This window comes from Curcuma longa, chromosome 12, assembly GCF_044706935.1.
Source record: "Curcuma longa cultivar G26 ecotype Majalengka, Jawa Barat chromosome 12, ITB_CL_G26_1.1, whole genome shotgun sequence".
Taxonomy (NCBI): Eukaryota; Viridiplantae; Streptophyta; class Magnoliopsida; order Zingiberales; family Zingiberaceae; genus Curcuma; species Curcuma longa.
Window position 1 is genome coordinate 10080935 of NC_133872.1, and position 72089 is coordinate 10153023.

General features: G+C 35.5%; 1 protein-coding gene and 1 non-coding gene across 2 annotated transcripts; one reads left to right on the forward strand and one right to left on the reverse strand.

Moving 5' to 3' along the window:
* Positions 1-1592: 1592 nt before the first annotated feature.
* On the reverse strand, positions 1593-1864 carry LOC141843717 (18S ribosomal RNA). The gene has a single exon (XR_012603055.1). It is a non-coding gene; the product is annotated as an 18S ribosomal RNA (ribosomal RNA).
* A 16303-nt stretch (positions 1865-18167) lies between these two features.
* Positions 18168-57828, forward strand: LOC141843099 (ADP-ribosylation factor GTPase-activating protein AGD2-like). The gene is made up of 19 exons (XM_074731128.1): positions 18168-18352; positions 28308-28384; positions 28534-28634; positions 36595-36665; positions 37144-37206; positions 38004-38048; positions 38202-38267; positions 38352-38399; positions 38494-38589; positions 38708-38749; positions 38831-39046; positions 39244-39375; positions 52240-52365; positions 52500-52586; positions 52867-53121; positions 54526-54647; positions 54774-54864; positions 56535-56989; positions 57404-57828. The coding sequence occupies exons 1-19, from the start codon at positions 18305-18307 to the stop codon at positions 57513-57515; spliced, it is 2253 nt and encodes a 750-aa protein (XP_074587229.1). The 5' UTR covers positions 18168-18304; the 3' UTR covers positions 57516-57828.
* The last annotated feature ends 14261 nt before the right edge of the window (positions 57829-72089 follow it).

Here is a 72089-nt window from a genome sequence, read left to right on the forward strand (position 1 = left end):
TAGGAGAACATTCAAGATATTGTGTGATATGGTGCAAAACGTTGGAGGTTTAAAAGCCACAAAAAATGCCACAATTGAAGAAATTGTGGCCTTATTTGTCTATGTGTTGGCCCATCATAAAAAAAAATCGAACTATGAGTCTACTTTTTAATCGAAGTAGGGAGACAGTGAGTCGTCATTTCAATCTATGTCTTCGAGCAATTTTACAACTGCACAACATATTGCTCAAGAAACCTGAACCGGTACACGATGACTGTGAAGAAAATAGATGGAAATCATTTAAGGTAAGAATACTACAACAAATTTGACTTTCCACAGCGCGCAATTAAGCTATTCGCAGCGCACATTGCATGCTGCATAACTCCAATCTGTTGAAAGTTATAATTCATCCGCAGCGCGCGGGGCGCGCGCTGCGGAAAGTTGCATCCGCAGCACGGGGGCGCCCGCTGCGGAAAGTTGCATCCGCAGCAAAGTTACATCCGCAGCACGAGCGCGCGCTGCGGAAAGTTGCATCCGCAGCACGCAAGTCACGCGCTGCGGAAAGGTGCAATTTTTCGCAACACGCACCCCGCGCGCTCCGGATAATTATATTTTTAACAAATACACAAATATATACACAAATAGACCTATATACACAAATATATAATACAAATACAAATAATTATAACCTACTCAAAGCTCTAACATTTAAAATCCAACATACAAATATTAGATAACATCACATTCACAATTATAAAATCATAGTTCAAATATATCAAAGATAATCATCTACATCTAGTTAGACAAAACAATCCAAGTTCATGTTCATCTTTACTACAAACAGTATATCGATTCGTCCAAATCAGTCAAACAAAACTATAAACATCGATGCCCAAGCTACTGTGCTTCCTATTGCATCCTCAAAAAAAAGTATTTCTTCGTTTGGTCGAATTAGCTCCACCTTCTCCACAAGAACTCTATCAATCCAAACTTTCCAATAAGATCCACCAAGAGGAACATGATGTACTTTTGAATTTGGATCTGTGGATGCAATTCGACCTTCTGCAACAGCTCCATCAACAGACCAATGAAGCAGCTTACATTTAGCATTAACACTGATATCTCCAGCAGTCATCTTTTTCAGTTTTGACTATATCACAATAAACAATAATTAATGATTAAACAAATTTTATAATAGAGCATGCTATAAATAATAAACGAAAGTATAATTTACCTTAGAAGTGCTCAAGTAACAGTAGCCACTTTGATGGTGCTCTTCATACATCTCCCTGTCCAATGCATCGACGAACATTCTGAAAGAGACCAATCAATTTTCAGATATATTTGATTATAATAACTAGCAAACATAAATAACTGTTGCATGTAGAACATAGACAGTTCACAAAGTATGCTACTTCTACTGATGAGAGATAATTCACAAGTCATTGAAGAGGATTTCATTGGATTTCTAAAAAAGGCGATATTGTTTTTTGTCAAATGCAAGTATCAGTCTTGTTCCATGTGGGTGTTTCAGTACCTGGCTTGAATGAGAATTCTTGGTCATACTGACAGTGAACCAAAAATGGTGTCGGTAGGTGCCAATAAGGAAAAAACATAGGAGGAAAGAAGAATTTCATCGTCTACGGCTAGGACTACTGAGGGTATCTAATCCCATTTGCTCCCATAGCTTTCGTCTCTCAGTGTCAGTGTCGGCCCAACAGAGTCCTTTCGCCGTTAGTGTTCTTTTCGATCTCTATGCATTTTACCGCTCCACCGAAAATTCCCTCTACCCCTACCGTACTCCAATTTGATAGTTTCCACTGCCTGTCCAGGGTTGAGCCATGGGATTTGACCCGAGTAATCAATTTCACCCCCTTCTCTATGCGCCTATCCCTCCCTTCCTTTCCTTTTCCTCTTTCCTCCCCCTTCTCCACTGCTTTCTCCTTCCTATCTTTACACTTAGTAAACCCAGCCTTTATGTAAACAAGGATCTTTTGCCATTAAAATATTTCTGGGCACTAATCATTGTTGGCAGGCTTCATGAAATCATGATTATGCAATTTTGCTTCAAATTGTAAAAAAATGTTTAAAACTACCAATATCTAATTTTTTGTTACCTTGAGAACATGACAAACTCTAGGAAAGATGGTGTCGGTATCTCCTAAGCCCGGAAAGCCTCAATTATGCATTAGAGAAAATTGATTTCAATCTTCAACTGTCACTGAGAAGAAACAAAAACATATGATACCGAAGCTTTCTAAGGTTCAAAATCTAGTTTCCAAGAAGTTAAAACCTCAAGTCCACAGCCAGAAAATAGTCACAAGTCAACTTATTAGGAAGAAATTGCTACTGCAAAATAATTTCTTATTCCAAGTTTGAATTACAAAAAAAAAGGTATATTCATTGAGAGTTGAGAAGAATAGAAATGAGACAGTTGTCTCTAACTTGGCGTCTATGAAAAACTCCTAATCATTATGAGCACAGATGATGTTCCTTGCAGTTGCACAAACAAGATCCCTCTTTTGTTAGCATGAATAATAACCTTATTCATTGTAAAATTATCTTTGTGACACAAAACACAATCTTTGATGTTAGTAAAATAAGATTGGCCAGAAAAATAGACATGGAGTACTCTTCTGAAAAGGTACGAGGATAAATGTGGCATTCATTCATCAATTCTCCTTCCTGTATAGCCGGGCCAAAAGCTGATGCCGCACAGCTACGAGAAAATGAATTCTGAAGCATTACTTACTTTCTTCAATTAGTTACCAGCTGCATATATTTACTCGCGAAATTATCCTGAAGCATTATTTGAGCATTTTGCACTTGTTTATAACTCTCTTAACACATCTTTACGTTTCCACAAAAAGAAAATGAATTCTGAAAAAAAAAGGTATCTAACCTGCAATTTCCAGAAATTCTTGAGCATGTTTTTTACAAAATAAAAGAACTTGAAGTTGGTTACCTAAACTTAATACTACACAACAATTTTGCAATGGTTAAAAATTTTGAAACGGACAGTTACCTAAACTTAATACTACACAACAATTTTCCAGAATTCTGAAAAAACCCTACACTTAATACCTAAACTTAGAACGGACGATGCCCTATATACTACACAACAATTTTGCAGTGGTTAAAAATCATGCCTAAAATTAATACCCTAAACTTAGAAATACCTTTATCGCCGCTGCCCGGACTGAGGAAAACACGGACTGAGGAGCTGGAGGAGCACGGACTAAGGAGGAACGGAACCGGACTAAGAAGGAACGGCGATCACAGACTGAGGGAACGACGCGAGAACGGACGGAGGGAAGCCCGACGGTGGAGAGGAAGCCCGACGGTGGAGGGAACGTGCGAGCACGGACTGAGAAGGAACAGCGAGCACGGTGGAGGGAACGGCGGACTGAGAAGGAACGGCGGTGGAGGGAACGAACGATGGAGGGAACGGCGGTGGAAGGAACGACGAGCACGACCTGAGAAGGAACGGCGAGCATGATGGAGGGAACGATGGTGGAGAGGGAACGGCGGTGGGGAACGGTGGAAGGAACGGGAAGAAAGGACGGGGGTTGAAACCTAGCCGAGACAGAGAATCGCGACACGCCGCGGGGGTTGAAAGAGCACGATTTGAGATTTTGTCAAATAACCCTTTTTAAGATATATTTTTTTAATCCTTTTAACAGCATACATAGATGCGCGCTGTCAATACCTACAAATATTAGTTATTATCCGCAGCGTATAATTTTCGTGTTCCGCAAGTATACGGAATGTCGCCAAGTAATAAAAGATCGAATCCACAGGGACCGTGGAATTAATTACTAACCTAGCACAATAAGAGTGGAGAGTTCATAGGAAATGGTTTGGTGTGGGGGAGAAAGAGTGTCCTAGAGCTCCTAAACCTTAGTTCGAAGATATAATCCGACTGTGACAAAATGTGGAAGGCGATCCTAGGACTTCGGATTCCTCGAGATATTGATTGATTGACTTGGATCCTCTACCATTCCTCAATGATTACACAATTGTAGGGATTCTAACCAAATTATCCAATTAGACCTCGTCAGGTTTCCTCGGAATAAATCAATGGTGTTCTAATGTTACTTATGTTGGTTTGAGATGATTCTAGATAGCCTGGTTCAAGGCTTTCCTGTGTCACTCAGGCGCCCCAGAATACTACTAGAATCCTACCCTCTGTCACAGGGTATCCTTTTAAAGACCTCTCCCCAACAATGAGTAACCGTTAGTTATCCCTCATAAAGATTGTTCATAGCCTAAGCAATCCCTCGGAAGGTCCGGTTAAGACTCTCCTCCTGTCACGAGGCGTCCCGGGTATACGATCCTAAGAATTACTCAAACCCCAAATAATCTCTACCCTTGTAGATTCATACCATTCACAAGCATATCATCAAACAAGTATAAAGCACAAATCCACAAAGCAATTGCACAATCATATCATAGAACATGGTAGATTAACAAATCCAAAGTTACAATCATCCAATAACCCCGATTCTTCCTACATCCTAGAATCTGGAGGACTACTCCATATCGGGGAGGTTACAATACAGAGAAGAAAGTAAATAATACATCCTATTCCAAGAATCTATGAAGAAAATAAGAAATAGGACTTATCGATGAGCTTCTTCTTCTCCGGACTGCAATCTCTGCGAAGGTGAGGCGTGGATGTGATGGAGTGTCCGGACGGATGAACGGATCGTCGAATCTAGCTCCGGAATGAGGCGTCGGTGGCTCTAGCACGCTCCGGTGGCTCTCCAAAGTCTCCCCCCTTTTTAGGGCTCTTAAGGGGGTCTATTTATAGGCCCCCACGAAATACCCTGAAAATCAGCCAGGCACGCCCCCGTCACACGGCCGTGTCTGGGAGACACGGCCTAGTGTGGCCGCCCTGCTGCAGTGGAGGCACGGCCGTGCCTGTGAGGCACGGCCATGAAGAGTTGATGCTCTGTTGGGAGGCACGGCCGTGCCTGTGAGGCACGGCCAAAGGCAGTCTGCTCTCTGCTGGGAGACACGCCCGTGCCTGTGAGGCACGGCCAAGGACAGGTGCTCCTCTGGTGGGAGACACGGCCGTGTCTGAGGGACACGGCCATGTCTTGGCATGGCTCTGTTGAGGAGACACGGCCGTGTCTGGGAGACACGGCCATGTCTGGCTGATGCAGGAGGAAGGCACGGGCGTGCCTTTGGGGCACGGCCTAGGCTAGTTGGATCTCTGGTTGAAGGCACGCCCGTGTCATGGAAACACGGTCTCTGGAGGTGATAGACACGGCCGTGCCTATGAGGCACGGCCCTGTCTTGCCATGTCTTCAATAAGTGCTCCATTTCGCCTGTTTTGCTCCGTTTTCCATCCTGAAACACACAAATATACGAGCAGTCCTCCGAACTAGGAAATAAAGAATACAATGCCAAATGCACAGGTAAAGGGTGTAATATACGTAAGATACAGCATGAAAAGCAGAAAGATGTGCGAATAAAGTATAAGGAATAGTTATATATCCTACGCACATCAAACCGCTCTTTGACTGTTTAGGATCATATCAAGGTACTTTGACCCATTTGAAAATTTTTCTAAACAATTTCTTAATTCAACTACTTCATCCTTTAACTTAGCATTTTCTTCATTAATTTCACTAGAATAACTAGATTCACATGCATTGTTCCTAATTGTCCTTAGTTCCTTCTTTAATGCCTTAACCTTAGATTTTGACTTAACCAATACATTTTTAAGGAAAACAATAAAACGATAAAGAAAATTTTCTTTTACCTTATCCATTACCTCATCTTTGCTTGAGGAAGATTCGTCACAGCTTAATGCTTCCTCCTCACTTGATGAAGATTCATTACTAGTTGATGCTTCCTCCTCACTTGAAATCTCTTGGTCACTTTTACGTGCTATAAGTGTCATGTGTCTAGTGATGTGACATAGCTCATCATTATCAGATAAATCACTACTTTGTGCCACCATGCTCTTCTTCTTTTTCTTGTCCTTCTTCTTCTTCTTCTTTTCTGCAACCAAAGCTATACCTTTCTCTTTGAAAGATCCATTAGCTTGTTCATGTAACTCAAATTCACAAAATAGTTCATCTAATTTAACAACAGATAAGTCCCTTGACACGTTATAAGCATCGACCATCGATGCCCATAGAGTGGTTCGGGGAAATGCTTGAAGTACATACCTTACCAAGTCCCGGTTGTCAATTTTCTCACCTATTACATGAAGACCGTTCACGATCTCCTTAAATCGCCCATGCATTTGGCTTACCATTTCGTTGGGCTTCATAGTGAAGGTTTGGAGTTGTCCAACCAAGAGATCCCTCTTGGCTCGTCTCGATTCGCTTGAGCCTTCATTTAATTCGATGAGCTTCTCCCAAAGCTCTTTGGCCGAGTTGAATGGTCCGACCTTGCTCAGTTATTCTTTGGAAAGCCCGCATTGCAAAGTGGTTGTGGCTTTTGCATTTGCTTGAGCCTTCTTGCATATATCCTTCGACCATTCCTTGGTAGGTAGAGGTGTTCCAGATGCATCCTTGGGTTTTTCAAATCCATCTACAACACTAAACCAATTTTCAATGTTATTCATTAAATAATATTCCATTCTACCTTTCCAGTAGGCAAAATCGTTGCCGTCGAAGTAGGACGGTCGTGCGGTGTTGTATCCCTCTTGAAACGTCATAAATGATTTCGGTTGAGCGTTGGTTCTTCCGAAGGTAACCCGCTCTGATACCACTTGTTGGGATCGGTGCGTTCGCTAAAGGGGGTGAATAGCATTTTTTTATCTTGCCTGTGAAAATGTTAGCGGAAGCAAATAATAATAAGAAAGAAGAAGATCAAACGCTAACCTGTTCGATTTACTTGGTATCCACCTCAAAGAGGTGACTAGTCCAAGGATCCACACACACCGCCGACGATTCCACTATGAAAAATCTCCTTCTCAAAGAACTCTTTGAAGGCGGAGAAACCTTTACAAATCGATCTCTTCCTTGTACAAGATTGGTAGTGAAGTTTAGAGGAAGAGGAATAGAGTTTACAAAGATTGGAGTTCGTGCAAGAATGTAAGAGAATGAATCACTACTTCTCCAATCGTCAAACTGCGTTTTTATAGAATTCTGTACATCAGTCGACTGCTCCAAGGGCCAGTCGACTGATGGGCTTCAACGGCTCTTTAATTTGCATTTAATCCGTCAGTTGTCGCCCCAACGGTAGTCTGTCAGTCGACTGCTCCAGCGCCAGTCGACTGATGAGTCGACTGATCCACTCGACCAGACTTTCTGTTGGCCACCAGTCGACTGAAACTATAGTCCAGTCGACTGATACTTCTGAGTTCACCGTGTGTGTACTTCTGATCAACCATCAGTCGACTGGATCACAATGCCAGTCGACTGACCAAGCTGAAACTCCCCTTTCAGCTTCTTCTTCAACTCTTAGCCTTGACGCAAGCCTTCAAACGCCTTCCACAAGCCTCGTGCCCTTCCTTGCACTAGCTTGAGACGTTTCCCTCAGCTTCGTCGTGCTAAGTCTTCCTTTGCCAAGAGGTCACGCCTCCGGGACTTCACCTTTGCCAAGAGGCCGCGCCTCCGGGACTTCACCTTTGCCAAGAGGTCGCGCCTCCGGGACTTCATCATTTGCCAAGAGGCCGCGCCTCCGGCACTTCACCTTTGCCAAGAGGCTGCGCCTCCGGGACTTCACCATTTGCCAAGAGGTCGCGGGACTTCACCATTTGCCAAGTCTTCCAACCTGGACTTTCCTGTGAACTCAATTCACACACGTTAGATCACCAACATTGCCTAACTTAAACTCATTTTAGCCAAACATTAAAATTCAATTCACTTGGGGCAAGATTGCACCAACAGATATTTCTGGGGATTCAATTGTTTGACGTGCGATTTATCAGGTGGATAATCTCTGTATTTGGTCAATACAGATCTATTCTCTTTCTAGTGCATGATTTCCTTTTCAATTGCTATTGATTAGTCTCTTGATCACATACCTATACCTGTTGTGGGTAATTTACTGTATTTAGTCAATACAGTTCTTTCTATTTTCGGTGCATGATTCTTTGACAGTTCTTGTAGTTGATACATTGATTCTATTCCTGTCTGTTATGTGTATACTCCTGATGTTACTCATGTTCATATCATGCTTAACCTTATGTCTGTTGATCCTGGATTATTATTCCTGACTGTTGTTTCTATCCTTGATATGACATTTGTGATTATTATTGGTATGATTCTTTCTTATGATACCTGAGATCATGATGACTTATACCTACGCTTATTGATTAGTATGGTAGGTGCTGATTACTATGATTTGAACATCTCATAATGATGCATGATAATGATTATAAATCCCAATGTTGTGGGTCTATCGTAATGGTAGATAACTTTAGTTGTATATCTACATAGGTGGTTATCATACCCTATTTCCATCACGGTGATGGCGACTGTATGACAGTGTACACAGTCGACGGCTGTATGGCAGTGTACGCAGCCGAGTTGATGATTTGACCTCGACACCGGATAGGGGTGGTACTCAGAGAGTACATGGTTGGTACGTCGATGATGAGTATTAGAGGACAGATATCGGCCATAGGATTTGTAGCTTATCATAGCTACGGGATTACTGGACGCGGAGCACTGATCCCCGATTTGGATCACCGGACTACTTTGTTGTAGGGCGCGGAGTACTGATCCCCCGATGCCGGACATTCCCAAACTCAGATGCTTGCACGAGTTTTATAGTGAGTGTGGCAGTTGCATCATGCATATGCGCATCATGTGCATTATATATATGTATTGGACCGCACTAATACTGCATTTTGATTGTCTACTTGTTTGACTCTTGATTGTTGCACTATGTTTGACATGTCATTCATATGGTGCATTACATGAGATCCATGTTAGTTGTTTATTATCTGCAGAGACTTTATTGATACCTTGATTGACCTTTGGTATATATCTATCCTTTTGCTATTTCTTTTATTCATGCACTTTCTTTCTGTATTACCCACTGAGTATTTATACTCACATCTTTAGACCCTGGGATTTTTCTGTCTTCCCAGATATCAGGTAGGAGCTTATAAAGGATGCTAGGGATCTGCCAGCTATGCCATCTCACGACGAGGACTTTGTGTGTGTGTTGGATATGGTTGTAGTATGTTGTAGTATCATGTGTATGACTTGTTTACATTTCTGCACCATCAGACTTCTAATTTCGTTTCGGTGTTTTTGAAACTATAGCATATTTTCTATTCGTGATTTTGTACTTGTACTTGTTATGTTTCCGCTTACGAAACTTTGGATTTTTTGTTATTTTACGAGTTTATTCTTTAATCGTTGTGTAGAATTAGAATTTCATTCATATGCATTGTGTAGGATGTGTACGTAGCTGTATGGGTTACTTTTACTTTCATTACTTGTCTAAATCCATATTTTGTAGTGTGGATAGGCCGTGTGGGCCTTATTATATGTTTGTATTCAGGGAATTGTTAGTGATATTGGGGAGGTGTTGTCGAAATTTTTTGGACTGTTATCTCCCGGGTCGTGACAGCCGTCGTGCACCGGAACTGGAGAACCACTCACAGCTCCGTTCTGCGATGATGGGGACTGGGATCTCAACGCCTCCGAACCACGTCAGCAAAGGTCCTGCGAATGCATCAGCGAAGGTCAACCGGCGATGCTGTCACCGCTACTTTGTATCAATCGGAAGGAAGAAGATGGAGATGGGGTGATTGCGCGGAGCTCGGTGAAGAAGGGAAACTCGTGCAAGGGAGAAGCTACAGAAAACCTAGGACCAAGCTGCTTGCCATTGAACCGGTGTTACCCTTTTAACAATGTCCTTGAACCGGCTGAATCAAATGAGATTTGGGCTGAACCATTAATTAAAACTAGGCCAAATGAATAGAAATGGGCTGATCTGATCTTAACCTAATCAAATTGAACCTAAATAATCCCAATTTGAGCCCAACTTAAATCGATTTCTGATTTTAAACTTGATTGAATCAAATTGAATTCCAATTCGATCCCAACTCGAACCAGAATTTATTTTCTTCCTGCAAATGAGCGCTCCAAATATTATTATCTTCATTCTAATTTTCTATAAAATAAAATAAAATAAAATAATATCTATAAATACCTTAAATTAATAAAAAAAATAGAATGAAGATTAAAACCCCAATTTATGCCATGAAATATGATCAAGCCAGTCCAAAATAACCCTAATTTACCCGTTGAAAATGCTACTTATCAAATCCCCTACACTTATTCTTTCACGTCTCGTAAAAATAAATATACTCTACATTATTTTCCACCCTAACAATATCAATCAAATCAAGAAAGTTACAACAACAAATTAAATATGAATGTCAAATTCTAAAGACTCAAGCAATCCAAAACTCAATTCTCACATGAATCAACAAAATAACAATTTCAATCCATCCTGAATAAATCGAGAATGATGACAAAAAACTTCTCAAGATAAAGAGTATGGTCACTCATCCTCATAATCATGTAAATAGTGGATCCCTCTCAAGTTACTCATGGGTCATGCACTATCATATGTTTCTCTTCTTCTAATCTCCACCACTATCCTATGCACAAGGTTGCACAATTCATAAAGGTTTATATACAAAAGAATAATGAATAAAGGAAAGAAAATAATATGTGTAAGGGAAAAATGAAGATAATATATAAAAAATACAAGTGGGAGAAATGGAAAATATGATATACTTCATAGATGAGTTAATGAAATCATGTCCAATAGATATCAAACTCAAGCTAGTGTAGGGCGAGCTAATAGTAAGAAAACAACTCCTATTCCTCTTCTAGACTCTAAAATATCATCAATAAAGCTCCTAGTAGAAGAAGAAATAAAAGTTGCTAAAAATTCACTACCAACTATCCCAATGGATATCACCAATTTAAACTCTTATTTTATTTTTCTCAAAAAGAAACGAACTTTTTTTTCTTTTTTTTAATCTATTTCTTTTTCCCCCTTTTTTTTCTTTTTTTTTTTGCACGATTATTTTCCCCACTTTTTTCACTTTTTTTTTGATTTTTTTTGAATCTATCTACAAATGAATACAACAAAATAAAAAAAATAAAATACCATAGAACAAAAAATAAAAATCTATCTACAAATAAAACAATCGTTTGTCATTGGTGAACTGCCTAATCACACCCCCACACTTAAACCTTTGTCCGTCCTGGTAAAACTCTCATCTCAGCATTCAAGGTTCTCAAATCCAAGGAAAAGAGTAGAAAGAGATGGTAAGAGAAAAAATGGTACATGGTAAATGGATTATTCGATAACCTATGCTAATAGAAAAGAATAAATGAATAAAAAATAAAGAAATGACCTTCATGAAATTATGCAACCTCATGGTAATGTGGTCTCAACAGAATTAGAACAAGTTCTAGAGTAACATTTACCACAAGTGTCATACAACAAATAAATCAATAAGGCTCAGTTCTTATTAGGTATAAATAAGTCATCATCTCAACTATTCAAGATAGAATCCATCACTAAGTTGTATCCTCACGTAATCCAAGAACTCTTTCATGTCTATGAACCTCTAAAACTCGACAAACCTAGATAACTAAATTATCACAATTCCTAAGATGATATGAGTCATATAGGGGGAAAATTTATTAAGAAAGAATTGTAAATAAGTATATACATCCTAAGCTAAATTATGGAATATATACACATCCTAAGCTAAACTATTTATTAAGAAAAAATAGCAAATATTATATACATCCTAAACTAAGAAAGAGTGATAAACAAATGTACACATCCTAAACAAACCAAGCAATGTAATATATACAAACAGATAAAACAAACAATAATGAATAATTATACACATCCTACCAAACAAAAAATAAAATTATACACATCTTACTAAACAAAAAAAAATAAAACTATACACATCCTACTAAACAGAAAAAATAGAACAAAAAAATAAAGCAAGTATATACAAAAATAAAATGAGATAGATTACTCCCCTTTCATCGGGAAGATGGATTGTTGCAAACGGGAGACCCTTAATTCTTAATCGCCCTGGGTACTCCAACTCTGTAGACTGTGTCCAGTTCAATTGTTCAACACCGATGAAAGTGATCCTCGGGATGTTACTTTCAGTGCAAGTCCATATACTTTCGTATACCTCTCCAATATAGAAAAACTACAAATAAGTCATAGTGCCACTGAAATTAACAACATCCACCAAGTAGTTAGAATCAAAAGCATTAAATAATTAAAAATAAATAAATGAATAAATAACAACAACACCAATATACAATCTAAAATATACAAACATCATGTGAGTCTCATTCTACCAAACACATGCTACCAAACACATGCAAAAACATGGTAACCACTACAATCACATTTATATACAACGCTAACAAACCTAGTTCAACATACAACTTACAACATACAATATGAATCTCATTCTTATAACATGTACAAACATACAAGTTACATTATACTACACACAACAATATTGTACACCATACAAAATCAAATACTAAAATACAATTGCAATAACAAACAACATACAATTCTGCAACAACACAACATCACATTATACATCTTCACATCCATAATCAATTTTATTCCCAACCAATTATGCTAGCTGTTCAACCAATAATACAAACACTCCATTACTTCATACAGCTAACCAATATTCGAATCCAACTTCTTACAAGAACCAATCCATCAGTGTTCCATCCCAAACCAAATTTAGGGTTTCTGATTCCTAGTTCCACATGGCAAGAACAGCAGGAAGAAAAACAAACAAACAAACAAACAAGTAATGGGGGGGTTTTTTATTCGATTAACTAATAAACAGAAATGAAACAGAGAGTTCAGTTAGGGTAAAATGAAAATGATGATGGAACTTCTCCTTCCAGATCGGCACAGAACAAAAGATGGCCAGCACCATTTGGTCGACTAATACCACTGTGGATGTAGATCGCACTAGGGCAGAACACCCACGGCGGAGCACGATCAAAGAAGCACTGATCGGAGTTCATCCTCTGCCCAATGTCCAGCTGCAACCAACAAATCGAGCATCAGAAGAAAGGAATAAAAACCCCATACCTTGCATTCTTAGGTGACTGAAGACGATCGATGCCAAACAATAAAATCTCCCCCGCCTTCGAACCACATCGGCGAAGGTCAACTTTTGCTCGAAATCAGTGGATGCGAAGCGCCAGGAAGCACTCCGGAGAACCACTCACGGCTGCGTCTCTATGCTGAAGGCCGTCGTGCACCGGAACTGGAGAACCACTCACAGCTCCGTTCCACGACGACGGGGACTGGGATCTCAACGCCTCCGAACCACGTCAGCAAAGGTCCTGCGAATGCGTCGGCGAAGGTCAACCGGCGATGCTGCCACTGCTACTTTGTATCAATCGGAAGGAAGAAGATGGAGATGGGGTGATTGCGCCGAGCTCGATGAAGAAGGGAAAATCGCGCGAGGGAGAAGCTACAGAAAACCTGGGACCGAGCTGCTTGCCATTGAACCAGCATTACCCTTTTAACAGTGTCCTTGAACCGGCTGAATCAAATGAGATTTGGGTTGAACCATTAATTAAAATCAGGCCAAATGAATAGAAATGGTCTAATCAGATCTTAACCCAATCAAATTGAACCTAATTAATCCCAATTTGAGCCCAACTCAAATCGATTTCTAATATTAAACTTGATTGAGTCAAATTGAATTCCAATTCGATCCCGACTCGAACTAGGATTTATTTTCTTCCTGTAAATGAGCGCTCCAAATATTATTATCTTCAATCTAATTTTCTACAAAATAAAATAAAATAAATTAATATCTCTAAATACCTTAAATTAATAAAAGAATAGAATGAAGATTAAAAACTAATCTAAAATATAAAATAAGCTAAAAACCCAATTTATGACATGAAATATGATCAAGCCGGTCCAAAATAATCCTAATTTCCTCGCTGAAAATGCTAATTATCAGATGTCGTCGTAATGCCGAGAAGCTGCATTGACTTCTATACTAATCTTCTACTCTTTTAGTCAGTAATTTTATTTCTCTTTATTGTACTTAAATCTTTAGGACAGTAAAAGTTTATCATTCTTAACATCTTGTAAAAGCAAAAACTCTCTCCCGTAAAGGGGAGTTTCATAGTGAATTGTCCGTAAGAAACGGTTTAAGACCGTGGACCTTGGAGTAGCAGCCTGTAGCTATGAACCAAGTAAACAAAAGTGTTACATTTTTCTTTCCATTGCATTCCATACTTTGGTTTTACATGATTTTTATGAACAAGTGAAAAAGCGACAAAGGCGTTATTCACCTCCTCCCCCCTCTAGCGCTCACCTCGATCCTACAATTGGTATCAAAGCGAGGGGCGCTCGAAATTAATGCAACATTAATTGGGCAAATTTATTTTTCATCGCTCTATTTTTTGATATATTTTCTTCCACACTACTAATCTACTAATCCAAGATCGAGTCTTGGAACATCTTTTTTGTTTAATTTCTTTGTGTGCAAGTTAATGATCCATCAAGAAGGCTACAGTGCCGCCACCCCTCTCTTCTCCGATGAGAACTTTATCTACTAGAAGGAGAGGATAAAATACCACCTAAAGATGTAGGTGGAGATGTGGATAGTGATCTAGATCTGGTTCACGCTCCCAACCGACACAGACGACATCTTGCAGCCATGCGAGAAGGGACACTACCACAAAGTGCAAAATCGAGGATGATGCAAAGGCAACCCAGACGTTACAATGCGGTCTCATTAAAAAAGAGCTTAACCGAGTTGGTCCCTTCATAAGTGGCAAGGACTTATGAGACAAGATAATTGAGCTACATGAGGCAACATCAAACACAGAAGTAAGTAAGCACGACCTACTATTAAATATGTTATATAACATCAAAATGTAGGATGGTGAATCCGTGAGTGGACTGCATACACAAATTATGTTGGGATCATCCCGGTGCAATGCGCATGTTAACACGTTTCACAAACGTGCGCAACGGAAATAAAAAAATAATTAACTCTAATTATGATTACACACGCATGCATAAATAGGAAATAAACAACGTACAAGGCATGACAGGAAATTAAAATTTTCTGAATAATAAATTGTTCTATGTGTACAAATAAAATTTCAAGAATAAAAGATTATTCTACGCGTACCTCTTTGATGACGTTTGAATGGTGTTGGTATCAATCGAGCGATCCTCGTCGGAGTTCCGCCTCTACTGGTAATTCACATTAAGCTCCCGTCTGGACAGCTTCGAAAGCCACGAGTCACGTCGTCGTCTTCGGTACTAGCCGATGATCGATGACAATCGAATCGAGAGAAATCTTATTCCGGAAACCAAACAACAACATTTGTCGCGATCGTTACGAAGCTTTCTAACTATCACCGAGAATCGTATTCTTGATGTAGTTTCAGTGGTCAATCATTGACCGTCAATTTAGGACAAATAACCAGAAACTCTTTTCGATCACGATCGAAAACCATTTCTATAAACGATGGAATAATCTATGATAGCTTCGTAAGGTCTTAGAAATTTAAGAGACAGTCGTCAGATGATCGAGATTTATTGGCAGCGATCAGAAAACCTATCTGATAATTGGAAATAATTTCTGACAATGGAACGTCGTATTCCAATGGCAAAACCATAATACTATCCCTTCCTCCACACACAGCCGAAAACAAAGATTCTCCTTCTTTCTGACATAGCCGAAACAGAGCAAGAACAAGAGATGGCTGAAACAGGGCAGGAACAAGAAGACTAGGGTTTGCCGACTTCATCTCCTTCTCTTCCACAGGTTTCTCCTCCTTGTTCTCCGGTGAATTCATAGCAAGCCACAGAAAAACAGGGATCGGGTGAAGAAAACAGAGAAGCCAAATACTTCGGCTTCCACACCAAAACCCCGATTCTTGCAAGAGGAGGAGGACGGTGTCGTTCTCGGTTCTTCCTCCAATTCCACAGCCGGCGCTAGGGTTCCTGATTGCGGTCGATACCGTGAAGGAAGAGGCATTGCCGACGGTGCTCTTGCACGGGATGAAGAAGGAAGGCTTGGCTCCTCTATTCTTTGCGATCAGAGCAGTGGCGGCGTCGCGGCAACAGCAAGCAAAGACGCCGTTCGCGAGGAGGAAGAAAGGCAAGCTAGGGTTTACGCCTTCCCGTCCAATCTCTGGCGTCTTGGCGAGCCAAGAAAAGGATCGGGTCGCCGGTGTGCCTAGGGCTCGCGAAGGCGGGCGACATCGCGGGTGCACAGAGCTCGCGAAGTCGGCGGCCGGTGTCGCGGGCACACAAAGCTCGCGAAGAAGGAGAGAGTGCCACGCCTGCGCAAGGAGGAAGATCTCCTGCCGTCTGCCGCGGTTGGGAAGAAGCAGAGGAAGCACGGTGCACTCGGTAAACAGAACTCGTGATCCTCAAAATTAGGTTTAGGGTTTAACCGGTTTGGATTTAGGTTTGAGTGAACTGGATTAGAGAATTAAATCAAACCGGCTAACTGAGGAATAAACCAAACCAAAAATCCTAATTCAGATTGAACCGAATTGATACGGTAGCGAATCAGATCATTTTAATTCAAAACTAAATCGCTTGGTTCATTAATCAAACGAATTTCGATTTGACTCAAACTAATTTTGTTCGCTTCATCTTTATAAGACAAATCACTACCAAACTAGTTAACCTAGTTCAGAAAGAAGAAAGGGTTCAAAAAGTCAGGCATTAGAAAGGTGATCCAGAAAATTGGATAAAGCAAGACTCCAATTAAGAAGGCCGAAGTCATGTGCTACAGTTGCAACGAGAAAGGACACTTCAAGGCGGAGTGTCCTAAGCAAAAGAAGAAGAAAAGGAACAAGAAAAAGACACTGAAAGCTACGTGGAATGAGTCCTCCTCAGAAGACTTAGAGGAGGAGGAGAATACTAGCTTCCTAGCTCTATCAGCAAAAGAGAAGCTAGTCGAGGCTGAGTTTGAACCCGACACTAAATCAGAAGCCGAGTTTAAATCAAGCCATAGATCCATATTCGATTTAAAAGACCCGAACTCCACTGTAAGCAATAAATTAACTGAAAAATTATATTCCATTATTTATTGTTTATCTAAGAAATTGATAAAATCCACAGTTTAGGTTAAGTCTCTCCAAAAGGAGATAATACTTCTTAAGGAGAAAATTAACCTCGGCTCGTCAACTGAAAAAGTTCAGACTGAAATTTTAACAAAAGTCCAACTTAAGATAGAAATTTTCACTCTAAAAATTCAAGTTGAAGATCTGAAAAGATTGTTGAAAAATTTTACTTTAGACTTCAAGTATCTTGACATGATGCTTGAAACTTAAAGGGTTGTGTACAACCGATCGAGACTTGGACACAAAGTCAAATATAGATCGTATTTGTCATTAGTAAATCAAATCCAAAAATCTTGAGTTCAAGCATGGGTTCCTAAGTTTAGCTTGATTAATCAAGTGAAACGAAACCAATACTGGGTCCCCAAGGATCAGATTTACTATCTGACCAAACCCAACAGTGGTCATGATCTAGGAGATCCAAAACCATCTTAGTTAAATAAGAATTACTTGATTTTATTTTATTTTTATTATTTTATTTTAAACTTAGATTGAACCTAGGCTAGTTAAGGACACAAACCTGATTAATACTTATCCAATCTAATACTAAGGTAGAGTGAGATGATAGTACGTTAGAGAAATTCTGTTTAAGTAGTTAAGTGGGGTAAAGAATACCCTATTTGGTCTGTTTAGTTGAGTGAAACTAACCAAAACTATTTCACTAAATCTTAGACTAGTTATAACTAAAATTTTTTTCTTAGATAATTTCATAAATTAGTTTTTATCTTAAAAAATGATCATTACTTTGAAATCAAGAAGGCTCCTTGCGTCTTATCATTGTCTAAAAATTAAAATATGAAATGTATATTTAATTAATTGACCGCCAAACACCCAAGCCCGTAAAAAAAAATTTAACATAATACTTCATAAACATTTTAAAGGCTGGCGGAGAAAAATTCAACGGTATAATTTTAAAATGAATTATAAATGTTATGCTCTTGTAAAAAATGTGTTATCTTTATTACTGAATGATGGGTTTGGGACCATCAAGCTGCGGCCTCCGATAGGGTCCCCATCCGGCGTCCGTCTTTTAACAGCTCGGTCGTCACCGCGGCGCGGTATACCAACATTTCCGAAAAGAATCGAGTAATCCGGGTACTACGCGGAGGTCGGTGGATCCACCTGCCAATCTCTCCTGTTCAAATTTTCGGCGATCTCCTGATCTGAGACGAGAGGAAGCAACGCAGTCGGATCGGACGATGGCGGTCTTCATGACGTTGGAGGACTCCCCGCCCTTCAGAAAGCAGGTGACACGTCCTTGATTATTATCCTACCTTTCTGCGTTGGTCGCGGATTTCTTCTTCTTCTTTATTTAATCTCGTTTGTGGGGTTTGGATCTCTTCTAGTTTAATTGACTGTATATTGGTGACCCGGAGTGTTCAAGATCTGAGCTTGGGGATCGCCGTTGTGCTTCCATCGCCCTTCAGGAAATATTTTGGCAATTCTTTTTTTTTTCTTTTGTACGAAAACGCATAGGTTAATCATATGGGGGAAGTAAAGTCACAGGTTGAGTTTTGTAACCCCGAGTCCGTTTCAGTCACGGGAGAGAGACTCCTATTCCAATTGTTAATAGTCTCCATATTGCGTTCGAATGGTAGCTGGAGGGACTCTTTCATTAATCTGGATAAGAATCCTTGTTTTATGGAATAAAATATCCCTTCAAAATTATATTGCAAATGGTTCAATAATCATAATATTTTGCTTCTACTTTGCTTATACAAGGCTTGTTGAAAGGTTCGTAGATGCTTATAAAGGATGGTCTATGGGTAACAAAACAGGCTTTAGATAATGAGCCATAGCTCATTGCTAGCACATACACTCCTCTTGAGTGCTAACTAGTAAGCATTAGGCTGGAAAAAAGGGATGGATGCTGTAATTTCATCTTTCTATGTCTGTTTTGATTTAGAGTTAGGTTTACTTGAAAGCTAGCTTCTAACCTTCTATCTACTTAGTTTTTGTGTCATATCATCTTTCTTTCTTTTTGCCGCCTTCATTTTCTTTTCATCCTTGTTTTTTGAGGTCGTCATATATTCTTTCCTTCTTGATGCCCATTTCATCGTTACAATTGTTAGTACAAAATTAGCGTTTCATTAAATCAATCCAACTAGCAATTAAATTGTTTATGTTAGGACCGGTAGGATGATGGCCGGATTGGCTAGAGGGGGGAGGTGAATAGCTCTTGACCTACATTTTCGTTGACTAAGTGAATTATAGTCGATTGATTTCGCGATACCTATGTCTTCAATCTACCGATTGACTTTTCTGTCAACTCTACTTGACACCTATTGACTTATTATAGGTTTTTTGATTCTCATAACTCATTTAAAAAATTTACTTTTGCAATTTCACTTTGCCACTGAACTTAGCTTATAAGTCCTTTAGATGCACTAAGCCATTGACTCTATTGACTCTACTTGACACCTATTGGCTTATTATAGGTTTTTTGATTCTCATAACTCCACTTAAAAGTTTACTTTTGCAATTTCACTGTGCCACTGAACTTAGCTTATAAGTCCTTTGGATGCACCAAGCCATTGACTCTGTCGACTTTACTTGACACCTATTGACTTATTACAGGTTTTTTGATTCTCATAACTCACTTAAAAGTTTACTTTTGCAATTTCACTTTGCCACTGAACTTAGCTTATAAGTCCTTTGGACGCACGAAGCCATTGACTTATTTCACGTGCCATCCTTTACTCTTCACCTATGTAGTTTGCCTCCTTTTGATTTTTGTCAATGCTGTCACTTAGAGGTTTCTCATTCAATGGTCCCTCTACTGTCCCATAATATATTTCTCCGATCTCTAGTGGACCTTGTGCATTCAAGCTAATCACCAACTTAGCTGTGCCAAGTCAAGTTTTATGAGTTTCGTGTATTCTATTAAGTCCGTGCACGACTTCATACACACGTTAGAAATACATGTAAATTTAATTTAAACCCGTTGCTCAACACATCAAATTCCATGGTTGAACATGACCACTTATGGCATGATTGCACTAAAAGATTACATGTGTTCCTTAAATCTCTTCCCTTCCCAATTTTGTGTATCACTTGGTATTCATTGGTAGTCTCTTATCTCTTTGGCTTTGCTTCAAAAGAGTAAGGTCCTCCATTTGAAAATAGTTCATGATAAAAGTATATGTTCGACAAGGGAACATGTTGTCGTCTTTAAAAGGGGATAGTTGTAAGGATTTATGCACCATGAAAAGACTAAACTTATAGAAGAAAAATCTTCTCTAATGCCCTCCTCCACTTCTACAATATTTTTAGGTATAAATATTTTTGTTGCTTAAGATTGAAGAGTTGTTAATGCACCACATGTTGGTAGCTGAGGTAACATTAATTGTATTCTTGGGATGTAAAAGGATCAGATTCAACATGTGCGAGATCAAACCTTGCCTTAGGATAGTGAATTTTGACTTTTTAGATTTTATTTTTTTTACTATCCATGTTATTTATGTGCTTTGTTATAATTGTTTATTTATTATTTGGTATCTCTTGGTTTATAGTGCCCTAGCATAATTGTTTAAATAATTTATAATATCTATACTTTTTCATCCAATTCCAACAATATAAGTTAAGTGGGTTTGTTTCCACATTTGAGATATTAAACTATGGTTTATAAAGATTATCAATAAAGGTAATATTTTGCCTTGATATTCATCTAGTTTTTTTAATTATTTGCTTCTATTTGTTTACCGCGTAATTTCAAGAAAGATGCATCTATTTTGATGAGTAAAATCTATACAACAATGGAACAACGACATTTTACTAAGGGGTGCAACTAATATTTGGTATTTACCAAAGGTACATCACGGTTTCAAATTTACTAATGAGAACACTGTTTCAAAAATGCTCTTGCAATTGTATAAACACTTTTAAGACTTTGAAAAACATTTAATGGCCTTTTGATGGGAAAATCAACAAGTAAGGGCATGAATTGACTCTTGAGAACATGAATCCAATGGTGATCTTATTTTATCAATTTTGACTCAGCAAGGTGGTTTAGTCAAAATTTAATGGTTATTGATGAACTCCTAGAAGCACCTTGAATGAAATGGTGGTCACATACTACTATGTTGACCAATAGAAAAGTCATCAAGGTAAGATGACCAAAATACCTTGATGATGTTTTCTATTGTCAAAATTGGAAAGTAAAGGTATGAATGAACTTTTGGAAGCACCATGGACATAATGGTGGTCTTATTTTTTTATCATGAGAAAGATTATTAATGTGATTTCTTTCAATGAATAAAATAAAAAAGAGTAAGAATATAAATGGACTCTCGGGAGCATCATAAAGTTAATGGTTTGATCTTATATTTGGCCAAAACATTGAAAATGTTCTTAAGGTGATTTGGCCAAAACACCATTTTCCTAGACAAGATTGTTGGTGCAGGTAGATAATCAAACAAAGTATTTTAATGTATGGTAAAAGAGTTTAAAATTAGATATTGTGTGATTTAACAAGTATGTTAAGTGCACACGTAACTTGACAAAGGAAGTTCTAGGTCAAGGTTGACTAGATACCAAACAAAAGGTAAGTCTAGGAGAGGTCCTTCTAGTAAAAAAGACTGTGAGGGAGTGTTTTTATATCTGGGATGTGGGTAGCCCTTGTACACCTAGGAGATTGACTTGAATTAGAAACCAACAGGAGTTTCAAAGTTATAGTCAAATAGATAGTACATTTGATAGGAAGTACGCTTGTGGCTAGGCTGCTGTGAGAGGCCTCACAGCTAGGTGAGGCCGTTGCAACATCGTGGAGAGCTCGCAACTAGTGTCGTTGGTTGATCGTCGGGTTGTATGGGATTGTTAGAGTTTTGGTGAGAGAAAGGAAAATCTAGTTCTGCCTTATTTTTGGTGTACAAAAAATTAGGAAAAAATTAATCTACGAATGGATTTGGAATCCATCATGTCTTTAATTTTATGCATCTTTAAGAGTAACCAAGGCATAACCCTTTTGTGCAAAGATTTATATAAAAAAGAAGTAAATAACTTCTCTCTTTTTGGTACTATACAATACCTTCTTTCTTTCGTTTTTACAAATCTAATCCCCAATCACGAAGACAATGCTTAGAAAAGAGGTTTGATGTTAAATTTATGTTTTCTTGAGAAAATGTTAGATTTAAGGATTTATATCACTTTGGTGGTGATCTCTTACAAAGAAAGAAGATTGAAGACGACACACTCTTCTGTTGTAGTGTTGGAGGAAAGTAGAAATCAATAATTTGTCTTATCAACTCAAAAGGTTGCATAGGTCACTGATGCCTTTAGGTTATAAACAAAGATTTTGGGGCAAGGAGTGGTGTGGTAGATCATCATTGGTTTGCCTATTTGACAATTAGCTACTTTGGTATGGAAAATGTGAGATTCCACTGTGGTTGTTCTCATATTCATTAGGATGATCAATGTTGATAAAGCCATGTCTCTGTAATCCATGGCTCCAAGGCATTTGTTGTCAATTAGAGAAATATGGATCTTTAAGGTACATTGTCATTGTACATATGCTTAATAATCAGAATGTTTTACCGAATGGTGCACCCAATTTCATTCTCTGCCTTGAAGTCACAATACCTATTCTTCCACCATTGACAAACTTCATATTTGGATCTCCTCATCTCTTCCATGGTGAACAAGGGCTACATTGCTAGTTGGTTAGACCAGTGATGTATCTCAAGTAGCAAATGAAATGAAGATTTTTTTGATGGAAAAAGTAGCTCTGTAGCTCACCTAGGAGAAGGATCCCACTATTTGAAAAGCATTTGAATGATTGAGTCATTAAGATCCTACATCATGAGATTTCATAGATCCACCTCAACAATGTTAGAAATTTATTCTAATTTTTATATCCTATAATTGTTCTTTATTATAGAATTTCCACTTGCCTTGACTAATAAGACAATCCAAATAAACATGAGAGGCTAGGTTGGTTGCACGGAGCATTTAATTTTATTTGTAAAAATTATATGAATAGTGTTTATTTTATATATGGTTAAGCCTATTTGTAATTATATTAATTTAAAAGCATAAGGAAATTCAGAAGACATATACACTTCAGCAGAAGGTAGAATCCGCCACCCCAGCGGGCCCACATGGTCAGTCCCACGACCATCTGTGAAGAGGTAAATTGAGAAGCTGCAGTTGGCCACGACGGAGGAGGGCATTGCCTCGACTTCGTTGAGATTCGACCCTTACCTACTTCAACAACTCTGCTCCATCGTAACCAACTCAACTACGCCCCGGGGCTCAGAAGACATATACAACACCATATGCATAGAAGCCTTCCATTGAATCTAGATGCTTTAAGGAATTCAACCATGTGTTTAGATGTCAAATTTGGATATTTTATGATTATCCAGGTATTTTAGCCAAAATAGCTTAACAACTAACTGGGAAATGGTTTAGTGACAACTCAAGTGACGAGCCAATTTTCTATCCTGTTTAGGTGACGAATGGATTTGCGCGGAGGAGGGGAAGGGATAATTTTCTCATTTCACTTTGAGAAAGTTCGTTTTTTCATAAATTTAAAAGTGTGGTGGGCATTTTAAGTAATATCAAACTTTGGGTGCGCGAATTGCTAAAATGATGTATACTATATATTTTTGATGCATGATATGGGAGAGGCAAAAGTATTGTTCTCTCTTTTTGATCACTGAAGATTGAATGGGAAATTTTGTTGATTGGATAGGTTTCATTGGGAGGGACCAAATTCTATCTCTTTTTTGACATTGAATTAACATCCAAGAATGAAGGCTTGAGAGCCTTATGTGAAGCATCTTTACTCTGTAGCTATCCTTTTCTTTCCTCCATATCTCCATTTATACTTATGTATATTAGGAAACTCACTTATGTAATTCTTTATACAAATAACAAGAACTTTTTTTTTTAAAAAGAATATAATTTCTCTATGGATGGTTGATTTCATCTCTTAGGTGTAGGCTTAGTAAGGTCTTCTCCAAAAGGATATGATTAAGTCCTTTTTGGAATGTGTGATTGACATTAATTAAAAATTATATTAACTCAAAACTTATCCAATACATGAGACCTTTACCCCTTTTTATTGATTGATAATACGGCTTACCACTTTTCTAATAAAAATCATAATTATCTTAATAAAAATTCTAATAGAATAACCTTTTAATAAAACTAGTTACGCTATTATATCTCATAATTTATGAAATCATTATCCCATGATTTACAGAAATATTTTCAGTCTTAAGTTTTAGGGATATATAGGGTTACAAAATCATTTTTCCCATGCTCCCTCTTAAGTTGTTGAATAAATGTTTATCATTTTAGCTTGAATAGAATACCTTGAAATACTAAGCTACTTAACCCTTTAATAACTACATCTGCAAGTTGTTTGTATGTAGATACATAAGGGGTACAAATTAAACCATTCTTTAGTTTCTCCTTTATGAAATGTTTGTCAATTTCAATTTGCTTATCATGTTGTACCAGATTGTGAACTATGCTAATTATATATTTATTATTACAATAAAGTCAAATTGGGTCATTACACTTGATCTTCAAGTCTTCTAAGATGAGCTTTAACCAAAGTATTTCACACACACCTTGAGCCATTGCTTGGAATTACCTTTGCACTAGGCCATGCTACCACATCTGATTCTTGCTCCTCTATGTCATGAGGTTACCACCAAGAAGGGTGCAATATCCAATTTACATCCGTCAACTATTGACCCAACATCATTAACATCTATATATGCCTCTAGTAGCAAACATTTCTTTTAAACAAAATATCCTTTTCTTGTGTTGCTTGATACTATAATATTCGGTGAAAAGATTACAAATGAGGTTCTTTTGGGTTATGGATGAATCGGCTAATTACATTTACTAGGTAATGCTATGTCTGGTTGTTTATGATACATAAATAAGGTATCAGACGTTGATATGCTTCCTTATCTATTGCGACACCTTTCTCTAGTGTTCTAAGTTTAAAATTTAGTTTATCGGAATACTTAATTGGCTTGCATGTTTGCATGAGGAAATCTACAACACATTTCTGTTGTGAGAAAAGAATGTCTTGTTTAGAGTGGGCCACCTCAATCTTATCTCAACTTTCCTAATGTTTTAATTCCAAACTCCTTCACCAAAGAGAAGTTCTCTCCTTATCATTATTTCTTATAACCATTATATCATCAACATATACTAAAAGCATTTCCCCTTGAAAATGAGTGTTTAATAAAGAATGTATGATCCTCTTAGCTTTTTCTATACCTCATGATAATCATAACTCTTGCAAATCATGCTCGTGGTAATAATAAAAAAAATATATAAAATTTTCTTCAATTTACATATGGTATAAGCATCCAAATTATTTTCATATCCTAGAGGGACCTCCATATAAATTTATTCCTCTAGTTCTTCATGCAAACATAGATTCTTTTTATCAAACTCATTCTTAGGATCAATGTTGTGTTCTTGGACTTGCATTAATTTAGGAACAATCATCTTTTTCCTCAAGTACACTTTGATAAATCTCACATGCTCTTTTCATGCATAGGTTCAAATATAAGATTTGACACATAGATTCAAATATAGGATTTGACAAAATTTTAAATTTAGATAGTGACTTAAACATTGTAAGTAATGACAGGTTGAGTAAGAAATCTACGTCCTTGTTTTGCAGTATGGAATTCTCCCTTGAAGATAAGGTGTTGTAAAGTAAAATGCTTGTTCATTGAAAGTAACATCTGTCGATATATAAAAAATTTTCGATAGAGGATAATAACACTTGTACCCTTGCATAGTTGAGGGATAACCCAACGTTTCAAGATAGTAGAGTCCATCTTGTTCTTTCACGTGCCCAGTTATATTCACCAAATCTTTGTTCTGAGTACACCAATGAATAAATAATCGAAGGCTTGTCAAAGTTACCAATAAGAAATCTCAGCCTTTTGACCTCTTCTAACCGTGCTGAAGCTAAGCTGTTGTTTCTATAACTTCTAATATTTTTATAAGGTAAAACTTGCAAAAAATTGGTGATGAGAAAAATCCAAGTATGAAGGTGTAACAGGAATTTAGCTATCAAAGTTGGTAAAAGGAAACAAGCAAAAATTGACAATGAAGGCCGAACAAGATAAATTGTCAATGTTAAAGATTAGAGAAAGGAATACAATTATAAAAGCTAGTAAAAGGAACATGAGAAATAATCTTTTTTTTAGAAAAAAAGTTAAATAGACAACACAAAAAAGAGTAAAAGGTGGTACAAGTGAGACGCTAATTAGGATCCGAGAATGGATGAGAATTATTAATTAATAATGGTGGTGGAATAAGACAGACAAAGGTGGAGATAACAATAAATATACGGAGGGTGCAATAGAAGAAATGATCTGTGATGATGAGGAGAGAAGGAAATGCAAAGAGAGTGGTGACTAAAAATGATGTAAGGAACAAGACCATATTTTGGAGTGTGATTAAAGCTTAAGGATGATGGAAAATTAAAACAAGGGTAAGCATGAGGAGGAGATTGAAGGTGTAACAATTAATATATCTAAAGAACAAGTGGAAGTTGAGTTTTCTCATCCTAAGTCTAAAAACGATATCAAGGATGAATGGGTATTAGAAAAATTATCTATTTTATCAATGGAAGGAGAAGTAATAGAAATTGCAACTATGGAATTAAATCCTAATATGATATGGCAGAAATCAGAGCATTCACAACAAAAAATCTAAAAACAATTTTGATACTAAATAGGCTATCTTCTTAGGTGATGAAATAGATACATCAAATAGCTAACCTGCTAGAGGAGATTTACGTATTAGTACTACTAAATAATGCCATTTATGAGATGATCACAAACATAGAGGTAGGGTATAATGTGCTTAATCTGATAATATAATGAAAATTGAAAATTATATTAACTCAAAACTTATTTAATACACGAGATCCTTTCTCCTTTTTATAGATTGATAACATGTTTTATTCCTTAATAAAATAATAAACTTTTCTATAAAAATTCTTTTACAAAAACTAGTTATGCTATTATATCCCATAATTTACATAATGAGATCTAATGATTTATGGAATATTTTCAGCAAAATATTTTGGGATAAACATGGTTACAAAATATCTTTCACAACAACTTTGTTAATGTCTAACTTAATAAAAGACCTTAACACCAAAGATGTGCATGTTAGGACCACTTATGGGCCAATTTGCCCAATTTACATGTCAATCGAATCTCTAATAAATACTAAAATCAACTTTGAAAATGCTTGTAATAGTCATAATAGCCACACCGTTTGTATTCATGTTGTAAAGTAAACTAACAACATATGCTCCTCTACATTGTGTCTTACATTAACTTAATCTTCATTGTTTTTGTTACCCTTGCTTTTTCCACATAGCAGAGATCCAACCAGCTCTGCATCATCCTAATATCTTATTGGAGCTCTTGTGCCATCAAGTGATGTACTTACAATGTATCATATACTGAATGATTTTGACACTAATTGTAATGAAATATTGTCATATCATGCTTTGGTAGTATACTACTTCTAAAGGTTCAAAATCTTCAGTCGTGTCAATATTTTGATTTTTGAGTGGAACGATACTCTTTCAGTATCGCGTTGATGTTTCGATGTATGGTGCCAATAGTAAATTGGAGGTGGAAGGAGGAAAAAGATAAAGAAAAAAGATAAACAATTGCATAGTTAAGTTCAATGTTTTCTTTCCATCTGAAATCCTACAATATTATCTTGTATGGAGACAGACTATAAAATAAAAAAAAATAATATTATTATTTCAATTTTAGTATGCCAAAAGGTGTCGACTGTTGACATGAAATGATACTTGTCGACATGATTGACTCAACGATACAACACACATTGTCTTGGTGTCGAGTAGTATCAAGTATCGGTAATCTATTGAAACATTTCATTTCGATAGTTTTCCTCGTCATAGTACAAGACTTCAAACCATGCTACTTAACTATTCATCTTGTACAAATGAGTTAAGTATGCTAAAGTCCCCATTCTGATTAGATCTAATCATATAAAAATCATTAAAATGCTTGTCAGCATAGCATGCATGGCATCAACCTAGTGTTGATAAACTTTATGCCTCATTTGGGCTATCTTGCAGACAAGTGCATATCACACTAGCTTATTTTCGAAATATAATATTAGTAAATACTTTAAGTAAGCTGAAGTCTGTTTCTTATGGTTAATTTGCAGATATTTTCATTAGAGCAGACAGCTGAAGAGTTAAGAACCCGGTGTCAAAAGCTTCACAAGGGATGTAATAGATTCATGTGAGTTTGCTGTGTGCTTAGCGGATTCACCCTTCTTTTCTTATGGAACCCCATATTCTAGTGTTAAAATATTATATTTTGACACTTTATGTTTAAGTCATTATATTATCATCTTTATCTTTGCTGAGAAATTAGCTTTTACTTTACAGGTCATCACTTGAGGAATCCTATCATAATGACATTTACTTTGCAGATTCATTAGAAGCATTTGGAGTTGGACAAGATGACCCAGTTAGTGTAGCTATTGGAGGTTAGTCATAGTCATTTTGAATACTTCTATCTCAATGTTGACTTGTTATATCACAGTTTTCAATTAAGTAAAACCAGGTATAATTTAAATAATTGCGATTTTTGGTTTAATTTTACAATTTTAGTTTGTAAACAAGTTAATCTATGGGGAATTCTGTTCAGGTGCAATTTTGTATTGATTGGACTGCAAATTAAAGGTAAGCTGGGAAGGTTAAAGTGAATGAGTGGCTCTGATGAATCAGACTCGGAGATGGGGTTGGGGGGGGGGGGGGGGGTTTATAATGAAAAAAGGGAAACACTTTCTGAGGTCGACATGTCTACTATATGACATTGCTACCTCGCTCTCACCTATACCTTTCGCTATCTCTCATACGCATGCGATGTAAGGAAGAGCTGAAACAACATCAATCTTAGCTGAACATGTATTAAAGGATGAGCCATACATAGTAGAATCATCCATATATATCTCCATGAAATTTTCTAAAAGATGAGAAAAGATACTCACCATCCAGTGTTGGAAGATACTTGGAGATTCTGGACAAGTGAATGTGTCTATCTTTTATCAGATAGGAGATTCTGGCCTGTGATAATCGGCAACTGCTCATCCTCCTCTAGATGTGCATACTTCAAGTAGTCAGGAAAGAGTTGCAATTTCAATTTAGATGGTTGTACAACTGAAAAAAGTGATTCTTAGGGTATTGCCTTCGCTGTACAAGTCTCTACACTTCCATATTCATCATCATCCTCACACAGGATCAGTTAATAACATACTAACATCATCATCGATATTTGCAACCTCAATAATAATATCATCTAGATTTTTGCATGCCTCATCAACATAAACAAAATCTGCAACATCAACAATTCCATCCTTGTATGTTTCACAATCCATCTCCTCAAGCACTTAGATACTAATAGGAATGGTCTCTAAGGGAAATTGACTGGAGTCTTGTGCTTGTAGCTGATTGATAGATGATGCAAGTTGGTCTATCTGCACTTCCAAATTCTGTATTGATGCGCTTTGTTGGAATTGGAGGTTCTGGGTTGCCATTTGCTACACGAGATCTTCTAGTTTCTGCAATGAGGTTTCTGTTTGATTAGGAGCAGGAGTTTCTTCACTAAAGTCTTGGAATATCTCCTAGGGAATTGGATCGACTTGCTGGAGTGATTGTGGCCAGGTAGGCATCGAGTTATTCGAAAATTTAAATGACCTCTAATTTGCCGAGAAAGGTTGAACAATCTCTTGTTGTTCGCCCCCATAATCGAAATTTGGATGATCCAACCCATCAAGACTGTATGTATTGGCAAATGAATTGTACATATTGTGACATTGGTGTTGGTAATACTGAGGGGCTGCTGATAGCAACCGTCATCTTAATGCATCCAGGAATATAGGGTTGTTGAGGTTAGTAGTATTGCTCCGGTTGCATGGTCTGCTGTTGAGATTGATTTAAGGCCATCTATGTAACAAAAGAAGTTATCTCATCCAACTTGCTTCCCATCTGATATTGCTCAGGACTCAATACATGGGCCTTATTAACACCTCCAAACTACTAAAAATAAGCATCCGTGTTCACTCACGATAAAGTTTTTTTGGTCTTACACTGAAACACTAGTAACAATATCAAAGACATAGGAAACACACTAGACAAAACACATGGATATAAAAGAATTAAGACACCTAATAATTTTTAGAATTTTTGCGACCACTACAAAAGTAAAATTAAGTGAAAATAAAGCTTAAAAATGAAATAAATTTTTTTGAAAAATTGAAAAGGTGGTCTAAATGATAGAATTTGGCCAAAATAGACTTTAATTCACGACGAAGCTGTGAATATTGATCTCCACCCCTTAATTCTTCAGCCTGCAAAGTTTGAGTGCGAACGAAGATATACTAAAATAGCATAAAGAATGACTCGGATCATATAAGTAAAATTTTTTCACTGTATAGAAAAATAAAACAACAAAATAGAAAAACAAAGAATAATCCTAAGATTATCAAACATTGTAACACTCATCGACAATGGTGCCAAAATTTGATAACTCGTCTATCATACTATGGTTACAAATTCAAATCTGCTATACTAAAATAGCATAAAGAATGACTCGGATCGTCTCTCACAAGGAATGTAGCCGGCGAATGGTAATCCTAGGATTCAGTTTGCTATTGCTTTAGGTTTTTTTAATGTTGTAATTGGGAATTTTGGGTTTTGCATTGCGAAGACTACTGAATGAAAGACATTCTAATCTAACCTAACTACGATTGCAATTGAATTAACGAAAACATGATGTAAAGCATTCCTAACCTAATCTAATCTACTTGCATCCAATTAAATGCCAAGAACATAAAGCATTTAAACGAAACAAGACAAAGCGGAAATTAAATGAATTAAAATGCATTAATAGAAATTAAAGTAATGTAAGGGGCATAAAAATAAACACATAGCAAGCATGAAAACTAAGCTACACTAAGGTAAAGTGGAGATTTCTCCCTATGTGGTGGATGATGCGGAACGAGCACCGGAACCCTTAAAGCTTGGTGGAGTTGTATGCGGAACTTGGAACCTCAAAGTTTGTGGACAATCGATGGATGGATGTGGCTTGGAACTAGGAACCCATAAGCTTCAGTGGACAATGTTGGAGGAGAGGAAGACAAGAACCCCCTCTTCGACTTTTCTCCTTAGTGGATGGTGGCTCTCCGATGAGGAAGGAAACCCTCTTTCCTCCTCTTGAGGTGGATGAAGGCATGGTCGGCGGTGAGATGGAGTTGATGAAGGGAACCCCTCTTTGATCTCTTCTTCTCGATGGATGGAGGGAGATGGCCCTGTGAATGAAGATGGAGCCTCTCCCAACCGGGGGAGGGTGAGATGGACTCCTGATAAAGTGGAGATAGTGGAAATGGTGGAGGAAGAAGACTCCCAGAGCCCTAGATTTGAGTTTAACTTTTATAGGTGATGAAATGAGCTGCTGATTTCCCTCGTGCCACGATCGTGCTTTTTAGCACGACCAGACTATGTTGGCCCTTGGAGTGGAATTTGCAGCCTCTACTGTGGGATACAGTCGTGCTAAAAAGCACGACCAAGTCGTGTTAGCCTCTGGAGGACTTTTGGTCGCGCATTTTGTTGGGTTCCAGTAAGGGACACAGCCAGGCCATGTCAGGGGACACGACTGGGCCATGTTAGCTTTTGTTTCCTGCATTTGAGCCCTCCTTTGATGCCTACAAAATAAGGTACATTCACATTTCAATAAAAAGGCTATCAATTAGGATGAATTTGAAATAAAACTCAAAATAAACCCTTATTCGTTAAATACGATATAAACACGGAATTACACACATGAGAGAGTTCAAACATTAAGTATAAGAGCCAAAATAATATATTAAAATGGTTGTTAGCATTGTTCAATCCTTTAGGGCTTCACTCGCCTAGTGTTTAACCCTCTTGACTTACTAGAGCTTCTCTTGTATGTTGTTTGGTCCTCTTGATCCACCCAGGCTTCTGCTTATTATCTAATTCTCCTGACCCACCAAGACTTCTCCTGCTTGGTGTTCGATCCTCCTAGCCCAACAAGACTTCTCTTGTCAAGTTCCTTTTACCTGCACATTTGACATACCAGTTAGAATATATGATGCCTAACGTTAAATCCTTTGTCATGTATTAAAATATAGATTCGATCATCTAGTGTTGTTTGCACCAAAACGAAGATTTGGTTAACAACGATAAAATTGGATAAAATTCATTTTGTTGGAAAGTTGACAACTATTTTAGGATAGTTGATTATAGAAATCCCTTGATATGGAAAATCTCTTATCATGAATATCCCTTGATACAAGGATCAAATTTAGAAATAAAATATTTTAATTTATTATTTTCTATTTTTCTAGGTTTTATGCATAATTAATGTACAATGTGTGTATATATATATATATATATATATATATATATATATATATATTCATTATTGTGTATAATGAATGTGTGAGAGAGAATTTCATTCCACGTTTCTTAACATGGTATAAGAGCTTTAGGATTTTGTGCCTCTGAGACTTTCTTTGTTTTGATCTTCATTGCCAAGTTTTTATTTGCTCTTTCTTGGCTTTCATTCCTGATTTATTATTGGTCTTCATTGTCAATATATATTTTTCTTCTTCTTCCGATTGTGTCAGCCTTTATAGATGGTTTTTTTTTTCATATTTTGTGATGTCTAAGATTGTAGAAACAAACAACCTTCCTCAATCTGATGGAGCAATAAGAACCCTTTCTATTCAAAGTTTATTAGGGTCATTGGAGCAACCTAGTGGCCTCTTCTCAATGTTATTCTTTTCTATTTTTCTAGTTTGTATACCTTATCAATGTAAAAAGTATATATATACTCATTATTGTGCATAATGATAAGAGTAAGAGAGAATTTCATTCCACATTTCTTGACACATTTGAATATAGATAAGGATATAATAGGAGATCAAGCTTAATGGTGTAGAAGGATCCATATAACTAACCCCGTCTAGTGGGATAAAGACTTGGTTGTTGTTGTTGAGTCATTGCTCAAAATTCTGCCTCTATAATAGACCATGCTGCCACATCTGCTTTCTTGCTTCTCTGTCACGAGGTTACTACCAAGAAGAGTGCAATATTTAATGGTTAACTTCCTTAACTATTGATCCAACATCATTACCATCAAACATTTCTTCTAAACAAAATTTCATATGTTTTTCAGGTGTTCTTTGAGATACTGTACAGTGAGCTACTTGTAAATGAGTTTTTTTTTTTTTTTGTTATGTATGAATTGCCTAATCATATTTACTACATATGCTATGTCAGATTGTGTATAAGATAAATAAGTTTTCTTACCAGTCATTGGTACATTTTCTTATTGACCGTGACATCTTTTTTTTTGCGATTCCAAATTTAGATTTAGGGCTATTGAAGTACTTATTGGCTTGCATGTTGTCTAGCATATTTCTTCAAAAAGATCTATAACATATTTCTATAAGAAGATCTATAACGTATTTCTTAGAGTGAGCTACTTCAATCCCAAGAAAGAATTTTATACTCCTTTACCAAACACTGAATTAGAAGTTCTCTCTTTACTATTTGATCATCAACATACACTTAGATACACTTAAAATGTTATGACTCCCCGTGAAAAAGTGTGTTTAATAAATAATGTGTGATCCCTTTAGCTTTGTTGCATCTCATGGCAATTATAATTCTCACAAATTTGCCAAATTATTCCTATGGTGATTGCTTAAATTCATGAGGCTTTCTTCAATTTATATATAGTATGAGCATCCAAATTATTTCCATATCCTATTGTGGCCTCCATATAAAATTCTTTCTCTATTTTTTGCGCAAAAAATGCATTCTTGACATCAAACTCATTCTTAGGATCAGTTTTACATTCTGGAACTTACATTAGTTCAATAATAGTCATCTTCTCCCTCGAATAACCTTTGTCAATTCTCAATGACAGTTGAAATTTTTATGCACAAGTTTAGACAATATTTACCACAAATTTAGACATACATAGGATTTGACATATATTGAGATGTAGGATTTGGCATGAAGTCAGATACCTAATTAGACATTGGAAGTTACGACACATTGAAAATAAGGCGTGGTGAAGTAAGATGTTTATTCATCAAAAGTAATGTCTACCGACATATAGAACTTTGATGAAGGATGATAATACTTGTGCTCTTTTTGAGTTGAGGAATAACCCAACAGTTAAAGATAATAGAGCCCATTCCATTCTTTCGCATGCCCAATTATCTTCTTTGAATCCTTGTTCGAGTACACCAATAAATAAGTAGGCGAAGTTTTGTCAAGGTTACCAATAAGAGATCTGACCTCTCGACCTATTCTGATTGTGCTGTAGTTGATGTTTCTACACATTTTGACAATTTATAAGTCAAAAATTGTAGAAAAAAATTAATGAGAGATAAGAAAAATTGACAATGAAGGTCGAGCCATAAGGAAAAATTTAAGACTAGTAAGAGGAATCAAATTATGAAGGTTGGTAAAAGAAAATAGGAAGAATTGCCTATCTATGAAGGCAGGTAAAAAGAATCCAACTATATGAAGGCCAAACAATAGGAAAAAATCTAGCTATGAAGGCGGGTAAAAGGGTTCTAGTTGCAAAGACTAGTAAAAGAAACTATAGAAAAATTGTCCTGCATAAAGATTAGTAAAAGGAATTCAACAATAAAGGTTGGTAAAAGAAATAAAAAAATTATCCAGCTATAAAGGTCAATAAAAGGAATTCAGCTACAAAGGCTGATGTGGAAAAAATTGACATTGAAGGCCGAGAAACATGAAAAAATTTAAACAATAGTGAAAAATTCAGTTTGGTAAAAGGAATCTAATTATAAAGGTCAGGAAAGAAATCAAGCTATGAAAGCTAACAAAAGGAATACAACTATAAAAACTAGGAAAAGAAATAAGAAAATTGGACAATGAAGACTGAACAACTATGAAGGTTGGTAAAATTTAAGAAATATTTCGATTTGTCTTTAGAAAATCGAGTAGAATAGGAAAAAAAACAATGAAGCATGGATGAAGAAAATCCAAAACAGTGAGGGGTGGGGGTTAGGATCCAAGAATGAATAAAAATAAAGAAATTAATAATGGTGGCAGAACAAAACAGTAGAGATGAATGTAATTGTGGAGGCTGTGTTGGAGGAAACAATGTATGATGAGGAGTGAAAGAATATAAAAATAAATACCTAATAATAGCAAATTCAAAAAGAAAGAATGAGTTAAAAAATAATATGAAAAATATAAAAAAACTAATAAAGATCGAGATAAAGATTATAAAAAAGATAATAAAAAAATTAAAAGAAGTTAACTATAAATATGATAAAAAAAAGTACCTTAAAAAATGCAAAGGATGAAAATAAAAATAATAAGAGGACGAGGGACGTGAGACGAGGAGACAATTGAAATAAAAGATAAGATAAATGTTTAGAAGATATAGATAAAGATTTACAACAAGCAAAAAGATGTAGAACAAGGGGAGGAGGGGCAGGAAAGAGAAAAATGACAAATAAGACAAGGGAATGATAATAGAATGATATAAACAAAAATGGAGAAGTAAAAGCACTGGGATAAAGGGAAGTAAAATTAAGAGTACACGAAGAAAAAGAGATAAAGAGAAAATAAATTAAGAAAAAAATTATAGAACATGAAAGAAAAAAGGAAGGAACTAACTTCTTATTTGTAAGGAAAGAATAAGGAGAGTAGGAAGTTACAATAAAGAGTGTTGATCATAAAAGATGTAAGGAACCAACTACGTATCGAAGAACCAACGATTCATGGATAATGGCAGTGCTAAAGCTTTAGGATAATGCTAAATGAAATAATAACTAGTATCGAGATTGAATCACCATGTTTCCATGGTTGAGGGCGGTGTTGAAACTTGAGGATGATGGTGAACGAAAGATATCTAGTACCAAGGTCGAATCATTGTGTTTCGCCGCTGATAGCATGTTAGAGATTAAAAATTGTATTAACTTATCTAATATATGTTTTAGGATAATGCTAAATGAATTAATAGCTAGTATTGAGATTGAATCACCATGTTTCCATGGTTGAAGGTGGTGTTGAAACTTGAGGATGATGGTGAACGAAAGATATCTAGTACCAAGGCTGAATTATTGTGTTTCGCTGCTGATAGCATATTAGAGATTAAAAATTGTATTAACTTATCTAATATATGAGATTCTAACCCCGTTTTATAAAATGATAACACTACTTATTCTTTATAAAATAAAATAATGACGTTTTGAATAAAAAATCCTAAAAGTTTTAATAGATTTTGCTAAAAAAAAGTAAATAAACTTTTATGACACCTAGTTATGCTAAATTTAGGGATATACATGATTACAAAATTATGTTTTCCCTGGTATTCCTCCATGTTATTTCAATAATATGTCATTTTTCCTCAAAATGTGTTTCCACCAGGACCTGTGATGTCAAAGTTCACAACTGCATTTAAAGAACTTGCCAGTTTTAAAGAACTTCTACAATCTCAGGTAATATTCCTTGTATTTCTTTTTTTTCTCATTCTGCATAAATCCTCTGACATAATACATGGGATCTTCGGCTTTCAAATATAAGGCACCATTCAAGCAAGTTCAGGTAGTGGTCCAGGACAGTAAAATAATAACTTAAAAAATGTAAAATGGACAGTATCTGCTTGGTGAAACAGATACTGTCAAGCCAATCTAGAATTTAAAATATTTCTTGAAAGCATTTTCTTAAAATCTTTCTTGAAAGTATTCATTCTAAAACTTAGAATTTTGCTTTCAAGCATTTTACTTTATCAAGCCTTCATGTTCTACTTAAAATTCTGCAAAAAGAGAAGATATCAGAATGGAAAAGGATTGCATCCTGTCTTATTATGTATATGGTAGGGAATAAAATAATTTAATTTCCTAAATTGACTTTCCAATTGAATGGTTTGATTTTATATATGAATCCTTGGATGTTGTTGCCTCTCTTGTCAAGCAGGTAGAGCACATGCTGAGTAATAGGCTGAGTCATTTCATTGACATGGATCTGCAAAATGTTAAGGTAACTTTTCTTTGATCCAGTTGTAGTGGAATATGGTCAAATGGACTTAGGATTTTACATAATTTGGATAACATTTGGTTGCTGAAATTCATGGTATATTACAAGCTTAATAATCAATAGTTGATAATCACAAAAATTGGCTACCTAAACATTATTATAGAGGACTGAAGATTTTGTATAGTTTGGATAACTTTTGTATATTGGAATTCACAGTATGATATTTACCAATAGTTGGTAGTAACAAAAATTGGATCTATCAGCATTATAGTCAAAGTGAATGGAGGTGATATTTTTTGTATATACGAATTGTTAAAGTTGATTGGGTAACTACCTAGCCCAGAATCTCAGTTAACTTTTAGCACGGTGTCAGAGTAGTAGGTTTGAGTTTCAAATTCTGCTTGTTTCAAAAAGGAAAAAAAAGGAGTCAATTCATGTGTTTCAAGTCATGTGTTGGGAGGTTGGGACTGATGAAGTAAAATTCCTTGCCAACACATGAAGAGGGAATGCCACCCATAAATGAAAGGGGATTATTTACAATATGAATTTATAAATTAGGTCCTCTCCTATCAACTTGAGCTTTTGGAATAAGTGGTTTTAGCTTTAGCAAAAATCAATCGCATCATATATGAAAACTAAAGCAGAGCAATACCTTTAATACAGTCTGCTAGTTTGGTTGCTCTAAAATGGTCAAACCAACATTGGAAATTTGAACTGTTAAAGGTTGATAATTATTTCAGAGGAAGGATAAATGAAAAAAATGCTATACTTTTGTTCTGATGGCTGGTCATGGATTATAGGAATGTCGCTGGCAGTACAATAAAGCTATGGCAGGGTATGCTAAGGTATATACTTTTAAGTATCTTTTGACCATTAACACCCTTTACATTCTTAGTCTTGTTCAACTGTAGTAACTGAAGTTATTGTTCAGTGTATTGATCATTGTAAGCTAGTATTTTAACTGTAATGATTGAAATATTGTTGTTTTGTGGCATTAGGCACGTGAGAAGTTTGTGTCAGTAAAGAAGGGCACAAGAGCTGACATAGTTGCTGAACTCGAAGAGGCAAGGTTTCCTTTATAAAACTGTGCATTGAAATGTGCCTACATGTTAGCTTAGTGTGCTGTTTTTTTTTTTTGTATCTTGCAGAATCTGCATAACTCAAAGTCAGCTTCGGAAAGATGTCGTTTTAATCTAGTATGTCTGCTAAGATTTTTTTAGTTTTCTGCTAATTACACAAATCCATTAGTTTATGTGCCAACTTCCTTATGTGGCTTCTTAAGGAGTTCAGGTTAGTGCTCTTGCTAATGTTGAAGCGAAGAAAAAATTTGAATTCCTAGAATCCATAAGTGCAGTAATGGATGCTCATATGAGATACTTTAAGCAGGTAAATTTTCTGTCCTCTTCAACCTTTATGCTGTATTTTTTGATCTACCTTCTTTATATTGCCCACATGGGACACTTTAATTGGTAAGGTTTATGCCTATGGTTCTATCCTTTTACAGGGTTATGAATTACTGAGTCAGATGGAACCATTTATTCACCAGGTAGTTTTTGTGTTTTTTTTGTTTATTTCACGAATTGCTTGGATCATGCTTTGCAACTTGTTTTTTGGTTTGAATTGGCAGGTTTTGACATACACTCAACAGACGAAGGAAATGATTAATGCTGAGAATGAAAAACTTGAAAAGAGAATCCAGGAATTCAGAACTCAAAATGAGCTTGCAAATCTAAGATCCTCCAGCAATGTGGTGGCCACAACTAGCGGTGATGGCATTCATGTAGTTGGTGTTACCTCATACAGAAACATAGAAGCCCTGATTAATTCTACTGTGAATGAAGAGGTATTACATATGTAATTGAATTTGTTAATTGCTACAGTACTGGGGATTTGGGCGTGGGGGGTGGGAGGCTGATGTAGAAATGTGAATATATTTTAGGAAATTGTCTCTTTGAAGGACCATTTTGTGTCTTCCATGTCAGGAATAGGACCCAAGGTCTCTAACAGATTTACTTAGTGTTACCTTTCTACTTCTTTCAGGTACAGATAATTAAGCAAGGTTATCTTCTTAAGAGATCTTCAGCTTCAAGAGGAGAATGGAAGCAAAGATTTTTTGTACTTAATAGTCGTGGTACTTTGTACTACTATGGAAATAAGTGGAGCAAACAACAAGTACGGAAAATTTATTCTATCTTTGCATCCTATCTTAAACCTATGAAAGTTCAACGCTCTAACTTGTTACTAAAATTGACTTTTTTGCTTTGCAATTTGCTTCAAGTACAATTCATTTTCTTTCCAATGTCCTTAACAGTGATTATTTTTAACTCAGATGAGAAGTATTTTAAGGTTACTTACAGAGTTTATGACCATAAGCTGTGATTAAGTAAGTTTACCAATTCTTTCATCATATTAGTCTTTTGTTATTTGTTGAGTCCATAGCAACTTTGTTTGTGGCAAGTCTACTCTGACAAACAGTTCTGACCAAGCCAGCTTTGTTTAATGATTTGCACATCTCTCTTTTGACAGTTGCCCAGAAATTTCTGTTGAACCTGAACTCATGTTACTGACAATGAAATTAATGATTCAAATTTTTCTTAGCAGATCACATATGGAAAACCCTAGTCACTTTTTCTTATGGATATTAGGCATCTTTTTGGATTTTCATTTCTGATGGGAAAGAATACAAGTTGATCCATAATGATGTTCAACAAAGGGTTAAAATCTCAAGCCGTGCTAGAGTTTTCGACTATAAAATTCTGTAGCATACCAACATTTCAACTTATGGTGTCGATGGCGAATTAAAAGTGAAAGGATGAAGGAAATAAAAAAGAAGAGAAGACACTATATCTCTAAATTTGGACTGATTGTCTCATATGAAATAGTTCACTTTTGATACGATGTCGTATGGACATAAACTACAAAATTACAATTCATTTTAGCATGTACTGTAGCTTACCAAGGATGTCTAGTGTTGACATAATATGATACTTAATTGACATAGCAACACAGAAGAGATTACTTGTGCTTTGTGTTGAGTAGTATCGAGTGCCAAGTAATATTGAATTTTGATAATTTATTAAAATAATATATTTTGACCTGAGATAGGATGAGATTTTAAACCATGCATTCAACTACCATTAACACCAATATAATTTGGTTGACAAGTGCAATAGTTAAGCTCACCTTGTTTTGTTAATTTGAATAAAGCCTTAGCATTTATGCTTGCATCAGCCAAAAAAAAATTTCAGAAAACAATAAGCACCAATCTTTCCACATATGGTATCAACATATGTTGGAAGATTGTTGAACCTAGTATTCACAACCCTTTGAGATGAATAAGATGCTATAAGGGATAGATTGACTTCAACGAAATTAGGTTTCTTAGGCCATCTAATTTCTAGAACTTCTCACCCTCAACAGGCTTCGAACACTATATCTTGGGTTTGAAGGAGATTATCATTTTTGTCTCTTACATAGGAAGCGATTCAAAAATATTGTAAAACTCTAGCTTGTACAAAAAATACTCAATTTTAGGAGCTCCTAAAGGCTACCAATTTGTTACATAGTAGGGAGGTGTAATCTTTAACTTGGACGTGGTCTATTGTGAATGAGTACCGTTCTCCTATGTTTATTTATTCATTGAAAAAGAGTCCATGGCAAAATTGCGCACAACAGAGGGTTTTTCCTTAAAATTTCATTTGCTAGCTGATATGGTAGCTCGATGAGAGCTCAAGCGACAATTGAGGAGGATGATGTGGGTAAGGGGTTGCTGATAGGTCTTGGGTGCAGGTAGAGGAGATTGATAAGGGTTTAGGGAAATTGTTTGGACAATTCAAATTTGGGACCTAGCAAGCAACGATAATGATATCAGAAGTATTCTTTGCATTTTCAATTCTAAGCACACAATTGGGAGTTCCAAACTGTGTTTTGATTTCAGCACAAAAGGAATAGAGGATGGAGAAAACCTTAGGACATTCTTTCATCAAAAGCCAAACATGCACGAGTACATCAACAAAGGGAACAAAGTACCTAGGACTAATTTTAAATGGAAATGCCACCGTAAATATTTGAATGTATTAAGAAAAAGTTATGTTGAAGCACATTTATGGATACTAGGAGGAAATGAGGATTAAATGTGTTTTCTAAATGAAAAGATTCACTCTCTAGACACTGAATATTATATAGAATAGGAGTCATCTTTTGCAAATATTGTAAGATAGAATGCTCAAGGTGACTGTGGATTTGGAGAGGAATAAAGTCGACAATAAAAGCAGATGAGTGTATAGCCTATACATAATCTTTGAGACTTATGTTGTGTATAAATTGTTGGAGATCAGATGGTTGAGCTAGAGCAGGGTGAATAACAATTGTTATCTACAAATGCGATTCTCTTTGCTCTTGCTATTGATAGCAAGGTTACAAGCACAGCACAACAGAATAAACTTAAATTGATAATCACGCTTACCAATCGTTAACATATTTACTTAACATAGTTTGGTAGCCCTTAAGCTTCTACTCCACAATTTATTATCCATCAGTGGATCACTTCCAGAAAGCCACGAACTTTTCTCGTTCATCAATTATCAGAGGTGGAAAAATTTTTTACAAGCTAAAATGTTTGCAATTAGATTACAAGAAAGTTTGGAACAAGAGAGAAACTCTAACAAGACCTAACTAGCTTTATTTTTGCTAGCCTTGAAGACTCTACCGAGATTCCATTTTATAGCCTTCAATCCTCTAATGTCTATTGCTATCTATCGCTCAATAGTCGACTGCTCCATCTTCTTAGTTGATTGGCCCTCGCAATCCAACCATTATTGTGCAGTAATGATTCTTTTTTGCTTTCCATATGGGTAAGCAACTGACTGTTCACTTACCAGTTGACTAATGCCAATTGACTCAGTGATAAATATAACCATTTTGTTTGTTGGCTCTTTGGTCCTAGTTGAGTGGGGTTGATTGTTCCTCTAGTCGACTGAAATCCACATCAATCAATTGCTCCAAATCACAAACTCTAATTTACCACAACTTTAAAGTTTTGATTTTCAGTCGACTCCAACACTATTCGGCAAATGCCCATCATGAGTTGATTGACTAATCCTTATACCTCGAAACCATTGGGGTATTATATTTCCATTTACCAGTTGACTACTATCCATTACTAGTTGACTGTTGACCACGACCACCTCTAGGGTTGAGATTACCTATACTGAATTCTACTCTCATCCTCAACAAGTGCAAGGCACTCAACACTTATAGCTTATCGAAAACTTAGCCTCTTAGCTTGACTTCATCCATCGGTCATCTTTAATCAACCCTTGGATGCGCACGAACTTGTGGTTCCTCTACATGCCATCTGTCACCCCTTCACCTATAGAGTTTGCTTCCATTGACTATGTCCTCGCTGCTTCAATACTCTTTGTGGTCTTTTAGTCTGCCTCATGCAATCTCTCAATCTCTACAAACCTTAAGCCATCGAGTTGCCAACCTAGATATGCCAAGTCAATGCTCCAGAGCTGCTCCAACACCACCTTAGTGCTTCACGTTTTGCGATCTCTCGGATGTCTCATATCATCCTTCTCCAATCTCACCAGACCTTCGAGCCACTAAGCATGCCATTTTGGCCACGACAAACCATCAACCATATGAGCTTTCTAAGCTCCATATGCTTTCCTACAAGTCCTGTCACGCTCAAACACACATCAAAACATAAGGTAATACCTAACTTGAACCATTTACATAAACATTAAAACCTAAGGTCATACCAGACCACTTGAGGGCACAATTGCACCCACACAAATTGCCTTTCTAGTAGTCAAATCCTAAATACGCCAAAATCACTGAATAATTTAGTTTATAAGTTTGTTCGGAGATAGTAAATTCAATGAAAAGTAAGGCATATAAAACACAGAAGAAAGTGATAAAGATAAGGAAGGAATTCTCGGCCAAAACCTCATATGAAAGTGACCGTTTTGCTAGAGTAATATTGGTAGGTAGAATGAGGTGTTGGTTTGAGTTGGAGAAAATAGAAACATTACTAGTTAAGTACTTAGAAGTTCCTGAATCTAGAACCAAGTCTCTGACCTAAATACATGCATCATACAAGCACCTGAAGTACTTTTATGAACCAAGGGTTATCACAGTTGGAATGGTACAGTATGAGAAGCGCACCATTGGAGTACGAGTTCATATTTTCAATGGTACATTAACAGGGTTATCAAGAATGCAATCATGGGAAGTTTCCATAGATTAAGCCATTTGGTGGAAGAGTAACGGTCCTCGATTCTCCATAAAAATCTGCACAGGATAAACAGGAGGCTGCCATAAATGTGATCTGAGGTGGAAAAACCTACTGGGAACAGATGGAAGAGAATCAATAAATCGAGAAGGGGGAGAGATCTGTACAAAAATTTAGAATAGAAGATTGGAAAACAGAATCAAATTTGTTATTCTGTAATCTATAATCAATCAACAGAGATCTGCAGAGTCAACCAGTGGCTGAAGTGTCATGAGGAAGAAGATGTGGTCATCCGATCTCCTTAAAACTGAGATATGAAGGTTCTGGTAAAGCAAAAATTGGAAGAAACTGCTAGTGATGAGCAGAAGTTGGAAGAAGCTGGAATCAAGCGCAGAGTCCAGAAATTGGAAGAAATCTGGAATAAACTATACCTGATGCAGAATCTAGGAAATCTTGATAAATTTGAGGCAATAGAATAGAGATTTGAAGATTCTGGCTCATCTAGCTCATAGGCTTTAATTTTGACGCCAAATGTCACTTGGTGAGGTGAACACTCATGCAAGATTAACCCAAATGCTGCTCCTGCTCATTGGCTTCAACAGAGAGCGATGTGATCAACAGATATCACAAAAGGGATGAGCAGTTGAGGGCGTCAATAATGGATATGGTGATGAATGAATCCAAGATGAGTGGAAAATGGCCGAAGAAAGGAAAAATGAGCAATAGATAAAGATGAGTAGTGCAGGGAATGCTATGTGGATATCATGGGGAAGTTGGAGATATTGCAACTATGAGTGGAGTGAATGGTGTTAGCTGTATATATATAGTAGTATATATCTGTCAATTATGCTAGCTGCTAATTAGCTTAATTAACTTCGTAATTGTAGATAGTCACCTAAGATAGATTCCTAGCTTTGTATATAAATGTGTCATCTTTTAATAAAATGTGTGATTCTTTTCATCTTAAATAACTTGGTAACAGAGCAACACTAGAGATTAGAAAATAGGGTTTCACACGTCGACGCATATGGACGCATCCCTGCTTGTGGACTTTGGACAAAGTTTAGATTGTGGTATTTATTCTACTTTGTATTCTCTATTTTGGTCTTTCGCTATTTTTTCTTGGGTTTCAAGGTCTTATGATTGAAAATAAGTCGTCTATTGTGACGGATGTGGTTCCTATTTTTTCTTGGGTTTCAAGGTCTTATGATTGAAAATAAGTCGTCTATTGTGACGGATGTGGTTCCTATGACGTCTAAAATCATAGACCATAAGCTAAATAGTTCGAACTACTTGGATTGGAGTAAGACTGTTCGCCTCTATCTACGAAGTACTGATAAAGATGGTCATTTGACTGATGATTCTTTTAAAGATGATTTGAAGTAGACATGGCTTAGAGAGGATGCTCATTTGTTCATTCACATTTGGAATTCTATTGATAGTGAGATAATTTGTTTGATCAATCACTATGAGTTTGTTAAAAAATTGATGGATTATCTGAAATTTTAGTACTATGGAAAATGGAATCTTTCCCACATGTATGAGATTTGCAAAGCCTTATACTGTGTGGAAAAACAAGATCAGCCCCTGATCATTTATTTTATGGCATTTAAGAAGACATATGAGGAGCTCAATATGTTGCTACCCTTTAGCCTTGATGTGAAGATTCAACAACGCGAACGAGAGCAGATGACTATCATAAGCTTCCGTGCTGGTCCATCTCCTGACTTTGAGTCTGCTAAGTCACAAGTTCTCTCTGGTTTTGAGATCTCCTCTTTACAAGATGTATTTACTCACATTCTTCGTCCAAAAACTACTGTACCCGTTTAGTTTAGTGGTGCTTTAGCAAGTCGTAATACTAATTATATGCCTAGGAGATCAACTATTCACTGTGGAAGCAAAAAAAGTGACTCAGAACATTGAAACTCGAACGTCGAATTCTAGTGGTACTATGTGCAACTACTATCGTAAGCTAGGTTATACGAAGTTTGAATATAGAAAACTTTAGTATAAAAATCAGCAAAAATACTTGGCCCATATTGAATCCACTAATGATGCCTATGATAAATTCATCCTTATTTCTGCAGATGAATTTATCAAGTTCTCACAATATTAGGAATTACTCAAGTCTTTATTATCTTCTATCACGGTTATTGTTGATTCAAGTAAAAACACAACGCATGCCTTCATTCCTCATCCTCCAAATGGATCATTGATTTTGATGTCATAGATCATATGACAAATAAATCTATCTTTTTTCTACTTTTCAGTTCAAAGCTAACAATCCTACTGTTACTTTATGAAGAAAAATCGGAAAGAAAGGTAATTATTTTTTCTTAATTTTTTCAATTAGAAATTACATCAATAAATAAAAGATACAAAATATAGAAACATAGTAACAAATATAAGAAAGGAAACCTAAATATTATTTCCTGATTTTATGTAATCAGAATCTCAAAGATTGTTTCTTGATTTTCAAAGATTATTTCCTGATTTTATACATCAGAATCTCAAAGATTGTTTCCTGATTTTCAAAGATTATTTCCTGATTTTATGCAATTAGGATCTTCTAATTTTCCAATACTCCCCCTTAAGTTGGTACATAAATATTAATTATGCCCAACTTGCTTATTAACTATTCAGAATTGACTCTTGCAAGTTCCTTCGTTAGGATGTCAACTATTTGTTGGTTAGAAGGTACAAATGGTTCTAGTTTCAAATTTCTCCTTTAAAAAATGTCGGTCAATCTCAATGTGTTTCGTTCTATCATGTTGGACAGGGTTATGAGCCATGCTTATTGCAGCCTTATTATCACAATATAACTTCAATGGAAGTTCTACGGTTTTTTGAGCTCCTCAAGTATTTTGTATATCCACAACACTTCACAGACTCCATGAGCCATTGCTCTAAACTCAACTTTTGCATCACTTCTAGCTACAACACTTTGTTTCTTACTTCTCCATGTTACTAGGTTTCCCCATACAAAAGTGCAATATCTTGAAGTGGATCTCCTATCATTAACTGCTCCTACCCAATCTGCATCAGTAAACACATCAACCCTTTAATTAGCTTTTTCGAAAAATAGATCTTTTCTAGCAGTAGCCTCCAAATATCTTAGAATCCTGTAGACAACCTCAAGATGTTCTTCAAATGGTGCATGCATGAACTGACTCACAACACTGATTGAAAAAGCAACGTCTGGTCGAGTATGAGATAAGTAAATTAGTTTCCCAACTAACCTTTGGTATCTGCCGGTATCAACAGGAACACTTACTTTTTCCCAGAGGTTTATGTTAGGATCCATAGGGATCTTTGTGGGTCTGCAACCGCTCATTCCTATCTCCAAGAGATTGAGGATATACTTCCGTTGAGAGACAACAAATACCTTTTCTAGAGCGAGTGACTTACATACCAAGGAAAAACTTCAATGCTCCCAAATCCTCGATCTCAAATTCAATTGCTAGACTTTTCTTCAGTCTTTCTATTTCAATCACATTATTATCTGTGAGAATAATATCATCGACTTACACTATCAGTACAATAATTTTTCCTTTAGTAGAGAATTTTAAGAACAATGTATGATATGTTTGTCTTAGTGTATCTTTGCTTCCTGACTGATTGAGTAAATTTCTCAAACCAAGCTCTCGGAGATTGCTTGAGATCTTACAAAGACTTTCTTAATTTATACACCTTTGAGTTGAATCTCCTTAAAGCCCAATGGACCATCCATGTACACCTCTTCTAAATGACCATTGAGGAAGGCATTTTTCATGTCTAATTGCTGCAAAGGCCAGTTTAGATTAGCAGCGGTAGATAAAAGTACTCTCACCATTTTTAATTTTGCAACAGGAGCAAATGTCTTAGAGTAATCAACACCATAGGTTTGAGTGAACCGTTTGGCCACCAATCTAGCCTTATATCTCTCCATTGATCCGTCTGAGTTATATTTCACCGTGAAAACCCACTTACATCCCACAGTGCTTTTCCCTACTGATAATGTAACAATCTTCCAAGTATTATTTTTCTCAAGACTCATCTCCTCAAGCACAACTTCCTTCCACTTTGGAACTCATAGGGCCTTCTGTACATTTTTAGGAATGTCTACACAAGATAATTGAGAACAAAAAGTAACAAGAGATGAAGGCAAATTTGAATATGACACAAACTTTGATATAGGATGTTTCGTACAAGATTTGCCACCTTTTCGAAGAGCTATTGGCATGGCAGACTCAGATTGACTATCAGACCTTGGAAGAGAATTATCAGTACTAGTTTCGGAATGAAAAATTTCCTTTGGCTCAGAATCACGGCTATGTTGTAGACTTGATTCATACGATTCTTTTTCAAGTAGAGATTTCCCTTCCAAGTTTGTTCCCCTTCCTTGAATCTATTACCTGTATTTATCATGTTGTGGCATTGTACTAGGTTTTTCATAATTTTGATTGTCAAATGTTGGCCTGGATTCAGTAGAAACATCACTCATTATGAGAGGTGTTTCAAAGAATGATCCTCGGCCATTTCTTTCTTGTGTAGAGGTAGTAGACTCAAATTCAAACATATCATTTGACAAATAAAGTTAGCAAATGAATCTTCCCTCGAATTCCCTTGAAGATGAATGTTCTTAAAAAAAGGTTATGTTTCAAATGATGTGACACCTATTGTTACGATTTTTTTTTGATATCGGATCAAAACACTTATAACGTTTTTGCGTAGGGGAGTAACCCACAAAGAGACATTTTCATGCCCTTGGCTCAAGCTTTCCGGTTTTCCTATGTTTGTGAACAAAAGTTGTACAACCAAATATTTTTAATGGTAAATTAGCTGAGAGACGAGCAATAGGAAAATATGTTGTAAATGTGTTGAATGAAGTCTTAATTGTAGAACGTAGATGACAGTCTATTAATTAAATATGCAGCAGTTAAAATAGCTTCACCCCATAAATACCTCAGTACTTTGGTTGAAAAAAGCAATGCTTGGGCTACCTCAAGGAAGTGTTTATTTTTTCTTTCAACAATACCATTTTGTTGAGGTGTATCTATTCACAAACTGTGATGAACTATCCCCTTTTCAAGGAAAAAATTTCCTAAGATCATGTTAAAATACTCCTTTCCATTGTCACTTCTGAAAACTTGTATCTTAGTTTGAAATTGAGTCTGCACCATATTGAAAAAATGTTTAAAAACTTGTTCAACTTCTGATTTTTCCTTTAATAAGTACACCTAGCAAAGTCGAGTATGATCATCAGTAAATGTGGTAAACCATTTCTTATTAGAGGGAGTGCTTATCTTATTAGGACCCTAAATATCATTGTGAATTATGATAAACGGTTTTGATGGCTTGTATGGCTGTGAAGGGAAAAATATGCAGTGGTGTTTTGCAATTTCACAGACATCGCAATGAAACAACAATGGATCTTTATTGTGAAACAATTTAGAAAACAGGTGCTTTAAATATCAAAAACTAGGATGTCCTAATCTAAAATGCCATGACATAATATTACTGTTTGAAACAGAAATAGATTCAAAGCAGGAACCTCTTGGTTGAGATTGTTTTCTTGATTCAGATCCATCCTCAAGGAAGTAGAGTCCTCCACTCTATTTAGCACTGTCAATCATTCTCCCCGAGGTCAAATCCTGGAACACAGTGAGAAGAAAAGAAATTAACTTGACAATTTTGATCACGAACTGCTTTACATACAAATAAAAGGTTACAAGACAATTTGGGAACATGAAGAACATCATTTAGAGTGAGCATCGATAATACTACAACAAAACTTTTTCCTGCAATGGCTGAAAGAGAGTTATCTGCAATCTTAATTTTTTTGTTACCTACACAAGGACTATATGAAGGGAAAAGGTTTGACATTCCTATCATATGATCAGTTGCACTTAAATCAATGATCCAAGTGCGATTAGAATTGATACTAAGGAAGGTTGTTGTCATGCAATTACCCTTTTAAGCTATCAAACAAGAAGGGAGTTTTTGAGACTTTAGGAGCTTATGCAGTTGGTCTATTTGTTCTTTGGTGAAAGGAAGTAAGCTTGGAGTAGACGACCCCTCTTGATCTGAGATAGTAGTCTAAAATGCACAACCTTCGCCCTTGGTTCTTTTCTTCCAATTTTTTGGAACCCCATGGATTTTCCAGCATGTTTCTCGCATGTGCCACAAGCGTTTGCAATGGTTGCACCATGGTTGTCAAACCTTTTGCCATCTTTCTTCGCTTCCTCTTGAAAACCTTTAGTAACAAGGGCAACACTTTCCAAACTTAAGTTAGTAGAAACTGAAGAAGATTTGTTAAGCATAATACTTTGTCGAGCTTCTTCTCTCCGGACTTCTGAAAATACCTCACAGATTGTTGGTAGAGGTGTCTTTCCCAAGATTCGACCCCTTCATCCTTGTTAAGTCCCACCAAGAACATAAACACATGATCATTCTCTTGCTGTTTCATAAAACGAACACTATCATCAACACACTTCCAAATATTATCATAGCATAAATCTAGTACTTGCCACAACATCATCAACTCATTGTAGTAGGAAGTCACATCACGTTCCCCTTGTTTCGCATGCCATAGCCTTGATTTTAGGCTAAAAATTTGCGAAGAGTTCTCCAAATCTGAATAAGTGTCTCTAGCTGCCTCTCACACCTCTTTGGCTATAGGTAGGAACATAAACGACTTTTTGATAGGGGCTTTATGGAATTTACTAACAATGCAATAAGCAACGATTTTTCAAATTTTCAGGCTTTAAATCTTGAGTCTTCATCAGTTGCTTTGGTCACTTCTCCTGTAACATATCCAAGTTTACCTTTCCCTTCCAAAATCAGGCGCACAATTTGTGACCATTCCATGTAGTTATTTCCATTAAACCATTGAATATTAACTTGGAGTGAGTTAGAGGATCCCTCCGTCGAACCATTGAAAGATATTGGTGGGTTTAAATTCGAGTTGACAGTAGTTTTTCTTGACGCCATCGAATCTCCACTTGTGGTGCCAATTAAGGCCTTCTTCCATGGATTTTGATTTGCTATGAAAAATCCTTAGATCGAACCTAGGGCTCTGATACTATGAAGAAAAATCGGGAAGAAAGGTAATTATTTTTTAAAAATTTTTTCAACTAAAAATTACATCAATAAATAGAAGATACAAAATATAGAAAAATAGTAACAAATAAAAGAAAGGAAACCTAAATATTATTTTCTGATTTTATGCCATTAGGATCTCAAAGATTGTTTCCTGATTTGCAAAGATTATTTCCAGATTTTATGCAATCAGGATCTTTTAATTTTCCAATACTTTAGTTAATGGATCTCCATCTTGTGTTCTTGGGTCTGCACTATCAATTTTACTCTTTTGCTTCCTCTGTCCTCTGACTTATATTTACTTAATTTATTCTTTAATTTGCTCTGTATCAGTCAACTAACTTGTAATCTTAACTGTTGCATTTATTTTTTCCTGATCATTGTTTATTTAGGATCTTATGACGAAGAAGATTATTAGTAAAGGATGTGAATCTAGAGGTCTCTACATTCTTGACACACCACTCTCAAATTCTTTTTCTTGCTCAAGTGTCTCTTCTCCTTTCGAGAGGCTCATTGTAGGTTGGGTCATCCATCTCTCCCTTTGCTAAAGAAGTTTTATCTACAATATAAGGGAACTTCATTAGATTGTAAGTCATATCAGTTTGCAAAACGCCACCGCGGACTGGCACCGACACGAGGTTCCGACCGAGACACTGTACAGACGTGTCACACGAGACCAACAACAAGCGCGGTCATGCGGAACAGGATAATGTTTTTAATAAATAACTTAGGTTAATAATTTTAATCAACTCCTAGCTATGTTTGAGATAATTTAAATATGTTTAATTAAAGTCTGATAAAATTATCCCATTTATTTAATATATATTTATTATATATATTTAAAAATATTTTATTTTATATTTTTTAAATATTTAGATTAAATATTCTATTTTTAGTTAATATATTTATATTTAAAAAATATCGAAACTATATCGGCACGACACGATGCAATACCAAAGCTGTATTGTTTCGGTCCGGAACTAAAACCTTGACACCACTCGAGATTTTAAACCATGGATGTATCCAATTATCTTGTGAACATTTTACTAGCTCATTTAATTTGCATTTTTAAAAGACTGATATAAAGCAAGGCATATACTCTATGGTGCTTGGACTATGGACTCAGATCTCGTGCCTAGGCAGTAGATACTGATACTGGTATATCCAAGTGTTGGCTTGCAGATCACTGGATTTCAGGTAGTCATTGACTCATGGGCATGTTGAGCTTACTATGATTTTGTACTGCCCGTATTAGACAGTACAGTGCCAACAGCTGGGTATCTAACTGTAAGCATTATCTGAAACAATAAAAAAATGGCTAAGTGAGATCCATTCTTGGTTGTCGGATGTTGCCATGAAGATACTTTAACATTCCTCATGTTCTTCTCTCAAATAAAATTCTCTCTCAAGTCTCTCTCTTTGCCAACCTTTTGATTTTCACCATCTAATGAAGATCAAGACATGCTATTAATCTGGCAAGGTAACTCATGCTGCTACTGATTTGGTACCACTTCTGAAATGTTGCCACACCAATATTTGTAACTTTCCTGAAACATTGTTTCTGTTCTTATCAGATACAACCAATACTGTACATTAAAACATAGTCAATGCATTTACTTTACTATGGATTATCTAATGCTTCATATGTCAGAGATCCCATATGGAATGTCAGCTATTTTAGCAGATGTAGATTCTCATACAAACATTCTGGTTTTCAGGATAATGATAATCTCAACTTTCATAATGTTGACCTTCAAACATCAACCATTAAGATGGATGCAGAGCAGGCCAATATGAGATTTTGCTTCAGAATTATTTCACCTATGAAGACACTCACACTGCAGGTATATGCAAGTTCACTTTGGTAAAGTATGCAAAAATCATTTTCTTATTTTTTTTAAATCATGTCAGTTGTTTATGATTCATTTTCTCCTTCGGTGCACTATTGTACTTCTTAATTTTCTCTTCCATAAGGCAGGCTGAAAATGAGATGGAGAGAATGGACTGGGTTGAGAAGATTACAGGAGTTATTGCATCACTTCTCAATTCTCCTTTTCCTAAACAGGTGATCTCCTAAAAGTATTCTTTTTTTGTTTCTTTCCTACTTTGCTTCTAGTGCTAACTGATTAAGAGCACTTCTATTAGAATTGAGGATGTCCTCTTAGGGCACTTAAGTAGTTTGTCACCAAAAGTTTCACAAGTGACAAGTTGGGATGATATTCATCAGACACAATGGTTTAGCATATTATAATTGGGTCATTACATTTTCCTATAGAAAAAGACTGACAAATTGCAGTTAGTTATTCTGATTTTCTTATTGAAATTCTTGTGTCATCATGAGGTAGCTTTCTTTTGGAAGTTTGGATACGGAGAATCAAAATTCCGCTGGTTCAAATGGTGCTGATGCTAAACAGCTAGTGGAGTGCATGAATACAAGAGGATTTGGTAATATTTCCAAGGTCCTACAAGATATTCCTGGGAATGATGCCTGTGCTGAATGCGGTGCTCCTGAGCCTCAATGGGCATCTTTAAATCTGGGAATTCTTGTTTGCATAGAATGCTCTGGAGTTCACAGGAACCTCGGTGTCCACATTTCCAAGGTGCTAAACCCTCAACTTATTAGCTGTCTTCATTTTGAATATCTCAGTTCTTATTTTTACTTGATCTGCCAGTATGTTTTGGGTTTTATTAGGTCGAAATCTATAGTTGCACTGGTGATGCTAGATTATTTAATTATTAGCCTTTACATTATAATATGATTGAACGTAGGGATGGGTCACACTCCTTAAGCAACATCTTGATGGTAGATATTGAGATGTTTTAAATTGCCTATAAGTCCCTTAAGAAATCTATTGTGCGATGGAGAAACTTGATGCAAAAAAGTTTAAATATTAACAACAATAATAATAACAATGTGAAATTTTTTATTAACGAGCTTCTGAGTAACCCATTTATGATAAATTTAAAGGTTATGACAATTATATCCCAAATGATCAAAAACTTTTACCCACTCTTTGTGCCTCTTGAACTGAATATGGAAGTGGTGCAACAATTGCGTCATAGTTATGACACAACTAGTGTGAGCAGAAGTGGTTCAATTGTAGTACCAATATTGCGGAGGACTACAAGTACTCGTGTTTCCTCATTACATGATTATTTTGGTCTTTCTTTCCTTCCATGGGACGAAAGCTTGCAATTGATATTGTCGCTATTGTTTGATTGATTTTCTAGACCATTCTACACCAAACTAGTAAGCAAACTAGATTAATGATGCCTACACAAAGGAGAAGAAACTGTTTTGTTAAAATATTGTTTTTTTTTCATTTCAATCTAATTCCCCCTGATTCAACAAATAATACATACTATCATTGCATAGTGTCCATCATCCAAAAAAATCTTGTTCTAATATTCATTCTTCGGCTGCTTATAAAATTGCCAATCCATATTTAAACGAACAAGTGGAGTGTCTGAATGAACAAATGGAGGAGATTACGATATGAATCATATGATGCAAGAAGCAATGAGGCTATATAGGGTAACATTTAAGTTTGATAACTAGATAGGACATACAATGATGATTATCAACTTTTTTACTATATTGCAATAAAAATGTGTATAATTCTGTTGATGCAACTACAAAATATGATACTGTATCTCTAATTTATGGATAATATGTTCTAGTGGATTTATCCAAATATTTACATAAATAATATAGTTATATTGCATTCTTTGCCTATCTAAGCATATAATTAACGCAAGTTTTAATTTAGTGTTCATGGTTAATTTTGGTTTAAATAACTTATTTATGTTGCATGAGTAATTGCCCACTCTATATGGGCTGAAATCAAGGTTTTTGTTTCCTGTTGGCTTGACAAATTTAAAATAGTTGTGTAATCTGACATTGTATGTAGTGTGCTAATAGTGATATGAGAATATTGATGTATGAAACCTCTGGCTGTACATGTTAACTTATACAAGCATACTGATAGTTTTATTGTTTTTAGGTGAGATCACTTACACTAGACGTTAAGGTTTGGGAACCAACCATTATAGATCTATTTTCTGCCCTTGGTAATGCTTACTGTAATTCTGTCTGGGAGGGGTTGCTTCTTACTCAAAATCAAAGGTGAGAAATCATTTGACAGCAATTTTCCTATTCCAAGTCTTGCTGACTCTTGCAATTTTAGATATTCGAGTGTAAAAATTCTCTTTCAGATATCTTGGTTTCATAGTTTTCAAATGCTTCATGCAGAATCGATGACCATATCGTAGATGTACCATGTATCAAAAAGCCCACATCCAAGGATATTCTTTTGATAAAAGAAAAATACATTCATTCAAAGGTAATGCTAATGGGCACAACTCATTGTTCATCATTTCATGACATCTATTGCTGGATTGAAACATTATGGATGTTAATACTCAATAAATGTCTGTACTTATATTGAGCATATATGTTGCTTTTGCAAATCATTTTCCACCATAGTTCTTTTAATTGAAATCTAATATCGGCTTTTTTCTATAAAAAGTAAAAGAAATTGGAGGCCCTGTAAGGGGATCGATCCGAAGGATTATGCCACAAGACCACTGCCTCTACCACCATGCTAATTGGTGGGCTTTGAAGAAAAACAATAATCTGAGCTTCCTTTTCTTAGCAAACTTGAAAATATATGATAGAAAATGACTGCTTTAGTAAATAATTTTGATTACCAAGTGGGAGAAGATGAAAGAAGTACCAAGAGAGAAGATGGCATTCTAACTAGATGCCTATTTGTAGAAGTTAGCTATTATCATTGTGAAGCCACTGATTTTATTTATATTTTTCAAAGCAATAGCATTGTCTTATTTTTGTTACATTTATTTCAAGTAATCTGGTTATAAGAGGGATCATTCATGGGGTGCTGGTATATGTTGTAGCATTAAAGGAGTGTTTAGTGTTCTTTAGAGGTTAATGAATACAGTACACTATGCAGTTTGGATACTCTAAAACCTGTTTTATGCAAAGTTAATTAACCAGTTAGATTATTTAAATTAATGAATATTGTTTTACCTAAGAAATATGAACAATCACCATATGCAAAGGGCTAAATCTTTAGGAAGCATAGTCACTTTTCATAATGCTAACTAGGAATTTAATTTTTCAGATGATTTTAGATATGTAACAGTTTATTTTGGTAGTTTTTGATCTTTACATGAAAATTATCAATATTGGTAATTGTTTTATTTTTGTATTATAAGAAAGTTTTGGTGGAAGTTGTTTTAATTTGATTTATTTTTTAGTTTGTAAATTGGTTTATTTTCTATTTTGACTGAGTTCTTTAAATATAGGATTATTTCTTTCCTATAATATTTTTAATTTATTTCAATTTTATTTGGATTAAAGTCTTTAAAAGGGACCTCAATCTTTTATGCTATCTTTCTATAATAAAATTTCTTCTATTTGTTCTGTGTGACTTTTAATCCACTTGTACCCCATCAAGTGGTATCAATTATTTGTAAAATATTTTGATCTGTCATGTTGCATCACTTTGACAGTCTGATTTATTCTATTAACTGTTCTAGACAAGAACATAATTTAACCTTTGTTGCAAATTGTGTCACCAAGATAATATTTTCTGGAGGAATGAAAGGTTTCTTAAACATTAAAAGAGATAATACTATGTAGGTTATTAGAAACATGTGGCAACATGTGACTTCAAAAACATTTTCCTACGATAGTATGACTTAGATTTTGCAATGGTAAAATTGCTATCGTATGACCTTGAGGTCACAGGTTCGAATTGCAGAAACAATCTCTTACAAAAAGCAAAATAAAATTGCATACAATAAATCCAATGTGATATGATCCCTTAGATCCCGCACTAATGGGAGTTTTGTGCACCGGGTTGCCCTTTGGTATGATGTAAATTTTGCAGCTTATGATTAACTAAATAGAGTTTTAAGCTATCTTATCTTTGCTCTAATTTTCTCATTTGCTCACTGAACATCTCATCCTCTACCTATTTGCTTGCAGTATGTGGACAAATCTCTGATAGTCAGAGAAAGTATCCAATCTGATCCTTCTTTTGTTAATATTCAAATGTGGGAAGCAGTCAAAACTAAAAATGTTAAAATGGCATATGGCCTCCTTGTGGCATCAAATGCCTGTCCTAACTCTAACTATGATGAGGTGAACAATGAGCTTCATCACACTGTGGATACTCCAACACATGAGAACAATGTTACTGCAGGCACAAAACAATTGGATCCTGCACTATGCCAGAAAATTAATGAGTCTGGTGAAGCCGATAGTTGTTTCCAAGGTTGTTCCCTATTGCATTTAGCCTGTCATGTCGGTGATCCTGTTATGGTGGAACTCCTGCTACAGTTTGGTGCTGACATTAATTTCCAGGACATTCATGGAAGGACACCTCTTCATCGCTGTATTTCCCTGAAGAATGATTCTCTTGCCAAATATCTAATTAGAAGGTACGAGTATGGGCATATGCTCTAATGATGTGAAGTTCATCCAAAAGGTTAAAATTTCTGGTGTTTTTTCTCCTGTAGTGATATTTCTGTCGTACATGTTCGCTAAATACTATTTGCGTTCAAATCTGTATAGTGCAAAGCTTGTCGCTCCCACCCTGAATGGTGATTCTTTTCACATTCAACATAGTGTGAGGACATATTGTAGTCAGACCAAAATAAAATTATCTGGTTATCTACACTGCTTTGTGGCAGTTGATGCAAAATTATATTGCAACTCTTTGAAATAGTGGAACCCTCTCCTGTCAAAATTCCCAAGAGCTAATCATTAAAAAATTGTCTTATTTTTATCTGGCATGATCGTTCATTATTTCTTGTTCTAAATGTAAGTCAGTTAAGTAATTTGTTCATGCGCAGGGGTGCAATAACATCCATTAAAGATGGTGGTGAAATCACTGCCTTAGAAAGAGCAATGGAGCTTGGAGCAATTGCTGATGAAGAACTATTTATTTTGCTTGCTGGCCGGTAGTGAAATAGCCGAATTCTTTGGGGATCTTTGGATTGCTCATTCTCATTGGTCATCTACTCATGTTGGAGACTAGTATAGCAGTTTTATCTTTCCTACCATCAATCATTGCTTAGTCTCACTATTTATGATAAAATATTATCTGCTGATGTTAATTTGGCATTTCCTGCTCATAGGTTTTATCCATATCACATGATGCCTCTCAAACTTTATTCAATTATACATTTACTATTGTGAACATGACCGGATCTTCTTGCCCTGTATTAAACTTCCATATGATCAGATGTGAAAAGAAATTGGTATTGTTTGTCCTTAATTGGCAGTTCTTTTGTATTTACTCCAGAAAGTTATTCATTTGAGTTAGCATTTGGTGAACAAATCACATAATCTGATATGTACAATATCATCGGTTCAGGAATGTTCCTGTTCTTGCAAAAAATTTAATTAATTAGAAAAAAAGAAGAGAGAAAATCTTGATTCTTGAAAACATTGTGGCATTCTACCTAGCACTTGCATCAATCTTTGAGGGTCTGTAACATGTTGGATATCCAAAACAATATTTCTCTTTGAGGCTGAATGAAGTATACTTAGCTGAGCAATGGGCAACAATGAAGATGAGGGCAAGTGAAGATCCCTTGGCACATGCATATATTCTAGTCTTGTCCCATTGATGTGAGTTCAAAGTGCATGTTTATTGGCAAGCAAGTTATGATGACTAACTTGCCACAAGCTTTTGCTATACATTCAGTTTCACAGTAGCCTTTCCTTCTTTAGTCACATTTATCATGCTTATCAAATTCTCTGCAGGACATTTTTGCATCCCAGAACTTGGAAAATATAGGTATCCAACTTATGCTGATTAATCTTGAGGGTGATCGATATGATCCTATGGAAATTTTTCATCAGCCATCAAGTGGAAAACTAGATTTTTTTTTCTGTAAAAGGTGAAATCCGCCACCTTAGTGGCCCCACACAGTTGGTTCCATGAATCTTCGAGAAAATCACGACGCAGGAAGGGAAAACTAGACTTTGATCATGGTGGATGGTGGTTCGCTTGAAAGATTAAGACTTTATTTTATTAGATCAATCTTTGTTTGAGTCATCGATTGAATGGATTATGCCATCGATTGACTCCCAGAACTTGGAAAATCTAGGTATCCAACTTATACTGATTAATCTTGAGGGTGATCGATTTGATCCTATGGAAATTTTCCATCAGTCATCAAGTGGAAAACTAGACTTTGATCATGGTGGATGGTGGTTCGCTTGAAAGATTAAGACTTTATTTTATTAGATCAATCTTTGATTTGAGTCATCGATTGAATGGATTATGCCATCAAACGATTGACTCCAGTCTGGTGACTGCTTGGTCTACTCGATTGCAACATAATTATTTGTTGGCCGATCAATTTAAGTTGACTCAACTATCAATTGATTAAATTTTATCATTTAGTCAATTGGTTCGTCAACTATTACCATTTTGATAATTAAGTTTTCTAATTGCCATTTTGATAATTAAGTTTTCATTTTAGTGCCGGCCTACCATTTAGTCAATTGGGTCGTCAACTACTACCTTGATAATTAAGTCTCACTATCCTCTCCCAAATAAAATTTTCTCAACCCAACTAATTTAAGAGTTTTAACTTGCAACTCTTCTTCTCCTATGAGGTCATCTCCCTTGGCTTGCTGCACATGTTATCCTTTACTCTTCACTATGTAGTTTGCCTCTTGTTGAGTTGCACTTGGATGCCTCTCATTTTATGGTTCCTCATATGTCTTATAGTATTCTTCTCTAATTTCAATACATCTCAAGAAGTCATTGAGTCAATCTTTAACTTTGATCACGCCAAGTCTCCATATGTATTTCAATTAAATTCCTACACGTTTTCATATATATAGATAACTCAAACCCTCTCGTCGAACATGAAAATCCATGATCGAGCCCGATCACTTAGGATATGATTGTGTTGTGACTGATATCATATCTTATACAATATTTTATTGGATTTTAGGTCAAATGAAAATCCAACCAGAACCTATATACCGATTAACTTGAGTTTGGTTCAAATCAAACCAAGTTGACTCATTTTTGTTCATTTCGTCTTCATAAGACGCATCCCATCATCACTTCTGATATACCAAAATCTCTTCCATCAAATACCAAACTAATTTAGTTCATTTTATCTTCATAAGACGAAGTCCATCATTTTTACCTTTATCCGGTCCAACTATACTTTATTTCTTTGGTTCTGAGAATCCAATTCTCAAACTCATTTTAAGTCCTTCAGAGAAACTTGTAGTGCGTGTGACTTAATATGTTCCCAATTATGTTAGTTGTCCGTAATTAACCATTTATTATGGAATGATCATGAGTGACACTTAGTAGTACATCATGATCTCCAATTGATTGAAAAATCAACGATTTATTCCAAAACTATTTCTAAACCCTTCAGTTGTTTCAATAAATTATGTCTCATTTCTTTCACCGTCTTATACCTACTTAGTTCAGGACATGATTTATATGTGTCAATCCCCACTAGGCTGACTACGTCACAGGTTAAACAAAATTTGCTTTCTTGTCCTGTGGATTCAAGTTAATTGTACATGTGTCCAAGAGTGTCGTACTCTTGACATGTGATATTTTGACAAAGACTTTCAGTAACAATCTTAACAAGTGACCATAGGGTATACGTCTCTCTTTACAAGGAGCGGTGAATCCTCTATGAGTTATTCAAACACCTTCAAACACTTCGACTTATACCCAATCATTCTAGGTCCACACCTTCTTAGAGATGTTTGCTTAAGATGTCAAAGTATAAGCCTCCATGATCAAGGTGACTTGAATACCGCAAGTCAAAGGAAACTCGCACTTAAGCTACACTTAGATCTTCATTGGCATATGTATAGAACCATATAAAGTCTCATGGCAGGTCACTCCAATAAATTAGTTATCTTTAACTAGTATCCACATTTAACTCTCAACATTTAATGTTTCCAGCTAGTGAAAACAACTATTTAACAAACGAAAGAGTTTAAAATATACTAGTCTCAACAAAATCGATAACATCCATGTTTATCAATTCATCGACTAGGGATAATTTCAATACATTCATAATTACACATGTAGAGATGTTCATTAGTTGTGATCCAATCATAAATTCTTCATGCTATGAATTGTATTGCCGACATTCAATAAATAAGTTTAAGATCCAATCAAACACATGAAAAATATGCACTTAAATAGTAAATTTTTATTTATTTAATAAATAGTACAACAGTAAGGTGATTGTCTTAGGACACCTCTCAAGTATAACAGTTACATACTCAACTAAGTCACATACTGAAATATTTTGTTTGTTGGCTCCTTAACCTGAGTCGAGCACTTAGTCGACTCAACTCTTCATCAACTCAGACCCTTACTCTAATCATCCTAACGATTGAGTCTCGCACCTATATTGAGTTGTATTCTCGCCCCATGCATATAAGTCACTCAATACTTATAACTCAATATTATAGTCTTACCTTCATAGCTTGACTTTGCCCCCCATTTGTCTCTTGTCAAGTTACTCATCCTTTGGTTGCATCTGACTCTTGGCTCACTCCATCTACTATCCTTCATGTTTCACCTATGTAGTGGGCCTCCACCGACTCTCATCAATGTTTCCCTCAATATTTCTCATCCTATTATACCTTGGTTATCTTGTGTAACTTTCTCTAGTCTCTATCAACTTTAAGCCACCAAACTATCAACTTGTTGCCACTAAGTCATTTTGATGAGCTACTCCAACACTACCTCAGTGCTTTGATGCTACGGTTCCTTGGTCACGTCATGTAATCTTCTTTGATCGCCATAGACCTCTAAGCCATTGAGCTTGTTTCCTTACCTATGCCAAATCATCATAATTAACCGCTCAACCTCATTGAGTCATGAGCTCTCTGATAAACTATAATGTTGTGACATAATTTTAAACAAAATTCCTAAAATCTCCTCTAAGCTAAGTGGTCAATAAAGAAAGACTCAGGTTGTCTCACGAAGACTACAACAATGCTGATAACTTCGAGATTCAGTTTTTCTCTATTTTTATGATGTGATTACTGAACTAGGTAGGAAACACAAAAGTTAAAAAGCATTCATTGAATAGGACTTTTCGTAACCTAACTATGAATGTGATTTAACTCTTGCAATTCGAAACAAGCTACCTAACCTAACTTAGAATCATCGGACACTAACTGATAAGAAACAGTAACATGGAAATGAACTACAAGATAAACCTAGGTTAACATTGCAAGTTTGAGAATGCAACAGTAAATTTCTATAGTTGAGTTCAATCACAATCTCTACTCTATCAAAAAAATAGGAAAACATAATATACAAATCATGTATATTTACCCCATAAAGCATAATTATAATTATAAATAATTTTGAAAAAAAATCTTTAAATGGTTTTTTAAAAACTTGAACTATTCTCTGTCGACTGATAAAAATAATCATTGATAGTTTTGATACAAAATTAATGTGAAATATTGATATTTTTAATAGTTTCTAACTTTGTATCTATCATTAAAAATGAGTATTTTTTTATAAAATTATTTTCCACTCCTAATCATTGACATAAGTAATGTTGATTGAATTTTCTTAATTTTTTAAAATTTATAAAATTATTTATGTATTTTTAAAATTAGACTACTAATGTGATCATATAATTATCAACTGATTCAGAAATATCAATCGACTATGCGTTGAAACTTTATTATTTCAGTCATGTGTTTACTCCTAGGATGAGTGTTGCCGCATTCTAGGATATTTAAAGAACAAACAGAAACCATAATGATCAAGCAATCAAGATCTATGTGATCTTTTATTTATTACATCATTATTATTCTATTTACTTGTATCTTTTATATTTGAATGCATTCCTTTAAGAATGAGTACTTGTGATTTATCTCCGTAAGGAATTCAAAGAGGAGAAAGTTAGCAAGATTTTCGGAGTAACTCATTAATAGTTAATTTTAGGCCATGGAGTAAGAATATGGAAGTTCTAAACCATGTAAAAGAGATTAGTTTGTGTACTCTTATTTGTCTTATTGTGTTTATTTATCATATTTCTAATATGTAAACTAACATGTTGTATATGCGCATGAAATCGATGAAAATTCAAAGATAAGATAAACACATTATTCACCTACTCTCTAGTCACATAGATTGATCCTACAATAGGGACCATCTAACCTCTTTGCCATTATACCCAATTCGCGGAGATCTCAACCAAATCTCCAAGAAAATAGAAACCACCTAACTACTTCTTTTATACCTAACCTATGGAGATCTTGGCAAAATATATGAGAAAATAAGAACCACTTAACCACTTCCAAAAAGAAAAAGGAATTTCCCTAGTTGACTTGGTCCAAAAGGTCAGTGCAGGATAGACTTGCTGAGGAAGGAATATCTCCAGTTGACCTGGTCCAAGAGGCTATCTTTTTTTTTTAGAGTGTCGACCTAGTCCAAGTGGTCAACCTTCTTAAGTGTCATTGTGCTAACCTAGTTTAAGAGGTGAACACTTTAGCCCGGCGTCTTTAAACTCATGAGTGATATGAAAACTTGGATTAGGACTATGTAGGCATGCCTTGCTAACCTAAGGTGGAGTTGATATTGGTGGAATCGCTAATCTTCCATTTCAAGTTTAATCATGGTATACAAAACTCAATTAGGGTATTTAGGTTAGTAAGATGTCGAAGTGGGCCTGAGTAGCTAGAGTGAAAAGAGCCAAATTGGAGAGGAGCTAGAGGAGAACTTTCATTGATGATGGAGTTGAAAGGGCAAGAGCGAGTTAGAGAGGTCAATTGTTAAAGATCTTTTCCCTAATAGTAGGTTAGAAGGGAACAAAGACCAAGCTAGAGAGGTTGGCCACTAATAGCAAATATAGAGGGAAAAGAAGTCGACCATTAGAGGTGGTCGTTTAAGCGAAGAGGGCTTGGACTAGAAAATAGCAAAGCTAGTGTACTGCAAAGGCCTAGTTGTAGGCATACTGCAAAGGCCTTGATGAGACCCACTAATGACTTAGGGCCCAAGTAGATTTTAAAATGGGATCTCAAATGAATATGTGTGGAACCTACTTGGAAAAAGGTAATTGTTATAGTTAAAAATTAATTCAACACAACCAAACCTATTGTGAAGGGTTAAGTCTAAAGCCGAGGAGAGTCTTTAGGTGAATCACTAAGGCCTAGGAGAGTCTTCTGTAAGTTGATCTTGCTTTGGGCATATCTATAAGGTTAAGGGGGAGAGTTCAACCCTAAAATCTTTAGGTGAACTGTAGGATCATTGGATGTGCTAGAGGGGGGAATAACGCATCTCGCTTTCATACTTGATTCTTTGAGTTCATTCTTTTCTATCAGACTAGAAGAGAACGCACCAAATTTACTTGGTCCCCAACTCCCCCAAGGTAGTCCAAGGCCTATGTACAGAAAATGTTTGCCCACTAACTTTTTTTTTCTAGAAATCTTCCGAAGATGGAGAAATCACTTACAAGTTCAAACTAATACAAGCACAAAATAATAAAAATAGAACTATAAGTAAGAAGAAAATAAACACATGTAGATCTCCTCTAGAAGTCCTTAGCACGTCGGCACTCATCATGGACCTTCATAGATCGCACGCGTAGAATATCTTGGTAATTTTCGAGCATAGAAGAATATAATTAAGAGAGGTTTGTACTTCTGATTGTACTTGAAGTTTCTTTTATAAGCTTCATTTGAACAACCTATAAACTTTGTTGATCGATCGAACTTGGTCAAATTTGATCCCACGATTGAGTTCCTCACAATCTGGACTAAGCATTGTGATCTCATCATTATCAAGTTTTTTTGATCGACTGAACCTTTTATTAGTCGATTTAGGTCGACTAGAACTTTTTAGGTCGACTAAAATTTTTTAGGTCAATCGGAAACTTTTGATCACCCATATCCATGTCTGGTCTTTAGTCATGGTTCCAACTCCAAGTTTCTGCAAGATAGTCATACAAAACACAAACAAGCCTTAGTATGCCTGACCTACAAGCTTACCTTTTACTCAGAGTTCACTCCTCCTAGACCCGACCACGGGCCGGGTCCAGCCCGGACCCGGCCCAGGTCAACGGGCCGGTTGGCTCGTTGACCCGGTTAGTCGGGCCAAACCGTAACCGGCCCGGCATCCTGCCGGGCCAAACCGTAATCGGCCCGGCATCCTACCGGGCCGGTTAAGGTTCAATGAACTTTGAACCGGCGGTTCAGCCGGCGGGTTAACCGGCGGTTCAAACAGTAACCGCCGATTTGAGTTTTTTGGGATTTTTTGATTTTTTTTCAATGGTTTTTATATTTAATGTGTGTTCAAATAAAATATATTTTCCTTTATTTAATTAAATTACAATTTAAAACATTGTTGTTGGGGATCGAACTAGGATATCTTAAGACACAAGCACATATACTCACCACTATTCTACAACACCTTTTGTTTGTAAAATTAATATAATTATATATATACTATATTTATATTTATTTAATTCAAATCCATTTTAAGACGTCGTTGATAGGGAACGAACGCAATTCTCACCGGTCTTGAAATATGCACCACTAAACTACATCGACTTTTTTTTTCTCTTTTTTTCAATATTTCTTTTATATAAATTTTAAATTTTAAAATTTTTAATATAATAATCTCGAACCGTCGCGAACCGTGAACCGGCGGTTCCGAACCGTGAACCGTAACCGTCTTGGGCGGTTAAGGTTAAGGGTCGACCTGCCATGAACCGTCGAACCGTCGGTTCTGAACCGTGGTCGGGTCTAACTCCTCCAAGACTTCTACCTAGGATTCACTCTCCTAAGATTTTTTCTTTTACTCTGAATTCACTCCTTCAAGACTTATACTAGGGTTCACTCCCTTAAGGTTTTTTCCTTTGCTAAGCATCCAATCACCTTGACCTACTAGAACTTTGCACTTGTCAGACATCGAATCATCCTTGACCTGCCTAGAATTTACTCTTGCCAAGCATCAGGTCACCCTTGACCTGCTTGGACTTTCCCTTTGTAAGACATCTAGTTAGTCTTGACCTATATGGACTTTATCCTTACTAATCATCCAATCAATTTTGATCGAACTAGACTTCCCACTTAACTCACTTTCAAACATTTAGTCCTATTTGGATTAACCTTTAGTTAAACTTGATCAGACACAAGTATATTATCAAATATCAAAATCCTAGTGGCTGATTGCATTAAAAATTTCTTCCTTTTTAATATTTGACAATACATTAAGTTAGACTTAGGTCTTATGCCAAACTAAGAGGGGATAAGTATTTATAACTTAAACTTTCCTCTCCCCCTTTAACATACATTAAAAAGATAATTACCTAAGGCCCTCCTTAGGTTTTTCACCAATAATTGCAAAAAATTTACCTTAGTCAAAATTCTCATTCATACCTTCTTAAAATACCATTATATTTTTAAATTTTTCTTTGAAATTAATCACTTAATTTTTCAACATCTTTGAAAAACCTTTTAAAATATATTCAAAAGTTAAGATTTTTTTTTTCAAAATCTTGCATTTTCAAATATTTGTAAAATATAATTTTCAATGAATTTTTGTAAAGTAATTTTCACATAATAATTTCAAGGAATTTTTCAAATAATTTTGAAAGTAATATTAAAACACATTTTCAAAGGATTTTTCAAAAAAATAAAAGTAATTTTCAAGATAATTTCCAAAGTCTTTTATAAAATATTTTTCAAAGTATGATATTTTCAAAGCATAATATTTTAAAAAATTAAATATATTTTGAAAACTCTTTTTTTTTTAATATCAATCTTTCAATCAGACTCTCTCTTATCCTGACATTTCCTTAAGACATCCTTGTTAGTCATAAAGAAGACATATCTATGTGTCTTAGGGGTCTATAAATTCAAAGTTGACATAAGGATCTAAACTCTAAGTGTTGGTCAACAATGATCATTTTCAAGATGTAAAATTTTTTGGAAAAAGATACATATAATTACACCCAATCAAGCATGAATTTAAATTAAACATTAATATTCAAAAATAATTTTAAGATAATAAGAAAATTTCTATAAATTTTGAAAATCTTTTCAAAATGTTTTCAATTAACTAACCTAGCATCTCACTCATTTTAGTGCCTCAATACACACAGTACATGATAACTTATATATTTGTTTGAGATAGTTTTGTAGGACCGGTGGGGACACTAGAGAGGGGTGAATAGTACATTCTTTTCGTTTGTTCATCCTTTACTAACACAAAAACTTAGCAATGAATTAGATAAAGAGACAGGGAACTCGCATATTTACTTGGTTCCTAACCTCCCAGGGTTAGTACAGCCAAGGCCTATGTAGGGGAAGGCACCGTCCACTAATGGTCTCCTTTCTAGACCTTTGTCCGGAGATATAGAAACTTATCTTACAATCCAAAATATATATATATGAAAATACAAATTGTAAGATTGAAATAAGATTAAGAACAACACCCGTGTAGCCGATCTAGAAGTCCTAAACGCAAACACTTTTCCTGGAACTTCCTCGGTTGCACAAGTGAGGCGTTGGTCACGTTCGGCAGCACCGCATGATGAAGATGACGCCGGGCGGGATAGCGATTATCCCGGGGGCAATATTGAATCTGTGGGTTCGACTGTGAACGCCGGAAATAATCTTCTAAAACCTGTTAATTCGAAAGAATAACAAGAGATAGGGAAATTATTATTAAACCGAAACTTCTTCCCTTAAACATCAACTCATAACATGTTTATATAAACCCAACTCTAAGAAAGATTCCTCGTAAAAAAGAAAATTTCTTAACAAACTCTAAAAGAAAGATTCCTTATAAAAAGGAAAATTTCTTAACAAACTCTAAAAGAAAGATTCCTCATAAAAAGGAAAATTTCTTAACAGACTCAATCTTAAAAATCCTAAACAGATTTAAAAAATTCTAAAATAAAAAAAATAGAACTTTTCAAAACTACTCTAAATATCAAAAATTCCAAAAATAAAAATTATCAAAATTAATAATAAAAATCTTTAGATGCTCCTGCATCAGAAGAGTAATGAAGATTAGGGTTAGTCTGGTTCTCCACGTCGAGACTCTTATATAGACCCTTCCGAGGGCCTGACTCTTATTCGGGTGCCTAGATCTGATCTGATCTCCTCGGTCTTTATCGGGATCGATTCTTCTTGATCTAAGTGTCTGGACCATCCAGGGGTGCCTGGACCGTCCAAGCTCTTGGAGTAATATCCGGGCACCCGAATCTAGTCAATTCAAGTTTGACCTGAGTTGTCCCCGGACTTGGTTTGGTTGTTTCTACTTGTTCTTCTTATGGTTCCTCCATTTTGCTTCCAACTCTTGATCAATGCAAGATCAACATACAAACAACTAAGCAACTTAAGCCTACCGATAGTCAGTGAACTTACCTAAGCGTTGTCCTATAAATCTAACCTACTAGCTTACTCATGCCTGACTTCCAGTTAGGACTAGTCACTTCCATAGATAGAATACCCACTTGCCAAATATCCTAATTGGATTTTTCCCTTGCCTAACCTCCAATTAGGACTAGTCACTTCCATAGGTAGACTTCTCACCTGCCAAACATCCAGATCACCCCTTGACCTATTTGGATTTTCCCTTGCCCAACCTCCAATCAGGATTTCCTTGCCCAACCCTCTAAATCATGACTTTTCTTACTCAGTCCTCCAAACTAGGTCTTCCTTTCCCAATTCTCCAAATCAAGATTTCCTCTGTCTAGCCTCCAGGTAGGATTTTTACTACCTAGCCTCCAACTAGGACTTTCCCTACCTAGCCTCAACTAAGACTTCTCCTTGCTTAGTCTAACCGACTAGGACTTCTTGCTAGTCTTCTGGTCAACCTTGATTTGACTAGACTCCACTCACATCCAAACATTAGGTCTTATTTGGATCAACCCATGGTCAAACAAACCTGACTTAGATGTATTGTCAAACATCGAAACTCTAGGGACAGACTAGTGCTCTTTGCACTAACAAGTTTGTTAATTTTTAATTGACTAAGATTAAATTTGAATTAAGAAGGGTGTTTGACCTTAGGTTAGATTTATGTTTAGCTTTGGATTAGTTAAGCAGACATTTCTTAAACCAACTTTAAAGTTGTGGTGAGGCATAGAGGCATTCTTAATTTAATCAACGACCACTTCCTTAGATAAAGTCAATTTAAGAACTCATATACTTGACCAACTTAATACAATATTTTGGTCTAACTAGTTTAGGATATGATGAGTTAACTTCAATTGGTTCTACTTAGCTAGGTGCACTAGGTAGGATACGCCTTATCTAGCCTACACACACTTAATTAAAGTATCCCTAATGTATTATCAACTCATCACATCCTGATACTATGTTGTCAAGATCAAGTTGTCTTTTTCCTATTTAGTCATTCTATGATTAACACAAGTATGCAAGCCATGACATAATTATAATTAATTAAATATGGTAGAAATGAGATGATAGGTAATAAATCAAGTAAGTCAACCAAATCATACTTAAAATGATTTCTAGTAATGTTTTAAATTCTCAATTTAATATATTTTGTGTTAACCCAGGAATGTATCAATCCACTCTGATATATTTTTATTTCTATTAAGTTTATTATTTTTTATATAATTTTATTGATTAGTTTCATAATCAAAAGGTACTTGATGTTAATTAAGTTTAGGAATTTTGATTTTAGATTTGTGTTTAGTTTTCCTAATTATCTAAAAAAAATATTTTTTAAATTTTTAAAAGTTGAAAATTTATCTTTTGAATTTTTTAAATTTAGATTTGAATTTTTAAGATTTGAATTAGACTTTGTTCCATAATTAAAAGGTACTTTATGAATTTTAAAATTTAAATTTAGATATTTAAAATTTAAATTTGACTTTCTAAAATTCAAAGATTTATTTTTTTATTTTTAAAATTTAAATTCAGGTTTTTAAAATTTAGATTTGCCATTTTAAGATTTGAAAAATTATCTTTTCAATTTTAAAATTTAAAATTGAATTTTTAAGATTTGAAAATTTATCTTTTTAAAATTTAAATTTGAATTTTTAATATTTGAATTTATCTTTTTAGGATTTGAAAATTTATCTTTTGAATTTTTATAACTCAAATTTGAAATTTTAAGATTTGAAAAATTATCTTTTAAATTTTTAGTACTCAAATTTGAATTTTTAATATTTTAATTTATCTTTTTAAATTTGAAAATTTATCTTTTGAATTTTAAAACTCAAATTCAAATTTTTATGATTTGAATTTATCTTTTAAGATTTGAAAAATTATCTTTTGAATTAATTTTATTATTTTTTATCATGTGTAAATTATCATTAATTAATTTTGAATTTAAATTAATTAAATTTGAATTATTGAAATTAAAATTATATTTATTAATTAAATTTAGATTATTTAAAATAATTAAATTAGAATTGTTCAAATTAGAATTATTTTGATCAATTAAATTTTATATTATTTAAATTAATTAAATAAGAATTATTTAATTTTGAATTATCATAATTGATTGAATTATTCTTTTGATTGATTAGATCTAGGTTTTGAACCATCTTATCAAAATCTAGATAGTCATTTAGTTGATCAATTATCAAGTTTAATTTGATCAAAGTATTGATTGAATAATTTATCAAGTTTTTTATTGATCTTATCAAGACTTAGATAATTCTGATTATGTTGATCAATTAAATTATTTTACATGATTAAATTATCATGCATTTCTAAAAGAATCCAAGTTATCACTAGCATGCATTGTAAATGATGAATTTTCATATACTTTAAAACCATTAATCTTAATTGCTCCCCTTACATCTTTGGATTTTTTTTCTCCAGCCAGTGATTCTTGTTATGGTCTGCTTGCACTTGAAGTATGTGATATGCTCCTTGCTCTTCTGAACTATTTGCATAAGTTCCTCCTTTATCATCAGTTGTGTCATCTAAATCTTAATAGTAGAGCATTTATTTTTGTAGTGCACTCTATCCTTACACTTGAAATAAATAATATAGAATTTAAATTTCAAATTGACAATCATACCTCTAGCCTGCTCACTCCCTTAGCAATTAGTTCAATCAAGAGTTGGTTGGCTCTGACATCAATTGTAAGACTGTTTGGCATGCTAGAGGAGGGGTGAATAGTACGTCTCACTTTTGTAACTTGATTTGTTGAGTTCGTTCTTTTCTATCAGATTAGTAGCAGCAGAAATAACAAATAGAACTTACAAAGAGAATGCGCCGGATTTACTTGATTCTTAACCCTCAGGGTTAGTATTCTAAGGTGAAAGCACATGTCCACTAACTTTTCAACTTTTCAGATACCTTCCAGAGGTGGAGAAACCTCTTACAAGTTTAAATCAGTGCAAGCACAAAATAATATAAATAGAACTATAAGTAAGAAGAAAACAAATACGTGTAGATCTCCTCTAGAAGTCCTGAGCACGCCGACACTTATCCTAGACCTTCCTTGATCACATGCACAGAATATCTTGGCACTTTTCAAGCACGAAAGAATATGATTTAGAGAGGTTTGTTCTTCTGAGCATTGTGCTCAATGTTCTTTTATAAACTTCATTTGATCGACCTATAAACTCTATTTAATCAATTGAACTTGGTCAAACTTGATCCCCCTGATCGAGTTCCTCGTGATTTGGACTAAGCCCTATTATCTTATCATTATCATATTTTTTGATCGACTGAACCTCCTATCGGTCGACTGAACCTATTCAGATCGGCCAAAAGTTTTTAGGTCAACTAGATAGGTCGTTTGGAACTTTTTAGGTTAATCGAAAACTTTCGAAGGCCCATATCCATGTCTTGTCTCTAGTCTTGGTTCCAGCTCTCGATTCCTACAAGATAGTCATAAAAACACAAACAAACCTTAGTCTACCAACCTATAGGCTTATCTCTTGCTCATAATTCACTCCTTCAAGACTTTTACTTAGGGTTCACTCCCTAGGATGTTTTCTTTACTCGAAGTTCACTCTTCTAAAACTTCTACCTAGGGTTCACTCCCCTAAGATTTTTCCTTTTCCAAGCATCTGGTCACCTTGACTTGCTCAAACTTTTCACTTGCTAGACATCTGGTCATCCTTGATCTGCCTAGACTTTACTCTTGCCAAGCATCAATCACTCTTGACCTGCTTGAACTTTCCCTTTGTCAAACATCCGATTAATCTTGATTTGTTTGGACTTTACCCTTGCTAATCATCTAATCAACCTTAACCTAACTAGATTTCTCACTTAACTCACTTCCAAACATCTTATTCATGTTTAGATCAACCTTTGGTCAAACTTGATCAAACACAAGTATATTGTCAAACATCGAAATCTTAGAGGCTGATTGCACCAACACGAACCACTAAGACTAAGGAAGAGCTAGATCCCATGACCTTTAGATGAACCATTGTCCATTGAGGCCAAGAAAAGGCTTCCATAAGTCATCCCAAAATCATTAGGCAAGACAAGGAGGTGAGCTTGATAACGTAAGCGAACCACTAAAGTTGGGGAGAGATTATAGTAGGTCAACCCCAA

Excerpts from the sequence above, each read along its gene's own strand:
- LOC141843099 (XM_074731128.1), top strand. The coding sequence starts at position 18,305 with ATGGCGGTCTTCATGACGTTGGAGGACTCCCCGCCCTTCAGAAAGCAG. Across the intron at positions 37,207-38,003 it reads TGGATCTGCAAAATGTTAAG|GAATGTCGCTGGCAGTACAA; the intron begins GTAACTTTTCTT and ends CATGGATTATAG. Across the intron at positions 39,376-52,239 it reads ATAAGTGGAGCAAACAACAA|GATAATGATAATCTCAACTT; the intron begins GTACGGAAAATT and ends TCTGGTTTTCAG.